This window comes from Spea bombifrons, chromosome 3, assembly GCF_027358695.1.
Source record: "Spea bombifrons isolate aSpeBom1 chromosome 3, aSpeBom1.2.pri, whole genome shotgun sequence".
NCBI lineage: Eukaryota > Metazoa > Chordata > Amphibia > Anura > Pelobatidae > Spea > Spea bombifrons.
This window is the reverse complement of record NC_071089.1, coordinates 70,590,380-70,662,468: the sequence shown is the minus strand read 5'-3', so window position 1 is coordinate 70,662,468 and position 72,089 is coordinate 70,590,380. Positions and strand designations below refer to the sequence as shown.

The window sequence follows — 72,089 nt, the reverse complement described above, 5'->3', positions numbered from 1 at the left end:
CATATATAGTGATATGAGTGATGCTGCAACACCGTCAATGTTAGGGTCAGTATATAGTAAACATGAATATAGCTTTGATGAAGTCAAATTGCAGAACTGGAGTATACTAGGGGTCCCACTGTTTTCTGACAAAGCTGAACTGATGGCACTGCTTGACATCTTCCGATTGTGAAGTAGTCATGATGTGTCTTAAACTGTTGCAGGTTTTCCTTGGCCGGCCACTGTGTCTAGCTGTCTACAGTCCTCAGCATTATCTGTTTTAGCAGGAGGTGGACAATATGGGCAAGTTCTCTGATCTCCCCTGGTCAGCCTGATGAGCTTTAAAATCATTGGAGGTCTGTGTGTTTGTAGCATCTCCAGTACAACTTCCACATTGGTTAAGGATGGTTGCCACACCTCCAGCCTCACCCACTATCATCTCTGACCCCACCCAATCTGGACACCTGAAATGTTGGGGGGAATATGCTTATATAATTAACTTATATATTAAACATAAATGAGCACAACAGTTGTATAACTATGCCCTGTGATTAAATTAGACATTCTAACATAAAAACAGAACTTGAGTCATTTAAAGAAACTCTACCAAATCAAATACTGGCTCAGAGTCATGGAGGTTATGCTCAAACAGATGTGCCCCTGCCGCTGCAAGAAGGGCAGGACGTACGGGTACATCCATAGGGGATTCTTGGGATGCGTTTTTTGGACATACCGGTACGTCCATAGGGGACTGAAGGGGTTAAAGGGTATGTGCTGTATAGCGCAGTCAACCCAAACCTTTCCCCGAACATTTTTTTTTAATTATAACATTTTGCTTCATCTGTATATTTTGCCAGGAACAAATCGTTGTCATTTTATACAAAGGTGAGCACTGACAAGTTGTTGCCATAAAACTAAAGCTCCTGTGTTGTTTTTATGTGATTAAACCTCCAGGTGAAAGCATAAAATGACAGACCTGCTATGGTTTATTTGCTTAGCAAACTACAGAGTGCAATCCACATACTGTTTAAGTGGAACAGCACTTTTAACACCGGTCCATGTACTCGGTCACTTAAATGCAGATGGAGGCAATGAAAAATACAGCACATATATATATATATATATATATATATATATATATATATATATATATATAATACCTCACACATATACTAACTGTAAGCTGCACTCACTGTTTAATATCACTATATTTATAGGAGGAGCAGTAATACCACAGCCTTCCTAAACAGAGGATTTATAGTCTCTCACTAATACCTTGAACATTGAGTGTAAATGTTTTTCAATTAAAATTTTTTATGCTTTATTAAATTTCTTCACAAATGATGTGAATGGACTATTAAATGTACGAGTAGGCCTTTTGTGTTTATACAAAAGAAATGACACCAAAAATTAAGCAAACTGCTTAACCAGAAATGTTTCTAAAGTTTATTTTATATGACTCTGCAATGTACTTATGACTCAAAAGACAATGAGGATAAACTTACAATTTATATATCAAAACATGTATGAAAAATGTATGTATCAAAAACATTTTTGTAAAAATGAATTACACATTTTTTTGTACAAAGTTGTAGGTAACTAGACTATGGTTTCCTGCTTCTCCGGATCCATAAGATGTTGCTGATCTCCAGGATGCATGAAACTCCTTTAGCAAGTTTGAAAGGAATCAACATTCATTGTGTCTTTCAACATTATTCACACAGACCTAGTACAAACAAACAGCGGCAACGTGCTATTTGTTCAAAGGCTTTTAGCTAATGCTAACATCTGAGACTTATCGGGAATTTTAAGAGTACTTAAACCACTTTATAGTCTTTGTCTATTTACATAATTTCAAAACATTGATAACTGCCCCCAGCAAGCCAAGACCCACGCCACATCACAAAATATCACTTTTTCTTCTAGTCTAATTAAATAAAAAAAATCATATATATACATCTTCTCTTGTCTTGAGCAGATCTTGCATAGAAAGTGTTTCACCTGTGAACTGTCTGGCACCTTGTTATGTATTGGTAGATTAAGGGGAAAACTTGAAGAACAAACGCAGCACCTGCAATTTAATATGTTTGTTTTGTTCAGCAAAAACAAATTATACCATATTAGCCCGAATATAGGCCGTACTCTTTTCCCCCACTTTAGGTATTTAAAGTAGGGGTGCAGCCTATATTCGGGGTATAGTGCAAGGATGCGCAGTTCATGTCGCCCGGGAAATGAAGTTCCGGGTGCCAGGCGGGTGTTTTTTATTCTTTTTAGTCAGCCCTGCTGCGGGTAAGCAGCAGGGTAAGGATCCAGATGACCCTCAGTGCTGCAGGGGACCTGGATCCTCCTCTCCAGCAGCCATGGACGTCTGCACGATGCGCTTAGACAACCTCCGCTGTCGGCACTTCTGCCTGAGCTTCTATGGTGGAGTCACCCGCGTGACATAGAAGCCCTGGCGGAAGTGTCAGCAGCGGAGGTTGTCTGCGTGCATCGCACAGACGTCCACTGGCCGGTCCCGCTAGACACCAGTGAGTCTGGGGGTGCATTGGTAAGTCGAAAGAGGGGGAGTGGCACTTCTAGGAAGCAGAGTGGCATATCAGAGGGGGCAGAGTGGCACTTCTAGAGGGCATAAAGCATATCTGGGGGGCAGGTGGGCAAGCAGCAGAAAACGAGTGGAACATTAAAAAGCATTAACAGGTAGTAGATGCTGCCCACTTTCTTAAAATGTGTGACTGAGCCAAGGGCTCACCTGTCCATGTTGACAGTTAGATAAAGAAGAAGTAGTGGAACATGTTATACCTCTCATCTTTCAAAAGAAAAGTAAACCAGAGAAGGAAAAAAGAAAACCCTAAATATCTTTTCCCCATGACATAAACTGAATGCAAATAATCTCTGTATTTGTCATAAGATTAGGCGTTATTACTAGAGACGTTGACACGCCTTTAGGATTGATACCATAAAGTAAGTCAAAGGAAAATTGAAGGTTTAAAACTAATTGTAGATTATAATCTATGGTATTTACTTTTGTCAAGCACTTTCCCTGGAAGGTGTATCGCTATGTAGAGGATTGCTTGGCTATACCAATGCTTTCTTAATGGTGCTGTTCAACTTTTATTTTTTCTGAACATTTTATCATGTACTACTGTTGTATAAATGTTTAATATGCATACTCATGGTTAATGCAGTATTTACGTTACCTGATGCTGCAGATGCCTGGTGATATGATGTACACCATATGGAGCAGCACCTTTATAGCAGGAAAAGGGAGAAGCTGAGATGGAGGTAGATATATATATGTGTTGGTTCACAAAGTATGTGGAATTTCAGAGGTAGACGTGATTCAGAGAGCTGGGGGGGGCACCTGCTGCTGACACCAGATTATCCCCATATATATATATATATATATTATATTGTATAATTGAATGTTCAATTAAATAAATGTTTTTTTTTTCTGTTGCAATCTAACTCCTCAATTATATATATATATTTTTGTATATAAGTCCAACAATTTGCGCTTTATATACAAATATTGGCATGTATATTTAAATGCCCATGGGGTGCCTAGTTTAAAAAAATGTATGATTTGATGGGGTAAATCGAATTGATTGGCTTCAAAAATAGGACATGGGCACATACTGACCAGATGTTCAAATGCCAAAAAATGGTGGCCTTTTACCTCCCAAATAACCCAACAAACCCATGCATGGGGGGTATCGCTGTACTCATATGTTGTGTTATACTATTAAAAAATACTATTGCAAACTGTAACAAAGGCTGGTGATAAAATGTGCCAATAGAAAAAGTTAAAATATCAGCATTTGAAATTCCCAAGGGTGTATATTTTTCAAAAATATTTGATTTGATGGGGTAAATTGAATTGGCTGGGTTTAAATATCCCAAATAGGATACGTGGGCTGAATTTTTAACATGTCAAAATTCCAATTTGAAAAATGCACACCTCCCAAATGTGGCCTTTTAGTCCCCAAACAACCCAACAACACTGTTCTCAGGAGATGGATACATATTGGGGTGTTGTGTGACAGTGACATATACCAGGAGCAGTACATTCACACCTGAAACAAAAATTACTACCATAAATTATATTCATATTAGTGAATAGACTTTTCTGTTTAAAGCAGTGCTCAAAGGGGCATAGCTGGGAACATCCGGCATGTTCCATTTCATGTATAACCAATACATCAGTGAAGATTTCAGAAGCCTTCATTAGGTAGGCACATTTTTTTATACTAGCTGTTGTTTACAATGCTGAAGGCAACTCATACTTTGATTACTCATATAATGTTAATGGTTGTCAGGTAACCATTGAGACATGACGATCATTATTATTGTTGATGCTGTCACTGTGGATACATTATCTTGCTGTAACATTAAAATGCCTTACTGACATTTTCATTGCGCTTGCTTACGTATAAGCACAAAGCATAAGACAATAAAGCACACATGACAATCAAATTTTTATATTTCCTAGGACGGTGTCCTTTGTAAAACTGTTAAATGCTTAATGGTTCAGCTGGGGACACAGTCTATACGGATACTTGTTCAATGTAAACAGAACACCCAAAGTATAGAAAAATCTGACCTTAACAATAATATACAATAGCAAGATGTTTTATCATGTGTATAGGGTATTTCAGAGGGGTAATAGAGTTAGTAGATTGTTACAGAAAAATTTATTTTAAAGGGATAGTACAAAGCAATGTTTGTTTCATTGCCCGTCCTTCAATAGAACAAGTGGTTTTTCACTTACAAACATTGCTCACTTACTCTTACCATCCTCCTGATAGGGAACATCTAGTGGGTCTGCTGTGGATGTATATTGACAGGGATATGCTCGCAATGTTTTCTCCCATAGTAGCAAGGTTCAGGATTGAACATCGCCAGTAACTGTTTGTGCCAGTACCACTCTAGCCAGCTAAACAGGCAAATGACCCAGTACAAGAGGCTGAGCCAAGCAACTAAATGTACACATGTAAATGAATTCCATTGAAACCACTTCTACTAACTCAAATTATAGATACAGTCCTCAGATGGTAAGTTCATTAATGATAATACCTATCTATGCATAATACCAAACATCAGTTGTTGTAAAGGACACCACCACCGGACTCTGCAGCAATGGAAATGTATTCTCTGAAGTGATGCATCACCATACCTGGTCCAGATTTGACCAGGAGAACTCTGGGTAAAGCACCGGTTCTCCGGTTCTCCAGGTCAACACCTGAATCTTCCGGGTTGCGGGAGCGGGGTCTTGAAATGCCCCACTGCCTGCCCATTTCCCCTTTAAATGAGGGCGTTTCCCGCTATGTCAGCGGGAATGCTCCAGGTAGCAGGAGCTCAGAAGTTCCCAGGTATGTGCGTCACGCTTCACTATTTGGAAGTCTGAAGGAATAACCTGGGTTTGGCAGGCATCAGGAGAATTCTGCCTACTGGAATGAAAAGTACCTAGTGTAAAGTTTGGTGCTGGAGGGATATTGAATATTGGAAAGTAAAAATAATAACTACATTTTTAAAAAGGTTTCCAGCTGTTCAACAGTTACATCACATAAGCTGGCTGGCACACAGTAAATTCCGATTCCTGTTGCCAAGCAGGGGGTCAGACATTATGCCACAGCCAGCACCTCACCACCATCTGGCTGGTCAGCACCAATAAGAAATAATAAAAATAAAAAAGAACCTTAAACACATACATTTTATAAATACATAAATCCTTTTTTTTTTTTTTTTTTTTTACATATAAGTGGGTGGAATACCTTTTGTGGCCTACAGCCCGCATTGCACTCAGCCAGGCTGACGATGGTGATGGAAGTTTTGGTCCACAAAAGCGGGTTCACTACAAGAGAAAAACGCTAGCACCCTTGTGAAAATATGTCTGAACTATGTTTCTTTACTACTTTATGACATTTAACTGTTTATTTTCTGAAACAAGGGGGGTCATGAATGAACAAATATATTGTAAAAACACAAAAAAGCTGTAGGTTTTTGAGTAATACCCTCAATAAAAAGGGGTTAATCTATTCAACGTCACCATGTTATAAAATTCTTCCAGATATCTGGGACTTTATCATTTTTTTAAACAAACTCATCTGTTTCTATTTCAGAACCTTCTTCTTTTATCTTTGCGTGTGATTCTTTTATAAATTGCCTTTAAAAATATTAAAGCCCTTTGCTACAAAATGGATTTCTTACCAGTCATATCCTTTCACAGAATAAACCTGGATGTAAAAAGGAAATCAGGAAAACTGTTGCCCAGATTTTTTTATTGACCGTAGAGAGTTAAAATCAGCTTGACAACGTGTCCGTCATTACCATTTGTTGTGTTCATCACCCTCCCTGTGCTCTCCAGAGGTGGACTGAACTGTCCTCTGCCAGAGGAACAGGTCTGATTTGGGGAAATCACTGATCTCTTTCTAATCTGTCTAAAATGAAGGCAGAGGGAGATCTGTTCCTACAAACCTCTTTTTCAGTGCTCCCTCGATATGTGCTATTGATGCTAAGCTTTAAAATATAATGTCTCATCGCAGTGCTCAGCGCTGAAGCCACATATGCTGCAAGGAAATACTGACTAGGTCTGTAGGAGCAGACTTGTGTTCCTACCAAAGGACCACCAGGGATTAAACCAAATGTTGGGGAGAAAAAAGAGAGGGGAATAAGGAAAACCATAAGGAAGAGAGAAAAAAAGGAAGATAGAGAAAGTGGAGAGAGTGTGTATGTGTGTGTGTGCATGTGTGTTTAAAGTGAATTTATGAAGAAACATGTTAGGGCAAATGTGTCTGTAAGGCCAAGTATATGCTAGGATGTGGGGGGGGGTTATAAATATAAATGTATGTGTGTGTATCTTGAAAGTCTACCCAGTATTACGTCTGTTTTGGTCCTTTGTAAACTGAATAGTTTGTTTGATCTTCTTTTACTATACATTCAATCTATAGCACGAATCATTACAGTGATAATGTTACATCATATCATGTGTGCAGTTTATCATGTAAGAAGTTAGTTAACACAATGTATCTGCTTGTCACTGCAGTCAGACAGGCATGTACCAACAATGGGTTACATGAGTAGTTGCTTATACATCTAAGCTTGTGATGGCATCCAAACTCTGTCAAGTCTGACGAGTTGAGATAAGCCTTAACTGGACTGACCACTCTACTTCTTAGTGAATTAGTACAAATTTCTCCTAAAACTACATTGATGTAAAACAAACAAAACAAATAATAAACAAATAATATGCTAAATGCTATTAAGGTGAGAGTTTCCTTTAAAGATCACTTTTTAAAGCATGGATACATGAGAAATTTGCAAATCACATATGTATAATAAAAGAAAGATAGAACTGTTCCAGAGGACAAGCGTTTTCCAGCTCATCTGGACTATATTTAGGCATGTAGAAAACCGCAACGCTAACCTATTGCAGAAATTCAAGTAATGCTTGGAATGGGTGGTACAGATGGAGGAAATAACATCTCCAATATTTTGAAAAACATATTTTTGGATTTCTTTCCCTAGAATTCTTTTTTTTTGGTTCTTTGAATTCCCGTTTGTATCGACTCTATTTATCTTCTTTTGAATTTAAATTGTCAGAGGGATTTTTTTTTATCAGTATTTCCAAAGCAGCTTGTCAACGTGAAGCATTATGTAACTTTTAGATATATCTTAAAGATGTCTTTATGCCTTTGTTCTAAGTAAGTAATAGTAGCATGGCAGGAAACACTTAGTATTTAAAATGATTATAAAAAATAAATAATGCTAAACTTGGCAGTTATTTGAAACTCCCAAATCTCTTTGCTATACTTAGAATACTAGCTCAAAATGGACTTTGCAATAATTCATGCGAAAAGAGAATATTACTGGTATTATTTTCATACAGAACACTATGTTTGGTTAGTTCTTATGTAGTATTGTTTAATTTTCATCTAAAGCCAACTTGGCTCCTCTTGCAAGATAAGCTCAACGTGGTCAATCATTTTTTAATGCATTGTGAAGTTGGTGAGATTTAGTGGGTTTTTTGACTGTTGAAAACTAACTTTGATATTAAGCACAGGTCTGGTTCCTTAAGTAGTAACCATTGTTTTATCATTGTACTAATACAATCTACAAACCAGAAAAAAGTGCACCTAAGCCATGACACTGACATATAGTGACATCACCGAAAGCTATGGCAATTTGCATGCATTTGCCCACTGTGCCAGATGGCCAGTCCATCATGGATATGAAATATATACCTAGCAAAGCTTTTTTTTAGTCCATCTCAAGAGTCAAACAATATGCAGCTGCATATAATTAAATAAATTATGTCTCGGCGGTAACTCATTTAACTTCCGCCCTGCGATTGGGAAGTTCCCCTAGTGTGGCTACCATCCATACTCTGAAAGCTGCAAATAAAAGTAAAATGTTATTTATTACGTTCTTACCATTTTAGGAATTAGATTGTATAGTACTAACAATTAAAAAAATATATATATTTATTTTTCTTAAAATGTCACTTGGATTTTTTTTAGACCTTTTTATGTTTTTTAGCAAATGTTCAGGTTTGTGCGCCACCTGCAAGGTGCATTTGAGAAAAATGCATCTATCTATCTATCTATCTATCTATCTATCTATCTATCTATCTATCTATATATATATATACACACACACACAACCACAATATATACAAATGTAGCACTATTCCCATAGAAAACTCTCATATCAAAACACATAGGAGAGGACATCACTGCAAGCGCCATAATTTTACACTCACGTGAACTGAGGGCAATATGGCAGCGCTTGTAGGGACGTCCTCTGTCCCAATTGGAAAATAAGGAGAGCCATATTGCCCTAAGATAAACTGAGGCCAATATGGCGGCGCTGCAGTGACGCCCTTTTCCCCGATTAGATGATCGGGGAGGAAGTCACCGCAGCACTGCCATTTCGACGGAAGTTGCTGGAATAAGGATTAAACCCAGAGGAATTAGAATTAAACCCAGAGATTCCAAATACCATAAAATGGCAACCTTTGGCCTTTTAGCTGCTACAAACATTTGTTCCATTTTCCATGTAGCCGTCATGTTTCTATTGTAAATAGCCAACTTAAATGTATTGATGTAATACATAATGCTATGTATATAAATCTCAGTGCTAAAAACATTAGGTTCAAAACAAAGCTTTATATGTACTATCGTGTCAAAATAACATTTTCTTGATGTAATGCAGGTGTTAGAAATGCGAATCCATAAAATAAGCAATTAGACTGACACGTTTAGGTAGAATCCTTTACTTTGTCTACATTAATTTGAAACACATTTTTGGTAAGATATTTTCAGTGTTCACTATGGATAAAGCGATTTGGAGAATGGCAGGAAAAATAATACATTACACAACGTGAGGGTACTTTTTCTCTGGCGGAAGACATAACTTTCATTGCAATCAAGTATAATTATGTAAATAATTCAGCGGCTCTCTAATTTTGTGGGTTATGATTTCCAGATGTAAAAGCCGTCCTAGATGCTTTTTTTCATAATATAAAGCAAACACACATGCAGACTTAAAATGTTTAAAAACATTATATTTTATATTAAAAAATTAGAATGCAATTTCTATAGTTATTGTTCCTGCTGTGTTTCTCATCAAAATAGCATCAGGTAAATTAACCAGACCATAACATTTTTGTACATTATAGAACTTATTATATTAGAACCAAATCTCATTTTAGTGGCCAACAAGCCCTCTTCTGGAATAGTTTTTCATTCCAACCCATTATTTGTATTATATGCTTGGCAGAATCGTTTGGCTGGATTTAACCCCTTAACGACAATCCCCGTACATGTACGGGGTTGCCGTGCAACGGGTTAACGACAATGCCCGTACATGTACGGGCTGCCGTTAAATAGCTGCATTGCCGCGATCGCGGCGTTTTCGCCGCGATCGGCGGCTTTGCAGCATCCACGGAAGCCTCACAAGTGAGGCTGACCGTGGATCCGGGGAGGGCAGCCCTCGGCAGCCCTCCCCGGAAGAAAAATGGCCGCCGCCGCACCGATCATCAAAGATCGCGGCGGCGCCCGGCTAAAACTGCTTAGGAAGCGATCGGAATCACTTCCTAAGCATAAACTGTGTTGCTGACATGCCTCAGTATCGAGGCATGTAGCAACACTACCCCCGACCCCCGATCGCCTTGTGATTGCTCCGAGGAGCAACCACAAGTGCCATCCTGTGAATGACGTTGCCGTCATTCACAGGATGGCATTAACGATAGATCTTAGTTCACAGAGGGTCTATCCAGACCCTCTTGAGAACTCTCGAGCTCCTCCTGCAGGTTGAATGCAGGTACTGCATCCAACCATGCAAGGTCAATGGAGCCCAGCTCACTATTGAGAGTGATTAGTAATAAAAAAAAAAAAAAAAAAAAAAAAAAATTGGTCAAAAATGTTTAAAAAAAAATTAAAAAAAATATGGTAACATGTAAAAATCCCCACTGTCACCAAAAAAAAAAAAAAAAGTTTTTAATAAGCAAGTCCTAAAATTCTTTATCTTTACAAAAATTCCAGCATGGAAAGAGTTAAAATATTGGCATTACAAATGCCCATAGGGTGTCTAGTATTAAAAAATATATGAGTTGATGGGGTAAATTGAATTGGCCGGGTTCAAAGATGTCCCAAATATGGGACATGGGGCAGATGTCTAAATGGCAAAAAATACCCACCTCACAAAGGCGGCATTTTACTTCCCAAATAACCCTACAAACCCATGCATGTGGGGTATCACTGCGCTCAGGAGATGGTACTGAACACATATTGGGGTGTTGTTTGACACGGACATACACCAGGAGCGATAGATTTATACCTGAAGTCCAACACGTGTGAAAAAAATACAAAAAAAAATTACTACCATAAAGTTTCACTAAGGGTGGTGGTAAAATTAGTGCATGCAAAGGGTTAAAATACCAGCATTTCAGATGCCTTGGGGTGTCTAGTTTTTAAAAATATATGACTTGATGGGGTAAATTGCATTATCCGGCTTCAAAGATACCCGAAATGGCACATGGGGGGAAGAATTACCAGATTTGGAAAAAATGGTTTTGAAATGGCAAAACGCTACCTGTACTTATTGCCCCATAACGTGCAGAAAAAAGCAAAAAAACATAAAAACATTGGGTATTTCTAAACTCAGGACAAATAGTAGAATCTATTTAGCAGGTTTTTTCATTCGTTTTTGCAGATAAGTAAAAGTTTTCTGTTTAAAAAGTGAGAAAAAGTAATTTTTTAACAAAAAATCCCCATATTTTATCATTTTTTTTATACTAAATTAGATGATATGATAAAATGAATGGTATCTAAAGAAAGCCCTGTTTGTCCTGGAAAAAACAATATATAATATGTGTGGGAGCACGAAATGAGAGAGAAGAAAATCACAGCTAAACAGTAACACTGAAAAACGTTAAAAGAGCCATTGTCCCACAATATACTACGAGTAAAAACCCCTATTGTCCTTAAGGGGTTAATGCTGCAAATAAACATATCACAAGGAATTGGTGTCATACATGTTCCCAGCTAAATTCGATAAAATGTATTCTTTTTCAAGCCTGTGCTGAAGAGCTCATTGACTTTCAATGTGGAACTGTCATAGGATGCCTCCTTTGCCAAGCGTCAGTTCATTATATCTCTGCCCTGCTGGATCTGCCCCGTCCACTGTAAGTGCCATTCTTATGAATGTCCACTTAGCGCAAGTCTTGTGCCTCGGTAGCCATGGAAACCCACAAATGGGTTTCCATGGCTGAGCAGCTGCACAAAAGCTGAAGACCACTAAGCACAATACTAAGTGTTAGTTTAAGGCCCAGGTTAAGGAGCTTTGGGCCCTAAAGCATTTATACATGAAGGATCTCTTTTCTGGATTAACTGACTTTCGCAAGCTCTTTTTTCTCTGCTTTCTCCATCTTGCAGTCTTTTTTCTCTTGTGTTCCTCCCTCTTTGGCAATTTACATTGCCCCATCTCTTTTTTTTCACTTCAATTCTAACTTTACACACTGGTATACCTGGGAACTCTGTGAGTTTAGACAGGAGACTTCTGGAGAAGCCAGGTCTCAGGGTCACAACCAGAAAACTCCTGGTCGCGGCCCATTTACCAGTTAAACAACTATGTGTCCCTCGATGTCCCCTGTGATGTCTGCGAGTAGCTGGAGCCATAAAGTTCCCAGGTTTGCCTACCGGAATACATAGTGTCTACTACAAAGTTTGGTGGAGGAGGGATAATTTAGTTCCGGTGAAGGGTAATGTTAATGCTACAGCATACAAAGACATTTTAGGCAACTCTTTAGGTGAGAACTTTTCCTGTCCAAGCATGACTGTGACCATGTGTACAAAGCAAGGTCCAAAAAGATGTGGTTTGATGTAGACTGTACAAAGCCCTACATTTAACCCGACTGAGATGAAATCCAACATCAGCGCCTCACCTCAAAAATGTTCTTTTGGCTAAATGGGCACAAATTCCCAAAGACACATTCCAATATTTAGTGGAGGGCCTTCAGGAGAGAGGAGACTATTTTAGATTCAAAGAGGGGGAACTCAATATTAATGCCGAAGGTTTTGGAATGGGATGCTCAACAAGCTCATGTAGATGTGATGGTCAGGTGTCCACATACCTTTGGTCATATTTATATACAAACACATTTATAAACACATAGCCTATATACAATACGAGGCAATTGATTACACAAGATGTGGAGAAAATGCCAATTTTTTTAAGAGTTCCTATCACTTCTAAACAGAAAACTAATTAAATAAAAGGCTACATTAGTATGTGAGAAAACTTTGATGTAGACATGTGGACGAATGTTATAAAGTCTGTTGTATAGCATTCACATATGTGCTCCACTTGCAAGTGAAAGTGGACTTGCACTGTTTTAAGTTGCATACACGCAAAACTGTCATAAATTAGTAGGTCTTATACACATGCACATTTTTGGCTATGACATTTGCATGCTGGAATTTGCACATACGTGGAAAACAGTTGCCTTTCCACAGATGTCTTGGCTGGTTGAAAAAAGTGATTTCTGCCATACCACTGCCCTAAATCGTGCAATTATTTAACATTTTACAATTTACCACCAAGGGTATCAACAGCGTGGCCTATTCCCTGTACAAATCATGACACACTTTACCTTTATTGTCCTAATATTGCTTCTGTAAGTGTTAAAAACTTGACTTGAAATACCACATTCAAAATCAGACATTGTAACAGAAATCTGTAATATATCATACTACATTTTAATAATAAAATAAATATATGTATTGTAAGTGGTGGACGTGGTTTTTAACTAATGTCCAGGAAAGTTTCTAATGAAACTATTATTGTTCTGTAGAACACTGTTCAAATTGGTAAAATAGAAACAATAAAAACAATAAATACTAATAAATCCTCGTTAACCCATTGTTTAATAACCAAAATGCACCCCTTTGGCACTCGAAGGTTAAATAGATTGTTGTCACCATAACATCCATCAAGGGCTAAGCTCATGCTTTCTGTAGGTAGAGTGACTCATTATTTTGTTGAGGTTTTCTGCTTCACAGCCCTGCAAACCTGGGAACGAGATCACAGATTAAAAGATACAGATTGTATTACCATCATTGCTTACTTCACTGGGATTTCTAACAACTTTCTTTTTTAATAAAATAATAGGATATTAGAGCTTCTTAAAAGTAGATCCCAATTAAGCACTCTCAGAAACTTAAGTATAGGTAAATCGATTCATTTATAAAATACCAGAATTCATCAAGGAACAGCATCTGAGTGAATTACCACAAGAATAAATATTAATTCCATATACATGATTATACATATTATATATATATATATATATATATATATATATACACACACACACACACACACAACCAATTCAATAAATATATAAATATTTTAAATAAATATACAAATGTAGCACTATTCCCATAGAAAACTCTCATATCGAAATTCATAGGAGAGGACATCTCTGCAAGCGCCATAATTTCACACTCACGTGAACTGAGGGCAATATGGCAGCACTTGTAGGGACGATATGGAGAGGGCGTCACCAAAAGCCATAAGGTAAACTGAGGCCGATATGGCGGCGCTGCAGTGACGCCCTTTTCCCCGATTAAATGATCGGGGAGGAAGTCACCGCAGCACTGCCATTTTGACGGAAGTTGCTGGGTTTTGTCTGCGGAGATGCGGACGGAGAAAGATTAAGGATTCAAGATAAAAGAGAGAAGGGAGAAAAAGAAGATGCAGAAGCGCAGGAATTCGCCGGAGAAGGTAGGGGAACATTTAGAGAGTGTGAGAAGGAGAATAAACGAGAATGAGTGTGTGAGTGAATGTGGGCACTGGGCAACAAATGTAATTTGCAAATTAAAAATGCTCCCAAATTGTCAGCCAAACCAAATGGGCAGGGAACAAAAATCGTTAATACAAAACATTTTTGGCCTGTTTGCACATGTCTAATGCACATACATTGTCTGCAATAGAAGCTGCTCTAAATTGTAATATAATCCTTGCTTGTCTGTAGAGGTAAATTAATGTGTTTGAAGATACCAGTGTTGGTGCGACCCTGGCAGTCTGGACCTGCACGCAAGTAAGAGCAACTAACACCAGGTCTGTCAATTTCCTGCAGGAGGACCACGCTTGCACCACTCAGTAAGAACAACGAGAAGGAAAGAAAACCTACGGAATCCTGACGTGTCAATCCAATACTTGTAAGTGTTTAATTATATCAACATAAAGCAAAACACACCACGGCAGTACAAAAGCCGTAAATTAATGCACAGCTTTCCTTGCTGGTACTAAAATGGTTAATTGTGAATTAGCTAATTAATTATGCTCCCCCGAGATTTGTACTTTTATTAAATAAAATAAAGTCTTATTTAATGTAAGGAAGATTTACGTTACTGGGGTGGTGGTTGATATGTGAAACAGCCCCCCAGCAGAAGAAGTAAGGGCCAAAGAACCCCAGAGATTTGTACTTTTATTTAAGATTTACTTTACTGAGAGGGTGGTTGATATGTGGAACAGCGTTCTAGCAGATGAAGCTTGAGGTCCACAGAACCCCTACATTTGTATTTTTATTGTATGTAATAATGTCTTACTTAATGTAAGGAATATTTACTTTACTGAGGGGTGGTGGATATGTGGAACGGCCTCCCAGCAGAAGTTTGAGGTCCACAGAACCCCTGGGATTTGTACATTTTGTAATGTAATACAGTCTTACTTAAAGTAAGGAAAATTTACTTCACTTAGGGGGTGGTGGATATGTGTTGAGGGTCATTAGGATGTTTTTTTTTTGCCAATCTGAGACGTGTCTTTGAGTTCTTTTTGGTCAGCAGTGTTTTTGCACAGTCTCTTATTGTGGAATCATAAACACCGATCTTAACCAAGACAAGTGAGTCCTGCAGTTCTTTTCATGTTAGTCTGGGCTCCTTTGTGATCTCCTGAATGAGTCATCGATACGCTCTTGTAGGAATTTTGGTAGACGGCCACTCCTGGGAAGGTTCACCACTCTTCCAAGTTTTCTCTGTAGATAATCGCTCTCACTGTGGTTCACTGGAGTCCCAGAGCCTTGGAAATGGCTTTGTAACCCTTTCCAGACTGATAGATATCAACAACTTTGTTTATCATCTGAATTTATTTAGATGGCAGAATCTTGAGCTGCTTTTTGACACCCTTTAGCCTACTTAGCCTGTCTATTTAATAAAATAGACAGGTTCTATTTGACTAATATTTAGATGTTAATTTTGGATAATTGGTTAATTTAGTAACTAAGGGGAGAATTACTTTTTCACACAGGGCCAGGTAGAGTTAGATAGTTTTTTTTTCTTTCATACATAAAATCATCATTTAAAAACTGCATTTTGTGTTTACTTATGTTGTTTCTGTCTAATGTTAAAATTAATTTGATGATCTGAAACACTTGTGTGACAAATATGAAAAAAATAGAAGAAACTGGAAGGGGTAAATCATTTTTCACAGCACTTACAATTTGCTTTTGGTGTGTGGCTGGTATCCAAGTGAGTTGGTATTTATAACTGCTGGATAATAATTCTGGGCATGAGAGTTGATGTGGCAGCTGTATTACTGGCGGCTAGCTAGCTGGTTGAACCTACATTACACCTAAAAAAAATATAATTATCATTTGTTTTCTCTATACATCAGTAGTAGACTTTTGGTAAATTCGGAAATTCGTACGAACCCCCACAAACGAGGCAAACCCCCCCCCCGAATCGGATGAAAGCAAAGCGAAGTGCTCTGAATTTTCCACAGTCCACATTCACTCTTTCACGCATTCTCACTCTCATGAAGAGAGGGAATGAGAATGTGAGAGAGTGCGTGAAAGTGTGAGAGTGAATGTGAAGCTTTTAGAAGTCCTGCCTTAAGAGCAAATTTAACTAGAAAATGCAGTAGACAACATAGGAATATACTTGTCATTTTCGCTATTATGGTATGTTGTTGCAAGAAATACATTTTTAATATGGAGGTCATATGGGTACATGTCAATTGGATTGTAAGGGTGAATAATAGTTCACATGGGACCAGTAATTCCCATTTTTTTTAGAAAGTGAATGCATAGTGTTGTGTCCTTTTTTATGGTATGGTACATGTGTCCACATTTAATGGACTAAATTGATACTGGTATACTGTGCTTTTGCATCTGCACAAGTGCGAGGTGTTTCTTTAAGCTTTCTATGGTGCATTGAATATATTTAGATAAACCGTGAAGTTTCAAGAAGTGTTTTATGGTCTAAAATGTTTTATTGTAGATTTTTTACTGGTTGTTTCCTAGAATGTACAATTGCTGTTTGAGGATTAGTCACAGAGTTGAACTGAAAACAATGCATTATTGACCACTGTTAACACCAATTAAGCCTAAGTCATTGAAGATCTTCTTTGGCTGATCTTCTTTGGGACTTACACAGCAATATACACCAATAAATAGTATTAAAAGGGAAAAAAAAGCCAGGTTTACCGGAAAAGAGTATTTTATTGCAAACCCACTGTAAAGCTGGTTGTTGAAAACCTGCAGAACTGCTTTATATTTTGAATTTTCAAGAAATGGAATTGTCTGTATATTTTGCTAGCATTGGAATCAGGCATGAAGGTTCAGGTGGGATACAATAATTATGGGTTTTGGCAAAGTTCTGTTCTTAAGTGTTTGGTGTCTTCTCTTATCATCCGCTTCTCCGTGGACATGGCCTCCTCATAAACGTATGCAAAATGGTGGGGCTTCCAAGCACACCCTATCCTCTGACTGGAGAAACAGGAAGAGGCTGTGTGCGGAAGCCCCGCCATTTTGTGGAAGTACACCAGGAAGCCAGAATAATGAACGCATACTCACTGAGAAAGAAAAGCGTTTCTGCACCTTTCTTCCTCACCTAATCTATCTGCATTATTTTGCCCTCTCTGTGGGATTTTGCAAAAAAGTTAAAGCCACAGAGACAGGGACAGAGAAGGTAGGGGCACATTCAGAGAAAGCGTGAGGGAGTGAGTGTGAAAGAGCGTGAATGAGAGTGTGAGAGAGTTTGAGTGACATGATTGTCCAAAGAGGCAAGAAAACATTTAGAAGTCCTGCCGTAAGAGTCCTTCCGACCAAAGAGGAAAAAACTTTTAGAAGTTCTGCCGTAAGAGTCCTTCCGACCTAAGAGGCAAAAAAAACATTTAGAAGCCCTGCCGTAAGAGTCCTTCCGACCAAAGAGGCAAAAAAACATTTAGAAGTCCTGCCGTAAGAGCAAATTAAACTAGAAAACACAGCAGACAGCATAGGAATGTACAAACACATTATAAACCCATCCTCATGATATGTACATGACGACTGAACATATATGTATACATATAGTTAACGCAGCTAAGTGATGGTGACACCACCCTCCCTCTATGGCAAGAGGATGTCAAGAAAGGAGAGAGGAGGGTATATATATTTTAGAGAAGAGGAGGCTATGCAGATAAGGGGTGTTTTTTGGGTTGATTGTTATGGAGGGAGATGAAGTATTTAGAGATAGCTATACACATAATAAATCAAGTTAGCAAAAATGTCCTATTTTGTACAAAATAGTGATAACCAAGGACACGTTCTCAGTAAAACCCTATACCCTAGTTTTTTATGGTTCCTATGTCCAGGGCTGTCTGAAAAATTTATTTATTTTTAACACTGATTTGATGCAATTGAACGTATCTTCTTCTGACACTATTAAAAATAACTAATTTACAGTAATTTTAGTGGGTGTATATCTAACAGTAATGAATAAACAGATACAGTGGGTGTTTATAAAATGAAAATAATGATATTCAGTAGCAAGAAAATTCACATCTACTTAGGCATGTTGTCTTATATTAGAAATGAATATGTAATGGAAAAATAAATCTAATGCCAAAGTATATAGATGCCATACATCAGACACAGCTGCTAAGATGTATCTTTATAGTATATGGATAACCACAGTTTTATGTTATTCTAAACCTGTACGAGGAACTAGAATTTACTGCAGTCCCCTGCAATCTGTCTCACCTCAGTGGAATCCTTCTGAGAAGGAAATTCTATACTGCATTCAATTATAGTCAGGACTGTAAAACAATATTGTTTAAGCTGTTGACACAAGGATCTGATGAGAGTAAACATAAGAAAGGGCAGGGAAATGACAATGACTAGGCGTACGAAAATGATACAGCAGGAACCTCTAATGAAGGGAACAGGAGGCAAGCTGCAATTATCTGGTTAGAGCTTGCCTGCCATAGAGCTGACAGCTATAAATAGATAGGAAGCGTCCGTCCAGATCAATTTCTTTTGCTCAGACTTTAGTAGTTGGATTTTTTCTTACATTTCTGTGATTCAGACCAAAAGGACCTCATGACTGGAAATGTCATATATACTGTGACTCAGATGTATCCGCCTGACTGGAACGAGCAAATACTGTGTAAAAATAAACCTAGCCAAATATCATTTTATGGCAACTAATCAAAAATATTTGGAAGACAGTGAGATCAAGGAAGCAGTAGGAGCTACAGTCTATTATATTAAACATATGTGTAGCTGTCCGTTTTCAGGGTAACAAAAGGAAATTAAATAGAGATCTTTGCATGCTAGGAGCCGGTTTGAACCTAACTGTTGTTAGACCAGTTTGACAGCATGCATAAACAGTTGTCTAATCCCTGGTTATATGCTGGTTTCAGATATTGTAAAATGATACACACATTTGTTTAAAATATCTTTACTTTTATTTGTTTAGGGGGGAGCTATAACTATCGTCCTCAACCAGGACCATTGTGCTATTACCCACAAAAATGGGTAACCCAGAGGGGAAAAATGGGTTTTGAGGAAATCTACATGTACTGTATGTACAACTACTTATTTGATAACCCACTAGTTAGGTCTGAAGTGGCAGAATGAAAGACTTCATCCGGGTGAGTGTAACTAGTTAGATTTCCTGTAACATACACTGCTCAAAATAATAAAGGTAACACTTAAACAACACAATGTAACTCGAAGTCAATCACACTTCTGTGAAATCACGCTGTCTACTCAGGAAGCAACACTGATGGACAATCAATTTCACATGCTGTTGTGCAAATGGAACAGACAACAGGTGGAAATTATAGGCAATTAGCAAGACACCCCCAATAAAGGAGTGGTTCTGCAGGTGGTGACCACAGACCACTTCTCAGCTCCTATGCTTCCTGGCTGATGTTTTGGTCACTTTTGAATGCTGGCGGTGCTTTCACTCTAGTGGTAGCATGAGACGGAGTCTACAACCCACACAAGTGGCTCAGGTAGTGCAGCTCATCCAGGATGGCACATCAATGCGAGCTGTGGCAAGAAGGTTTGCTGTGTCTGTCAGCGTAGTGTCCAGAGCATGGAGGCGCTACTAGGAGACAGGCCGGTACATCAGGAGACGTGGAGGAGGCCGTAGGAGGGCAACAACCCAGCAGCAGGACCGCTACCTCCGCCTTTGTGCAAGGAGGAGCAGGAGGAGCACTGCCAGAGCCCTGCAAAATGACCTCCAGCAGGCCACAAATGTGCATGTGTCCACTCAAACGGTCAGAAACAGACTCCATGAGGGTGGTATGAGGGCCCGATGTCCACAGGTGGGGGTTGTGCTTACAGTCCAACACCGTGCAGGACGTTTGGCATTTGCCAGAGAACACCAGGATTGGCATATTTGCCACTGGCGCCCTGTGTTCTTCACAGATGAAAGCAGGTTCACACTGAGCACGTGACAGACGTAACAGAGTCTGGAGACGCCGTGGAGAACGTTCTGCTGCCTGCAACATCCTCCAGCATGACCTTTTTGGCGGTGGGTCAGTAATGGTGTGGGGTGGCATTTCTTTGGGGGGCCGCACAGCCCTCCATGTGCTTGCCAGAGGTAGCCTGACTGCCATTAGGTACCGATATGAGATCCTCAGACCCCTTGTGAGACCATATGCTGGTGCGGTTGGCCCTGGGTTCCTCCTAATGCAAGACAATGCTAGACCTCATGTGGCTGGAGTGTGTCAGCAGTTCCTGCGAGAGGAAGGCATTGATGCTATGGACTGGCCCGCCCGTTCCCCAGACCTGAATCCGATTGAGCACATCTGGGACATCATGTTTCGCTCCATCCACCAAAAGCCACGTTGCACCACAGACTGTCCAGGGGTTGGCGGATGCTTTAGTCCAGGTCTGGGAGGACATCCCTCAGGAGACCATCCGCAACCTCATCAGGAGCATGCCCAGGCGTTGTAGGGAGGTCATACGGACACGTGGAGGCCACACACACACTACTGAGCCTCATTCTGACTTGTTTTAAGGACATTACATCAAAGTTGGATCAGCCTGTAGTGTGGTTTTCCATTTTGATTTTGAGTGTGACTCCATATAAAGACCTCCATGGGTTGATAAATTTAATTTCCGTTGAGGATTTTTGTGTGATTTTGTTGTCAGCACATTCAACTATGTAAAGACGCAAGTATGTCATATGATTACTTCATTCATTCAGATCTAGGATGTGTAATCTTAGTGTTTTCTTTATTATTTTGAGCAGTGCATTTAATGTAACCCAACTGCTGTCATTATCACCTCACCTGGAGGTTCCACCTAGATACAAGAGAGATCCTTTGGTCTCTGCAACGACTCCAAGGGGATTTCTAATAGCATTGTTTGGCTCTTTAGTAAAGAAAAGAAAAGTGAAAATATAACATAAAAATAATGTTTTATTACATTAAAAATCAGAAGGTAAAAAAATGTAAATTACTTACTCAAGCTTGTTGGAGTGTATTCCAACAGATGTAAAAAATATAATATCTGTGCATGTGGGGTATTACTGTTTCCGGGCAATGTTGCTGAATATACACTATCTGACCAAAAGTATGTGGACACCCCTTCTAATTATAGAGTTTAGGTGTTTCAGTCACAGCGATTGCTAACAGGTGTATACATTATACAATGCCAGGATGCAAGGAGAACACTGCACACCAGAATGCAGAGTGACCAGTGGTGGGATTCAGCCGGTTCTTGCCAATTTCCGTGAACCGTTTCTTTACAAATGTAAAGTTTGCCGAACCGTTTCTTAATTACCATATTATAGGCCGCACATCCCCCCCCCCCCCCACACACTTACACTTTAAGTCTTTATAGTATCGCCTTTGGGAAATAGCTTAGGTTGCCTGCTTTTTATGCGGGCCAGTTTTGGACGGCGTAAGCACTAATCAGCCTAGAGTCTCCATATAACAAAGTACCGCTTACATTACTTTGTACATGCTAATATTTGCATGTAAGTGCATAAAAAGATATGACAAGACAAGTAAGTACATGTATGTTGAGTGTGTTATTCACCATTTGCTTTAGATGTGTATAATTTATAATGGCTAAAACTGTGAAAACTGAGTTCCTGTCAACTTTTTAGATTCACATATGAATCATTTTAAAAATAAAGCCTTATTTGTCCTTAAAAAAACAACATATAATATAGGTGAGAATACATAGTGAAAATCCTTAAAATACTTTTGTCATCACATGTAAAAAAAAAAAAAAAAAATGTTCTTAAGAGATTAATTGCCAAATTCCATTTAGTATCGTTGATATCCATTTATATCAAAAGACATTTAAATACCAGACTTGATTATTTCATTCAGTGAATTAAAGTGATACTTTATAAATTGTGAATGATATCTGCTAATTTAACCTGATATATTGAATTAAGTAAACAACTAATTTGGTTCCCTAGTATTCAAATCTATATTGAATAATGTTGTTAGTTGACCCTGTCAGATCTTATTTCACTTAGCTGTCATGTTAACTTTAGTGCTCGTCTCTAGTTTACACAGTAAGATTTAGCATACAGTCTTATGGGGCTGACATTTCAATGTAATAATAACATTTGTTTTCTTTATGTAAGTTTTAATTAATTCCCACTTATATACTTTAATGGAAAAAGGCACTTCATATCATTTTAATTTGCAGTGTCCCTTCCTGAACCCAGCAACAAGGGGAGATCAACTGTGACAGAATACTCCCACGGCCTGGGCACAAAGGAGCTCATGAAGGTGCATTGACCCAGCATTTATGGGATCCAGGCTACCAGGAGCCTACCACCATGTGAATAATGTGCAGCATGTATTGAATAAAGACACAAACTTAGATTGCTTCTCTGACCCCTAAAAATATGGACATGACTGTTCTTTAACCAACATATTTTTTTCTTACCATACGAGCTGCCTTGTCTAAATATTCCATAAAATGGCCATGACTGAAAAGCAGTCCATGGGAGTCATACTTACTCTTGAAAGGGCTCATACCCATACATATTTAGTTTAATCAAACTTCCTTCCCAAAGATGAAAAGGTTTAAGTTGTGAACATAATAATAATAATGTTCTATGTATACTGTGAGACTTCTCTATTGCCTTCTAATTTGCTATCCCTGGACCTCTCCCTATATTTTGTATAATGGTAGCATTACAGACACATATAGGTTAAGGCTCTTTCCTAACTTCCTTGTTTATAGAATTAGTCACTGCTCCAATTATCCTCTTCACTGGGTTATTAAGGGGTTGTCTGTTTTGATTTTATCTTTCTTCCTTGTGAGAAATTTAACACGGCTCACAGCTTATCCGGTACTGAACTCAGGCTCTTATGTAAACTCCTACTGTTTAGAAGCATACATTTTTTTTGTTACCCTGTAAAGTTAGCAGGAAGCTCACCTTTAAACTGCATGCCATAAAGAAAATAAAGACATTATTTCATCCCTAATGTGACTGAAGCTTTCCATCTTGATGGTGCTGGATCCAGCCACTTCTCTAACCACACTCCACTTTGGGTAACTGAAATCTTTGGGGTATGAATCAAGCTAAGAGAAGTAGTGTCACGTTCTACCCAGGCTGCGGAGCAGCATATCTATCTTGCTTCAGTTTTTCTGTTTCGCTTTAATCCATTCCTGGATTTCCGTATGCTCAGTTCTGATCTTTCATTCCTGGCTTCTAGTTCTGCTCTTTGCTTCAGCTCTGTTTCCCTTATAAGTTGTGCCCCACCTATGTGTTCTGTTTGTCTCAGTCTGCAGTCTTCAGTCTAAGGTATGTCTCAGTGCTATGTGTTTGGATTTCATGTTTGGTTTGTTTCGTACCTTTGTCAGCAGGGATTAGCGTTAGGACCCACCGTCATTGGAGTACTTTGGCGTAGTGGTGGGCTAAGCATACTATGGCCATAAGATGTGATGGAATCTCCAATAGTTATCAAGTAGTCCTAGGCTAGTTTCTGTATTTATGTGCGTTAGCCTTTCTTGCATCCCCGGCAGCGGGGTGTTCCTTGCCTTGTTCCCTGTTCTTTGTTGTGCCCTGTATATGTCTTGTCTGGTTCTGTTTCTTGCTTGGTCTCTCTGTTCCTTGCTATGTCCCCCTTGTGCTCCCTGTCCCTTGCTTGTTATGTTTCTGCTATATCCTTTGCTTGGCTTCCATACTCCCAGCCTGCAGCATCCTGCACGTGATTCTAGTGATATGTTTCATGCCTGCTCCAGGGTGCCTGCACTTTGTTTCCTTATGGATTACATCTGCTGCTATGTCAGGGCGCTGGTATGTGGCTGCACAACCCTAGGTGCTCATCCCCTGGGTGAGTGTGGTCGCCCTGCAACCAGGCCCTGTCCAACTCCGCTGCTGCATCGTAACTCCTGCACACAATCTTTGGGCGCGCTGGGTCCTTTCGGTTATCCGTATGGACCCGGTTTCGTGACAAGTAGCCCCTGGTCACTTCTAGGGCCGACCTCCCTAATCCACCTAAACTCTTAAGGAACTGGTTAGAGAGATCAGCAATCTTCTGTGGAGCCATCTCAATTATACTCACTGTCAGACTTCCATAGTATTTGTTGCCATTATTTTTTTTGCCACATTACCTACACAACGGGACATGACATCATATCCCAGGGTTCAACATGAAGAAGACTGGATGGTCCCTGTAGCATTGTAGGTATGGATAGTGGCTAGGGGCATTCCACCAGATGAGGCCTAGGTCAGCGACCCCCATAAATACATCAACAGAAATAGTATTTCACACAAATTAGAATGATGAATTGCGTTAAATTCATTTTATGAAAACTAGCTACACCACAATTTTAGAATGTAATAAGACACAATCTAATGTTGCTGGGTAGCAAAGATTATTAGTTAACATGCTCAATCATAACTTCTAAGACTAGGGAAAGTACACCATGTACTGAAAAAAAACCTGTTCGGGACATTGAGGTGACACTGAAAAATGTGTTCCTAGAGCAGAATAACAACATAAACCTCTTTACAATGTGTGTGCTTTCCATTGTGGTTTCATGTTGGTTTCTAACTATCATGTTTAGTAGACTTTCCATTTCTGTGAGCATAGTATATCCAGATATACCCACATGAACTGAAATAGCCTCCTATTAATAATAAATCAGCCAGAGAATACAAAGGACAAAAGTAACGTAAGTATGAAAACGGTAGAGACTTTCTCCAAGGGTCATACATTACGATTATGCATTGGTATTTATAAAAGAGGCATTGTGTTTGCTAAAGGTAGGGTGTATTATTTTGTTTTCTTTTAAATCCCAGGCTTCACTTTAGCCTGAACATAAAACAAATGAACACCTTCTAGAATGAGAAATGTATCTTATTTCGGACAGGGCCGGCCTTAGGGGTGTGCGACCTGTGCCACCGCACAGGGCGCCATGGTAGCAGGGCGCCCCTTACTCTCCGTGACTCCGTCGCGGTGCCGGCATCTCATGTTGAGCGCCAGACTATTCCGGCACTCAACATGAAATGCAGGCACCGCGGCAGAGCGAGAAGACGGATGCATCCCCCTCTCACCGCAGGACTCCGGCAACAAGGTAAGTGTGTGGGGGGGTGTAGTTTGAAGGGGCAGAGGGGGGAGGTGTAGTTTGAAGGGGCAGAGGGGGGAGGTGTAGTTTGAAGGGGCGGGGGGTGTAGTTTGAAGGGGCAGAGGGGGTGTGTAGTTTGAAGGGACAGAGAGGGGGGGTAGTTTGAAGGGGCAGAGGGGAGGGGTAGTTTGAAGGGGCAGAGAGGGGGGGTAGTGAGGGGAGGCGCTAGAGGAGTAGACAAAGCCTAAGGCCGGCTCTGATTGCGGACTACTTCCCAATCTGACTTTGATTTGTGAATATAACAAAATACATGAAATCGCTTATACAAGTATTGTTGCATTTGTTTGTTTTTAACATACATTCCTCCAAAAAAATCAGAAAATATTGAATGGCTCTCTTTCAGACATAGATTGTTTCCAGTAATGTGATAAACACATTTTTTTTTTTTAACAAATATTCAAAATGATTCATTCTGGCAAAGTAATAAACACACCGATATGGAGACACAGATGGTGGCCGAGCAAAAATATTGCAGTTAGCATATTGGGGAAATAAATTAGGATATATGCAACTCACTTGGAATTATTTAAATGTATCAGTGCCATGTCCAACCTCTTCCAACCACAATGTCTCATTGTCATATTGTCTTTGTTTATTTTTGGATTCAAATATTATGAATATTTCTGTGAGCTATTATGGCTGTTTTGATGACCACATAATCACTAGATTGCCTTACGTATATCCCATTTTACAAGGAGTGAGATCACACTATGGAATTACAATAACCCCTAGATTTCCCAGTTTCACTTTACTGAAAACTGCCACTGTCACTATTTTAGCTATTCTAACATTTAAGGGATACTCCAATCATCATATGTGCTTTAAAGCATAAAGTAGATGCATGGCCCTTTTATTTTTTCCCCCCTTATCTCTCTCCTCGGCTATTTGCAGCGCCGGACATGTGTTTAGCATGTGATTTACTTACCTCCAGTCAGACCCAACGCAGGCAAATACGCGGAAAGGCCTCACATTGGTTTCAATGCAAGTGCTTCATCAGACCGTAGAGGAGGAGGGCAGTGCCAAACAATCAGTGGGAAGGATAAATCCATTAATAGATGTCAAGGATTCAGAGCTTGAAGACATTGTGATAAGGATAAACATAATACAAAGTAAACTTAACCGGTAAAGAAATGGTATTTTATAGCCATTGAATAGCTTGTGATTGAGCCAAGATAGCCAAAATAATTTTCTTATGAAAGAAGCCAATAAACCCCCTCAATATTCTTTGTACTGTAAATGTGATGACACGCATTGATTGATATCATCTTGATATTTTTTTTAAATATTTTTTGTTTAATTAGTTATTTTTTCTTCCTGGCTTTTTCAGAAATATATTTCCTTATGGGTATGTGATTTCCTTGTGTATGCCTTTTTATGTTGACCACTTATGCTTTCTTCTATAACATTTGTTCTATAGTTTGGAGTCCTGATTATACACAACATCAATACTGACCATAAGTACTAAGAAACCAAATCAAAAATAGCTGTGGGAAACCAGCAACGTTAAGCCTATGGTGAAGCTAAACATATCTCAATGCATGTTACTTAAATGATGGTTATTGTGGCTTCCAAAAGGTTATTTTGTTTTAGGTTGAAATGCAGGGTATCAGAAAACTCTGTCATTTTCCTTGGTATGGTTTGAGTTCTACGCAAAATACTGAAGTCACTTGAATTTCAATTGCTTGCCTTCTAGTAAACGGCAAGCACAAACAGCCAGTGACCTTGATAAACTGTCAGGCGGCAGCTGCTAGGTCAATAACTAAGCAAAAAAAACATTTTCAGAAACATTGCTTGCCTTTCACTGGCACAAGCTCAATAAAACAGTTTTTGGCTCAGGTCCCTAATAAAATGGCTACCATTTAAGATATTTTAATAATCCTTTGATTATTATAAGAGAAGATATCTCCAAACAAGCACCTGATCTCATCCTCGTGATTGCCAATTTTATTTGTAACATGTTCTACAAGTTGTGCTAATTTTTTGTTTTCTTGTGTATGTCTTGGGAGCAAGATTAGCTACTCCTACCTTTACACGTGGAACAACAACAAAAATCAGATGTAGAAATTCCTCAAATCCTCTTGGTGTAATAACAAAGAATCAAAAGAACAGAGGCAAATGAACAATATATTTTAACAAGATAGGGTAAGCAAAATTGCTGAGAAATATGAAAGGAAACAAAGCACCGTTGGGCAGTTCAGTCTCTACAGTATTGCGGAAGTGTGTTTAGTAGACACTAAACATGCTTTAAAATAATTTGGGCATAAAGGAGATTATTTACCAACGGTAATCTAGCAGTCATGAATATTTTGAAAAATCCAGCAATTGATGGAGTTTCTAGAGACTTTCAGATGTTTCTAAACCATGAAATATGCCTGCATCTGCCCAATGTGTTAAATATTTCTTCCTTGTCAATAACAGGAACAGGACAAAAACGGAGGTAGTACAATTTGCTGATCAACAGGAAATTTTGACTCGAGAACAAATTGAGTTAATGTTAAATATTTGTGGGTAACATGAGAATCGGTTAGTCCTGCTTCAGACAAGGTCCCCTTGCAATACATAATATAGCAACAAGGGAAACTGTGTTTAAGATGTGATAATGGAGGGCAGATTTCCTCAGATGCTTATGGGTCATTTGAACCAAAATTAATACAGGCATCATCCAGGCTTCAGCCAGAATAAAGCATCAATTCTAGGGGTTGTCAACGGAAGTTGCTTGAACGTTTATACAAGCCTTCCTAATGGCTGAATACCCTACTGACAACATGTTTTATGTTTTTTGTTTTTTTTTTACTAATAAACCATTCAACTTCTATATGTTTAATTTCAGGTGGCAAGTGCTATAGCTTTGATTAGACCATTAACAGTACTTTGACCGGTCAAAGACCAGTGATCGTATTTTTTTTTTGGGAAGCTTCTTTAATTAAGAGTGTATAGGACTGAAACCTTGTTGGTCAATCTGTAGCAATGATATTAATAACGAGCACTCTGTGTCTTGTATTCATTATACTACTACAGCAGAAGAATGGCAGTAAAATGAGAGGTTGGGTTGAAAACCCAATCCAAGCTGCAAAAGTTAGAAAAGGCCAGAAAATGTCACTAAACATAACCTATTTATAAGGAAGATGGGGTTGCTATGGTTAATGGAGGACCCTCCACATACCTTCCCATATGTATATGTTTATTTTTTATTATATAAGTTAAACTATAGTGGAAAAACAGCATATCCTATCAAGGTCTTTTTCAGAAAGAGACATGTAGCTCTTCTAAAAAAAATATCTAACATCTCTGGAAAGTTTGCTTGCCCTGGCTGTAACCATTTTAACACTACCTAGCAAAATGCATTGCTTTGTACATGATAATTGAAGGTTGCTTTTTTTTAACAAATTAATTCTAAAGATTTGGAGCATGACACAGCTTACAAAGCAGATAGTTATCATAATAAATCTTTCTCAAAAGCTAGAAACCATGATGTTACCTGTCCATATCCTAGAGCATCTCCAGCCTTACTAAACCCATACTCCTTATGTACAGGTATTTAATCAATGTAGCCCTAATTCATAAACAGCTCTGAGTACAATTTAGTAAAAATGCCTGCCGTTAAAACTCTGATACATATTTTAATATTAATCATAATGTATTTTCAGTTTCTAATACTATTATCAAATGTACAGTGAAAACAGAAGCATTGATCAGATAAGTTCCTTACCAAAAACTGTCACTTTTAACGGTTTAGATATGGAAATAGATTAAATGATAAAGGTAATGCAGTTATTACAAGGGTTTCAACTACTGAAAGAAGAGCTTTAAACTTATTTTTTAATAAATAATTGTTAAAGGTGTTGTTCCATCTGCCAAATTTAAGTATGGTGACTGAACGCGGCATGCGAAAGACCATTCCACGTACTGTTAAATACCAAAAAATCCAGTAGGTAAAATGTTGCCTTATTCCTAATTTCTGCTGGGAACACTTTGTAATATAAAAGCAGGTACTTTTGCTAAAACACCTTTCTAAAAAATTCCGTAATACTAATCTACACTGCAATTGACATGTGTAATTATAAAAATAATAAATGTGTCAGATTTTTTTTTCTGTAATCCAGTGAGGTAATTCCACAATTTGGTGTTAGGTTTCAGGAAAGCGCCTTCACCAAGACAGCAACATTCCTTGTGAAGGCCATTGGACTAGCATGCTGTCCTGCGTATGTTTTCAGTAAGTGCTCTCATTAGATGTCAAAGCATAAACAGTGGTAAAAAGTTCAGCAAGCAGACCCTTCTGTAACAATGTGATAGAAGAAATTACCTTTTATGTACTTTTGATCTGTTTTAATCCTTTGCAATGTGTCATGCAATTGTAAAAAAGACAGTTTTAACCCCTTTGTGACAGTGGCTGGTTTTAATAATATTTCAGCCATGCCCGTGTTTAGCTGTAATTTTCTTCTTTCTCATTTAGTGTATTCACACAAGTTATATATTGTTCTTTTCAAGAAGGGCTTTCTTTAGATACCATTACTTTGATCAAATCATCTAAATTACCTTATAAAATCTATAAAATATGGTGTTTTTCTTACTTTTATGTAAAAATATTTTACTCATCTACAAAAGCTAATGAAAACATGTGCTAAATAGATTCTACTATTTGTCCTGAGTTTAGAAATAGCCAATGTTTTATTTATTATTTTTTTTTTTTGCAATTTCTAGGGCAATAAGTACAAGTATAATATATAAATGTGGTCATTCTGTCACCATGTGCTATGTTTGGGACCTTTGAAGCCAGTCAGTTCAATTTATCCTCATCAAACCATACATTAAAAAAAATAAAATAAAAACTAGACACCCCAGGGTATTTCAAATGCTAGTATTTTCATTATTTCCATGTATTAATTCTACTACCAGCCTTCATCAAACTTTGTGGTAGTATTTGTTTTGCCGCCCCCCCCCATTGTACATTTGGTATAAATTTACAGCTCCTGGTATATGTTACTGCCAAACAACACCCCAACCTGCATTCATCAACATCTCAACATCTCAGCTGAATACAGTTAGCAGGGTTGGTAGCCCTGTACTCTACACATAGGAGAGTCCATGAGAATAATATAGCTTTATTCCCAATAGGTTAATTCTGGCTTATCTATATAACTATTATTCCTTTTAGTGATGTTTTTTTTAGTGTAGCAGTAGCCATTGCTATAGACGTGAGCATACAGAGTTCTATTGACTTTGTGATGTAACTATTCGAAACTGTCCACAGGACAGTGAACTGTCTCAGTCTTACAGGACATTTCATTACGCTAGTTTTGTTGGTGAACGTGGAGATTTTAAGGATCTCTAACTAATGGATAACCTTTTAAAATTGCTCTGTACAACAAACATTGGCCCTGATGGAGACCATCTTAAACGTTTTAAACCTTTCACAGCGCTCGTAGAAGGTGGTGGTGCATTCAAACAACCAGGCACAGAAGCCACTAGATTTATTATTGCCGCCAGAAGGTCCAAGATGCTCAGAGACTGTGACAGGGCATTCGTCAGACCAGGCATTGAAGCCGCTACATTTATAATTGCTGCAAAACAATCAAAACAACTTGGAGCTCTTCGCCTAAAGGACACTAAACCTGGCTTGAAGGCAACTATATTCAAAGAAGTTCCAAGGAAACACCGCAGCGTTGTCGAACCAGTTGTACATGGTGCTTTCGAGAGGAAGCGTGACATGGAAGAACAAGACAACTCAAAGAAACCTTTTTAAGGTACATGGAGGAAGCTTCCTCAGAACATCCACCCTGATATGACTCTTACAGGGTTTATATTATTTTTTGGCTTGCATGTAGCTTAGTTTTATAGAATAAAGCTTTAAAAAAAAATTACTCACATTGTCTGTCATATTAAAATTAGTTGGTTGGAATATTTAAAATTGGGAAGGGGCAAATATTTATTCACAGCACTCTACGTAAAACATATACATAGTAGCGAGTCACTTGCTAGCTGACATGCTTATAAGGTGAGTAATGAACTCAGATAAAAAAAAAATCTTACAATTCTCTAAACTCCATTTAAACAAATACTCCGTTTGAACTTCAGTAAGTTGTCTTGACGACATCTACATGCCTAAATGCATTGAGTTCCGGTCATGTGATTGGCTAATAAGCTATTTGTGCTAACAAGCAATTTAACAGGTATACCTAATAAAGTGGCCAGTGAGTGTATGTATACTGGAAGGTGAATTCATGATTTTTTTTAATAATCTACATACCTTTACATGCGCATGCATTCTAAGTAGCGATCCTACATGTTATAGGAGTGGAGCATGTACTTGTACATAGCATCATGTGGTCAGAGGATTAGAGGTTTTCTGCTCCTGCAAAGAAACTACACTTGATCTAAGCCAAAAAGCTGACAAGATGCCACTCCCACTAAGCTGCCGTCAAGGTTGGCTCTCTGGCCAGCTCGTCATATAGGAGCTGACGTCATCTGGTGCAGACTTTACTACAGCCATGTCTCAGATACTCATAATTACCTGAGGAACCTAAGTAGCTGTAGCTATGCCCCCTTTGGCTCTTTCTTATCTCGTCTTTGGAATCTATTATTTGTGACTCAACACCAGCGTCCTACACCCTGCTCCTGACCAACCATGGATGAATCCACATTACATTGCCTGAGATCTTATCCTAAATGGCAGTAGACAAAGGAAAGATACACAGAGCTGCTACTTCTCATTCAGTCACTATTCTGATATTCCTAACACTGACTGAATGTATGGATTGACCATGACACATAATTACCGTGAAGTACAGTTGATAAACTTGAATCAATAACGCCTACACCCACACGGAATATTCCAAGATTCCCACAAGACGGCCACAAATCATAAATAATAATAAAGAAGCTAGTAAAGTTTTACTTTTTGAAGACAAAATTAGATGAACATAACAGTGAATTTATTTGGGAGCTAGAGACTTAGAAATGCAATCTCTTTTGCTTGAACATTAATAGGTATTCAATGTATATGCTAGATTATTTTTTATTTTTTTTTTACAAAGGCTCAAGAATGTGTAAAAAACTAGTCACTGAACAATCGTGAGCATAATACAAGCAACCAAAAAAGTTTGTGCTAGACTTCAAATGGATCATTTCACACCTCTGCCTCTATCAAACCCATACCCCGAAGAATTCATTACATTTTCTCTCCATTGCCCATGGATCGCAGCTCACTACCAAACATTATAAATTGCTTAGAACCTTGTGGCTCATCTGTCAAATTGAACAGCAGTTTAAAATGTTATGTGGCATCAAGATATTGATATTGATAGTACTGGTGTTTTAATTCAGGGTTTCAAGAATACGCCATATAGAGGCAATTAATTAAACATGGACAAGAACAATGTAATGTAGGGAAGCTTTACACCACTGAGAGGGTGGTAGATAAGTAATGCAGCAAGGGACTTTAAACATGTATGGGCATATGGTGATCTGGAAATTATAACAAGAAATGATTAACGTTTGAGTTTTTACAGAGGGAAAAATGGGCAGGCTAAATGAGCTGTATGGTTCTTATCTAGTCACAAATTCATGTTTTTTATGTTTCGAAGTTACTACTACAAGAATGTAATATAAGCAATGCACCCACGTCTTCCTGTAAGCCTGAAACATCTTACAGTATTGTGGATCTCTGAACTCTTGTACAAATACTTATTCCTATAGCCACTTTGCAAAGGTACTTGATTCTTACATACATACAGACAGGCGTTACTGCAAATAACTAGGTATTACCATGTCATACTCATTATCTCTCTGAACTATAAATTGCAAATGAGAGGCTCTAAAAGTCTTGCTTCACTTGGTGATTTAGGAGACACCATTCAAACCATGTAAATGACTGCTTGGTTTTCTTGACGTGACATTTTTACCATAGCAAATTATAGCTTTTTCTTATTCTGCCTGTATTTAGTTAGGTGAAAGTAGTTTAGAAATCTAGAAAGAAAATTTTACAGTTAAATCACAAGAATGTTATAGACATCCCCTTACTCTTTGCAAATTTTACCTTTAATGCAGAGTACTCCAAACTATACATCTTATTACTGGACTCTAAAAGCCCAGTGAACGTTAGGCCTATTCATGAACACATACTCCACACACACACAAAAAAAAAAACTTTGAAGGATGTGCTTCTGCTTCCATCCCACCAGGGAACATCTCCACCTGGAATCCTTTCTAACTCCCAGGACAGGAGCTCACCCAGGTCCATGGTTCTAGGAATTCCATGCTAACAGTGACGCAGGTGTATTTCGTTGTGCTCTTGTACGTAGTTTCTCTTCAGACTAATTAATGGCGGGATTTATACACGAGATTATGTGCCTCTACATATAAGACATCGCTGTAGAAGACTCATGAGATGGCATTGAATGCCTTGTGCTTGGGTACCAAAGGAATATCAATAGGTTTAAATACACAAGAAAATGAGTGAAGCTTTGTTTGAGAATATTTACAAGGCATGCTAATGTGATTGGTATATGTCCTGATTGCAGAGCTTGGTCAAACATCAGCATTACAGGCTCAAATCCCGGCAGGGTCAACTCAGCCATTTATCCTTCAGAGGTCGATAAAGGATTACAATTGGTTGGGTAATAACATCTATAACTCACCAGCGGATTCGGTTCATTCCAAGAGCATGTATACAAAAAACAAAAACTGTCTGCGCTTCTTACCCTAATAAAGTTGGCAACAAATATATAAACATAATATAAATGAGAGGTTTTGGTTATATGAATTGGCCAAAGCATAATTAAGCTCACCTGCCACGTCAAGGCACCCTCTCAATAGGGTGAGAACCCACTCTCACCTCCTACATAGTGGACAAGATTCCAAGAGCATGCACTGAGAAAGTACTTTGAGCCCCACTATGAGAAAGGCGCTATATATAAATTCTAGTTGTCGTACCAAAGTTAACATGTAACGGAAATTCAACTTTTACATCAAGAGCAAAATCTCCTTGCCGCTAAAACAAAAGGTCACTTCTCCCTGCTTATACTCATGGCATCTGTGACATGTCTTTTTCTGGTTCAAATCATACCTCTGTGAATGTACCTTTAGTGTCTCATACTCTGGAACTTGTCACTTTCTCCTACTGGTAACTGTTGGCGTTCATCAGGGCTCCGTTCTGGGTCCTTCTAATCTTATCCATCTACACCTCCCCCTTCCTTTGGACAACTAACTTCTTCCTTTGGATTCCAGTACCCCCTATGCATTGACGACACCCTACATTTCCTCTCATGACTTTTAGCCATCTCTTCTAACAAATCTCACCAACTGTCTTTCAGGAATGGCATAGCAAATGGCTTCCCATTAACTGAAGCTCAACATCTCCAAGACTGAGCTTCTGGTTATTCTGCCATGCCTTCTGTTGAGTGGCGCAGAGGGTTAGGAGTGCATTAAATACAATGGGCTATTTACGTTGTTAAAAACATATTTTGTGTATTTATTAGGAACTTGTGATTGCTATTGTTTTCCATTAGACGGAGAATTTAGTAAGGTGTTTTAGTTAGAGATTCCCTTAGACACCCGTCTACAAACATTTTCTTGGACAATATGATCAGTTTTTACGGGCAGTTCGTTATATTACCTTTGGTCTCATGTAAAGTTTAGAAGACACAAAAAAGTTATCAGTACAAACTTGTTTTTTCTTCTACACCTTACATGAGACCAAAGGTAATATAACAAACTGCTCACTAATCCAGACATAGGACTTCACATTGCAGGTGTTTTTGGTTTTATGCCCCTGGGGCAAGTTTTTAAAGGGGAACTATCGGACCAGCCATAAACCCAATTAAATCCAGCACAGAATACTACCTATTGCTTTTATTTAAAAAAAAATGTCTTGTTATTCAGCTTTTTAAATGTATAGGTTCTCGAAATGCATTAAATCGTTTATCACTTTCACTAGATATCCCTTTGCCCATCTATGCAACGAATATATATATAGATTTTTGTATAAAATGCACTTGAAACAATAATACAACAGTCTAACATGATTAACTCACACTTTTATTTGCAAATATTTCTTTGCATTTCAGAATATGCTTCAAAAACTGTCCAATTATATAATTACTTAGCTGACAAGGATGCAGACCTTACCCAATCAACATAAAAATAGAAGATGGAAAAAAAAACAAAAAAAACACACAAATCAATTAATCCAATGCATCATCCATTCATTGCATGGACAACTGAGATAGAAAAGACTTGTGCTCAAAGGGAAATTAAGCCATTTCCTATTACCACCTTTATAGTCTAGCAGACTACAGATGTAAGCTTGCGAATAACCATGCATTTATCTTATTAAGATAGCATTACTCGCAAACTGACATTTAATATCTGCAATCTTTTAGTTCACAGCTTGACAGCTGTTTGTTGCAATGGCAAAGTATCTCCTGCTGGCTAGCAACACTATGCATCACAGGGACCACTGAAAAAGTTCAATGCTAATTCCTGCTTATTTCGAGGGCATTATTCCCATTTAAGTAATTTGGACTATGATCTGTTTTTAATGTGACTATGATTTGAAAAACAAAACAACTTACTTCAGAAGAAAATACCTTTTACAAAAAAAAAAAAAAACCCAAAAAGATTCCCATGAAGACCATGAGTTCCAATCAGTGTTTGTTCCACATTGGTGTTGCAATAGGACCTTGAGCTGCTCTCTCAACAGTTATATACTCATCAGGATTGCCCAATGCTTGATAAAATATTAACAAATCTTGAATGGCTCTTTCTTCAATCTAGGGAGACAAATATATAAAGATTACATCATGATTAATTTAAAAAGTAAACCCTTACATAAAAGAATGGCGGACAATTTATTCACAATTCATATTACAGCTTGCATCTGCTGTTCAAAGTGTGAATCTTGCCTGGCAACCGCTTCCAGAACTTGAGACTGAGGAGAACACCGCATTTTTCTCATGAATAAATCATCTTTATGTTTCCAATTACTTTCATTTTTTATAATTAGGTATTTTATATTCACAGGAATGTGGCATATTAACAAGTGCTCTGAAAAATATCCCTCGTCTTCTAATCAGACCTCAAATAGATGTCTAATTACAAAACAAAGATCCAGATCCCCCGCAGCGCTGCAGGGGACTGGGATCCTCCTCTCCGGCAGCCTGCTGCACGTCCTCTGGGGGCTTCTATGACAGAAAGCCGGCATCACATAACCTTCCGGTGCTCCACCACAGACGCTCCAGCAGAAGTGCCGGCAGCAGCGGAGGTTGTCTGTGCCCATCCCGCAGTACTCTGTATTTCATTTATTAAGTAATGTTAAAGTACTCTGTATTTAATTCTTAAAAAAACTCACCTGACAAAAATTGTCAGAATCCCAGATTTCTTGCCACTGATTGGCTGCTTAAGCCGTCAACCAGTCCCATTACAGTACTTCCAATAAAATTGTATTGAGTATAGCTGTCACTGATTGGTGATTAACTAACATGGTACTCTAAAATGCATTACTCTAGAGTAGGGTTGTCAAGGACATTAAACCATGCCTTTAACCCAATGTTGCATTTTAGCTCCGGCTCTGACTGGAGGCGAGTTCATCAAGTGCAGGGGGAGGCATTCGCGCAAATGCATCTGCTGCAGGGAATTTAGCTTGTGGGTGGGGAAAAGGGCAAATGCCGAATCCCCACATATTTTCAAAATGGACCATGAACCTATCATATGCATAAAAGTGCCTAAGATAGCTGTAGTGTTCCCTAAGGAACAAGGCGTAAATAGGGTGAAACTAGTATCATCGCAAGGATGTTGCGGATAATATTTTGTTTGTGTTTTCCACATGCAGGCTAATTCATCCTTTAAAAGTGTTATTATAATTACACCAAATAATCTGTTATTCTGTCTGATGTGTTTTTGTATATTGTGATGCACCGAAAAGTTGTTCTGTTTAAACAGTACTCTAATTACAGATATGGTGACCCAATCTATCTCTGTCCAAGCCAAGAAGCCATATGTGTAAAATATCTGCGGCCTATGGACACTCAAGTAAAGCTGTTGCGATCATATCTACCTGGATCAATGCCAGAGGCTTCTCCCTGCTTCTGATCAGAGCAGCCTCTTGCTTTTTTGTTTCTTCTACAATTGTCGTAAACGTCACTGGAGCCGCGGATGCAGTGTTTTTACTGAATGTTGAAAGCCAAGGGCTGCAATACAGTAAAAACATGATTTCATTTTCATTTTATCCTCACTAATATGGTTTTTGTATCTGTACATTTCCACATGATCCACTTTAAATAAAAGTTGAGGCCTGTGGACGCTGGCAAATGTTATAGTCGGGGAACACTGTGATCGCTTGAAAGCAAACAGACTCCGTCTAAATTTAGAACCTGAGCCTGGCTGAAAATACTTGTGAAAGCAGAAACTTGCCCTGGTATAACTACTGATGGATAATTAATATCGGGGCTTTCATTTGTCCAACACTTGCCAGTTTCCATGGGTGTTCTCATAAGTACTGCTGTAGGAATTTTAGCAACATCTCATAAAAATGCATTACTTGGAGCCGTCATGTTGCAGTGCTTCACTTCTCGATTTAGCTTCATGAGTCAAAGTTCCAGCAGGTTTTCTGTGAGGAAACAAAATAATGATAAATGAAAAGAGAAGTGGTTCTGTAGAAGAAATGACCTCTGATGTAGAAATGTTATCATGGAACAATGCAATTTCATTTAGAGTTTGATAAAAAGCCACAGCCAACAGAAAGACTGCACATGTAAACAAGATAATGAAGTGACATTTTACAATATAAGCTTAATGCTTGTATTTGTTTTTACAGCTCAAGTCCGAGGGCTGAATCACATATGCATTTAAAATAAATTCCAAGCTTTTCACAAAGTATATGTTAAATGACTAATGGCTGCTGGCAAATGCCCTACTGGAAAAAGAAAATAAAAAATCCTCTGAATGCAAAAAAAGGGCTCCATTAAGCAAAAGGAGGTGAGTGATCCAATATTAAATCACTTACTAATGGTTAGACACACCTAATGCCAACTAACCCCCATCCTACTGCAATTTTATTGTTAAGTAAACTTGATCCAATCAATCAACAATGGTACATTGCACTAAAATAGGCGAGATAGTGTGCCAGTGATTACATTCACATTCATCTGTGAACTTTGTAAGTTCCATCCACAAAATAAAAAAGGTATAAACCTCAGCTAACGACTACATACAAAATAGCCAACTCACACAACCCATAATAGCAGCACAACACCTGTCTACTAATGTAGTGCAACATTTACAAGTCTTTGGCTTATGTCTACAGACCAACAGGGGGAAAACAAATACATTCTTCTAGTCCAAGCAGTGACTGAAATGACAAATGATATTTTGAATACTATTCCTGAACACCCTTCTTTCACTTTAGTTCACTCTAGTGAGTAACCCATTTCTGTTCAATAAATAGATTACATAGCTATGTGTTTAAATGTATTTGATTTAAGATTAGGTTAGTTTTACGGGGTCAGCTGAAACTACTGTAAACTCCCAGGTTATTGAATGTGCCATCTTCGTCATCAGTAGTGAGATCACCTGCACTAGATCCCAATAAGCATCTTGTGCTAACCTCGTATATACTAAAAATAGATGATTCCCGATTCTCTTTCAGAACTAAACGGTATGTGAAGCCTGTACTCAAAACAACCTAATTTAGTTGCTTTTTTTTTTTTTTTTTTCAAATTCCCCCCTCCCAGTTTGAACTGAAAATTGTACTTTATACTCAAGACAAATGCCAGGTATTTACATTATAACCTTGTGTATTTTTTTTATACCTAAGCATGTTATACTCAAACACTTATTTTATTTTTACAAGATTACTGAAAATGGAGAACATTTTTATTTTACCAAGTAATCAAGCCAAATGTATTCGTCATATATAAGAACAACATAACTACACTTCCATGCGGCTGGTATAAATAAACAAAAAAAACATTGATTATAAAATCTCACCTTTAGGGTTCACAAATTAATTGGAAAGATGAAGTATACTAAATATATAAAATATACTCCAAAACGTAGACATTTATTTTCTTTCCAATACATGTATTTCTAAATGTTCTCGTGTATCAAAAAATTCCTAAATACTAGTAAATGATTTCATGCAGAGTTACCTTCCAAATGTCTGCGGGTCAAGTTCCTCGATTTGTGTGTTCTTTTTCCCATGAGTGCTCAGCGGATGAAATGAGATGACAGAATTTTGCTCTTCCTGTAAGAGGTCACGGAAACACTTCTGATCCCCTGATGATAAAGAAGCGGCCCTATTAAAGAAATGAAACAAATAATATTCACTGAGTTACCGTGATGAACTGTGATTATGGTAGCTATATAGAGCTAGTGATTTTGTAGCATCGCCACCCAGAATGACTTATTAGTAAGTCCTTAGAACAAATAGCGTCTAACCTGGGTGCACTGTTACAGCAATGCGCCCGTTTTAGAATTTGCAGAATCACTAAGGACGGAAACATTTAACACAAATCACCAGTTTATAGCTGAAACTTTTGAACAATCATTGACGGTAAATAAAATCGGGCTACAAAGTATAACAATACAAATATGTTCTTAGGGACGGCCTTACTAAGTAAATAAAGCAACTTTTCTCAGTTTCCAAAATACATAATTTACAGTTCATAACACAGCAAGTGACAATTTTACGTGCTTCATTTTATTAATGATTGGTGGTGTATTTATGGTTGGACACACAAACTGTTGCGAAGAATTGGTTTATTCATTAAAAATGAAAGCTTTAAGAAGAGCCAACCATCATGAGGGTAGCTTGCTATAAGAGTTAGGTTGTCCCTGCATCATGGATAATTCCCGTATTTGCTCGATTTTAAGACAACCCCCCAAATCTGAATATTAATTTAGGAAAAAAAAGAAAAAGCCTGAATATAAGACGACCCTATAGGAAAGACATTTTACTAGTAAATATTAATTCATGTAAACCATTTTTTCATATTAAATAAAAGCTATGATTGAGAAAATTTTTTGATTTTATTTCCTTTTATTTGCCAACCTGCCCCCCAGTTATGCACATCTACCCCCAGAAATGCCTTATACCCCTTATATACCACTGTCCCATGATATGCCTTTTAACCCTCTATATGCCACTCTGCCTCCAGAAACGCCTTATACCCTTCTATATGCCACTGTGCTCCATGATATGCCTTTTAACCCCCTATATGCCACTCTGCCCCATGATATGCCTTATAGGCATATAGGGGGTTAAAAGGCATATCATGGGGCAGAGTGGCATATAGGGGGTTAAAAGGCATTTCTTGAGGCATATATACATATATGATTGCTAACAGCAATCACACTCCTATCATGCCCTGACAGCCAGTACATGCTGGAACCTGGGCATGATAGGAGTGTGATTACAGCCTCCCTATGCCATGCTACCACACACATACTCATTCACAAACATTTAAATACTCATTCATTCCCTCAAGCACGCATGGAAGATTAGAAGATGACCTTGATTTTAAGACGAGGGGTATTTTTCAGAGCATTTGCATTTATAATCGAGCAAATACAGTATATCAAGGAGATCATGTATGCGTCAACCCAAATACTGAACTATACATATTATGTAGGGTCAGCTCAGCCTTCCTTTGAACGTACTTATTTGACCCTTTATAGTGTGTACTGTCAGCGAGTTGAAACTGCTAATGTCCTGTAATGAGAACACCCATTTTAGTGAATAAGCAGTACCAATTCAATGCCTTTCATCCTAATTTTCCAGGCAGATCATGCTCCACTCCTATTGCAGCTGTATTAAAAGCTAGGCAGTAGCCTCCCGCTTTTATTGAAGGTGGAACTTTAATAAATATAACTTGTTACTATGGTAACATCTATGAAAGGACCACTTCCAATATAACCCCATGGTCTCTTTACAAATTGTACGACTATAAAATATTTTGAAATGGGCAGCAATAATGGCTCATTTGCAGATCCTAGTACTTTACCTTCTGAAGAATACTTTAGTAATATTTAGAGGAGAGGAAACACATTCAGATTACCGAAGATTTTTTATTGTGTGGAAAAGTCATTTTAGGTGAATTGCAACCGGTTTTAGTTTCATAGAAGGAAAGAAAAACAGGTTTTCTTCAGGAATGGGAAGTCTGAGGTAGTCTGCGTCCAAAACAGTTCCCACCCTTCTGGCACAAGACAATGCCAGTAACGCTGCCGCATTTCCATAGCAAGAATCTCATTTCAATGGATTTCACGAGTTGTGCGGCTTTCAAAGTTATGAATGGAAAGCAAGGCTCATTGCCAAAACGATTCATTGATTGCTAATGAACAGCCCTCAAACACGCTGATTCAACATAAAATGGACCCTATACACTTTGTTATATATACCCCTGTTAACCAGTGACAGCAATGCGAAAATGCCATCTAAAATCAAACTGAACAGTTGTTTTTACACAAAAGTGCGTTTTCTTGCATTTTACAAGCTGTGCTTCACACTCTATATTTAGTAATTGAAGTCTGCACAGGGCCAAGATTTTATCCAAAACAGGTGCACATTTTCTCAGGCACTGTGACTTTGCCAAGTACTCGAAGTCTTCTGCAGAAGGAAGGTTTGCGAACCTCAGAATCATTCTTTGTCTGCACTGAACCCAAACAAATATAAGATAACAGATATAACTGCAAATGGATCAATATTTCACAATTAAAAAATATGTTCTGTACACGTTTTAGAACTCAGAAAAATATCTTGAAGATTAAACAGGTACGACAGTCATCACATTCTATGGCTTGGTTAAATTACCATGTTTTTGGGGTGCTTTTTGCATTGGCGGATGAGGGAGCTGCCGTTTTAGTTGGCGTGTTCTCACTACTGGTGCTTGAGTCCTTGGAAGACATTGCCATCATTTTCCTCTGCTTCTGGGAAAGTTTTGCCCCTTGTACGCCGGCTTTGGACCCTCTGCGGAAAAACAAAGGAAGTCTGTAAGGAAAATGTCCGTTAATACCCACTTACAAACTGATAAAGGTATTTAAAAGATACCGCACTGATATTTGCCGTCAACAATCTTTTGAAGACCATCCAAGAGATCCACTGATCTAAAAGATACATGCCAACAAGCACACAAGCCACTGTGGCAGCAAAACACAGTCTTTACTTTCTTCCCACTTTAACTATAAAACTAAAATAGTCAACTTAATAAGTGTGAACTTATTAAAAACAAAGTATACATGAGCATATCAACAAACTTATCGTAATATTATGAAACGTTCTGAAAGTTTATTTTCTCTAAGAGAGAACTTTCGTGTCTTTTTAAAGCAACCCCTCATTGCCTTTCAGGGACTGATTTATCACACACGCATTTATGGATAGGGCAATGTTACGATATAAATTAAATAGCTGGGTTGAAACAATACTTGGCGGCAGCTAGTTTTTAAAGACAAAAGATATATCGGCCTTTAGGTCACTTTTTATTACTGATCAACTTACCCAGTCGTCAGCTTTGGTGTAGCTCCACACTTTTGCATGTTTTCTTCAATTTCCATTATTTTTCTGAGGTCCACAGCTGGTGGACTAGGTGGGCTAAAAATAGCAAAGAATTTAACCGAAATTGTTGGTTAAATTGTTGGGTATAAGAAGCGCACTATGCTAAATTTACTTAATTTGTCTATAGTTCTGGTTGAGACAACTAGAGGGAGGGTGCAGCTGGTGTGGAGAGAGGCGCAGTGCACACAAGTTTTTTTCCCAAAAATAACAACCTGTGTAAAACAGCACAACCAGTATGTGTCTAAACAATATTAGTATGTGGCTTGCATTGCTCATATATTTTATATATATATATATATATATATATATATATATATATATATATATATATATATATATATATATATATATAAAATATTATAACTGTGTTTTGAATTGCTAAAAACAATTAAGGGTACCTGAAGGCCACTGAAACCCAATTTGGAGAGCTGGCAGACGAGACCCTCGTAGTTGGAATAGCTTCTGGAGTAGAAGCTTTGTTTTTTGGCATCTTTATGCTTGTAGGGCTACTTTCTACAGGTGAGGGGGCGCTGGTACTCACAGTGAAAAATTTACTTTTTGCCTATTATAGAAGGGAAAAAAAGCAATTTTTAAATCAATCCAGTTTGAAGTTCGAAGTACAACCACATGATAAAAGATCAACAATGTATTTAATGTTAATTGATTAAACTGCTATATGCGTATGACAAGTGTCTATTGTGCGTGTGACAAACAAACCCAAGACAAATGAATAAGGAGAGAAGCACGACACCCGCAGGAAGTTAAAGGATAGCGTAGCAAGCCTCCGTCAATAAGTGCATGCTGGCCTATGCTGCGCTAAGAAGACAGAAAGGGGACAACAGCTTCATCAGTTTATACAAAAATACCGAAAAGATGCCTCAAAAGTACAGAATCTGCCATTATCAAAATGAATACTTATATTCATATTATATTATGGTGATTTCCAACTAGAATTATACATGGATATTTTCTGCACATTTAAAGTGTGACTATCACCATACAGATGGGCAGAATGTCACTTTGAGCTACCGTGCTAGCAAAAGCTTAAGTGGACGTTTTAATTTAATTTTAATTCTGCTTCTTGCTGTTATCGGTATGCCTGTACAGTAAGCACACACAATGTCTGCCACGTGGACTGTTACCTCCACAATGTGAGTTCACACAAAAAATACTGTAAGCACATTCACACACAAGCTTCCTGGCAGCAAACCCTGCACTCCACAGCCTCAGAGTTCAGGTCGTCATGTATATATCTTTTTATTTTGCTAGCATGCGGTACATATTAAGTACCAAAACGATCTGCATATTGGTACGCAGTAGACTGTCACCAACATGTTAGCGGATGGCAGGTTAACATTAAGCAACTTTTCCACAGACACCAATATAAAAGCGGTCTTGTTACAGTGGTAACTAACCTCATTTTTATCAGGAGTGAAGACTACAGAGAGGTCCGGTGACTGCAAATCTCTAGGGCTACTTGCTCCAGCAAAACTCCCTTCAGAATCAGACGTCAACAACTCTTGAAGGGACTCTACAGAATTGGCCCTTTCAGACTTCAAAAGACCTGAGTAATAACAATGATGCAACAAAGTTATAATTAAACAGTACTTGGCAGAGGACAAACATATTATATTGAATTCAACTCTTAAAATTCTATTAAAAAGATAATTTATAGCTGTTGGATACTATAGCGACATGTTAAGGTGAGCATTTTTTTTTCTTACACAGGCATATTTTACATGTTTTAATTCCCAATTATATGTTGTCGTTGCTGCTATATAAAAGTATACTATTTGATGAGATTTAGTGCTCCTAGTAAATATTTCTACTAACACATAATGAGCTGGATGGGGCCTCATGCCAACATTTTAGCAGTTATCAACAAATACACCTGACTGAGTGGAAGGCTCATTACTACTTGTCCTGCAAACCCACAGAAGAAAGGAAGAAAAAAGTATTTAAAAAGAAATTTTTCTGCTCACAGAAATAGAAGACATTAGTGATTACTCCTGACAAGGTAAGAAAAAAAAAGAAAAAAAAGGCTCACAGTGACCTGTTGAAGGTGGGCTCTGAATAATGTCAGAAAGGTTATAACCCCCAGAGCTGTCTGAACGTTTTCTTGGCTTTTTTTTCGCTTTTGCTTTAGCTTTCTTGAACACTGATTCCCTGCAAAGACAGACGCTTATTGGGTTATTCATACATACAGTACAAATAGGATGTAATAACATCCATTTTCAAATGGTATTGATAAACATGGCTAAAGTTATTTTTATTTTACCCGACATAGGATATATACCTCTCAATTAAATCTGTCCATTACAGACAAAAACAATGACCCCTCACCATGCCTCCTCTCTCTATTTAAGGATGCCAAAACAGGTCCGCACTATCAAAGTTACTGCATTATTCCTGTTAGGGGGGAACTTTTGGACATATTTTTTCCCAGAAGGGGGAATACATTTCTTTATCATTACAAAAGCAGAAGAACCTCTAGATCAACACCTTCTAACATTTAGATGTACACTAATGAACTCAAAATAATTCTGTTTATTCTTCAACAGTATATATATATATATATATATATATATATATATACTATTAAAATGCATGTTTGTAATTGTACATGTAATCAATACCACATGCTGTGACTATTACTTCCATACCAGTTTCTTGCACAGCCACCTGTATTTTACACATATGGTCAGCTGGATAGCAACTGAATTAAAATCAATGTCCCAGTCTACTGGCTTAACATAAATCCAACTGTGATGAACACAGTCCTGAAACACAGCTCAGACCTTTTGAGACCATAGGGAAAGGTTAACCCTGACAAAGCAATCAAATGACCCCATAAGAACACAAATTTCCAGCAGGGTTGAAAGTGGTCCCATATAACAAGATCACTTTCCAAATCCTTAAATTATATTGCTATGGTGCATATCGATTCAAATAAGCGTTATGTGTCTATGAGTAGGAGCTGTAATGTTACGTTTTTGTTCTTACAATGTACATGATTATCCTCTCTTTACTGATTTGCTTTGGTGGAAAGTCATTGTTGAATTTAATTAAGTGTGATATGTGATTTTCATCTCTTGCACAGTTACTACACAAGTCGGCACTATTACCAAATGTTGCTTCAAGACGGTTAGAAAATGTCTTTTTCTTCTGACAGTGATTAGCTGTATACTTCTAAACTTGCTCACATTATGAGTTACCCAGCAAGACGTTATAGAAAAGTTATATTTTTGGGGGGGAGGGGGAGGTTAGTTATATCGGACACACAACCTGTGTTAGAATTTTAGAGATTGAACAGCGTTCATTGTTTTACATCCCTGTGGATGTCAGAGGATGGATTCAGTGGAAAGTCAAATTGACAACTAAGGTAAGGATACATTACAGAAAGAATAGAGAGCCAAGCCAACAGGGTAAATAAAGGCCACAGTTCATCTAGCGTGAATGGAATGCAGACAACAAAAAAAAAACCCTATGGTGCTTGGAGGTATTTATATATTATAAATATACCACACACACACATACATACATAACACACACACAGTTGTGCTCAAAAGTTTGCATACCCTTGGAGAATTGGTAATATACATACCATTATTAAAGAAAACATGAGTGAGCAGGCAAAACAAATTCTTGCAGGTCATATAGCTGCCCATTCGTCATGGCAAAATGCCTCTCGGTCTTGCAAACTCTTTGGTCTTCTTGCATGAACCACACGTTTGAGATCTCCCTAGAGTGGCTTGATGATATTAGGGTCATGAGACTGTGATGGCCATTCCAGAACCTTCACGGTAACCACTGGAGGGTCAACTTGGCCTTGTGCTTAGGGTCATCGTCGTGCTGGAAAGTCCAAGAGCATCCCATGCGCAGCTTTTGTGCAGAAGAATGCAGATTGTCTGCCAGTATTTTCTGATAACATACTGCATTCATCTTGCCATCAATTTTCACAAAATTCCCTGTGCCTTTAGATCTCATATTCTCAGTGAGCCACCACAATGCTTCACAGTGGGGGTGGTATTGTTTTCGCTATAGGCCAATAGTGTGCCTGAAGCTGCGATGAGGTTCAAGGTGCTCTCAGGCATATTGTAACTGGGCTTTTTTGTGGCATTGGCGGAGCAAAGGCTCATTTTTGTTCCAAGTTTTGTCGTATTGTGCTCCTTAAAACAGCCACATCATCTTTTTCTAGAGCAGCCAGTATTTCTCCTGGGGTTACCTGTAGCATTTTTCTTTGCATCACGAACAAATCTTCTGGCAGTCATGGCTGAAATCTTTTTTTGGTCTACCTAACCTTGGGTTGATAACAAGAGATCCCCGAATTTTCCACTTCTTAATAGGTGACTGAATAGTACGACTGGCTTTTTGGATTTTCTTATAGCCTTGTAAAGTTCCATCATGTTGTTACACAGGTCTTTTGACACTTCTTTTCTGCTCCGCATGTTCTGTGCATCCACATGAGAGCTAACAGATTCATTGACTATTTATACACAGATACTAATGGAAATTTTAAAAGGTGCAGGAAATGAACTTGTAATTGCCGTTTTAACCTGTATGTGTCACCTTGTGTGTCTGTAACAAGGCCAAACATTCAGGCCATTGGGGTGATATCGGTTATCATTATGATTTAAAAAGAAGCCAAGCAACTACGTGATAATAAATTCATATGATCTCTAGCCTTAAATAAAAGACTGTTTTTTGCATGATCAGTCATATTTTCGAAACCAATGGCAACATTTCACAATTTATGCCAGGGAATGCAAACTTTTGAGCACAACTGTGTATATATACGCATATCAAAAAGAACCTATTTGAAAAAGAAACTGATGCAGAATGTTTTTGGAAAACTGGACAGTTATTTTTACTTTTAACAGAAATGACCAACAACTGATATGCAAAACATAATACTTACTGAGTAGCTTGGTCAGCAAACACATCATCTTTAACTGATATAAAGCTTTCACCATCTTCTGATTCTAAAGTGCTGATGTCTGGCCCATCCAGGTATGGGGTGATCATTCTCCTATCCATTGCTGGAATCTGTATTTTAATCGATAAAAGCCTTCAAAACTCTCCAATTGAAGAGCGCTTTAGGAAACAATTGTACCCAGTTTGGGCACATACAAATGTAAACCCCTTGCACACGTAGAGTACATTTTTAAATGTTTAATCCAACTTTTACAAATAAAGAGCTGATAGGACAGTTGTAGTTTCAACTCCTTCACTTTATTATACATTATAAAGATCAATTCCCAGTGAGCTTTTGTTGCAGCAAGAGCACAGTTGGCCCTCTATGACATATAGTTCAATTGGTGCAAAACGTCTCCCCAACCACTGAATTATGCATCATACAGAGCCAGCACAGCCATTTACACTGGAGAAATGTGCAAGTGTTGACCCTTCATAATGAATAGTGAAGCGAAAGTGTTAAAGCCACAACTCTCCTGCCAACTCACCCTTTAGTGAATAGATCCCCTTGTGCTTAGGACCAAATAAAGGGGGGGGTAGCCAAAAGCAGCAAAGCATTGCAAGAAAGTGTTCTGTAAAGATTTACCATTTTTCTATAAGCATCTGCCAGGTCCTTCAGAACATCATCACTCAGCACATCCAAAGACCTATTTTAAAAAAAAAATTAAAAAAATGGTGGGACTGTTCCAGCCGAATGACCATTACATTGTAGTTTTGATCTTCGATCTAATCATAAATGCAATTCTCCTGCCGATCACTAAAGGGAACTGGGAGGTTTTTCAAATGAGATGGGGTCTGTATGAGTTCCAAGGCAAAGTGCAACAGTTTAATTTACCCAGATCCAACATAGATGACATATGGCTCTTTTGCTTAATAAACTCAAAATGCAAGTGAAAGTCCTTTTTTTGTCCAATATTGCAAACTTGAAGAGGTTGGTAAAATGTATGCTTAAAAATGATGGAGATCGATGAGCCTAATGAAAGTATTTAATAAAACTGATCGCTGCACCCATTAAAACACTGCTCATACCTTGCTTCTAGTAAAGCTGCCATGTTGAGTCCGATGTATTGGAAGCATGAAAGCTTCAGCTGTTCGGCATTGTACAAAGAGGCAAATTCCAAGAGCTCAGCCGCATTCTTTAGAGTAACTATAAGTAAACAAAAGCATAGATAAACAGGGTAAGCAGAGAACAGTGCCATAAACAGCACTGTCAATTTTAACGTTTGGGAGCAGCACTGCTAAACGGTGGTTAGAAAGAATTTATGTCACCATCAGAACCGGCAAAGAACTGTACGGTGACTTGTAAATCGCAGGAGCTTGAAAATGTATATTTTAAATGTACAGCAGAAAATCTGTGGGCTAGAACATATTTTGTGTCCATTCGTTAGAACCAAAGACCGTATTGGCTCGAATATAGGCCGTATTGGCTCGAATATAGGCCGTATTGGCTCGAATATAGGCCGCACCGGATTACAGGCCACACCCTTATGCCAATATATATATATATATATATATATATATATATATATATATATATATATATATATATATATATATATATATATATATTTTTTTTTTTATTAATTTTCTTTACATTTAATGTATGGTAGGAGGCTCCCACCCTCCTTAACTAAACTTTAGTTTTGCAGCGTTGATGTAGATGCGGCAGACGTGACCTCCACTTCTTGCATCAGTCTGCCTCATCTACATCAAGGTTGAGAATCAGGGCGGAACTAAAGTTTTTGCCAGGGGACTGCATTTTCGCCGGACCACACTACAGAAAATGCTCTGCAGTCTTCTGATCCGGTCTTCCAGACATCCTGGAGAAGGTAAAAATGCTAAACTCAGATTATAGGCTGCACTCCCACTTTAAAGATTTAAATTATGGGAAAAAATGCGGCCTATAATCGGGCCAATACGGTACTTTAAATAATGAAGATTTAGGTGAGAAACTATTGGTCAGTGTGAGCCGAGTCTGCCTTTTTTAATGCAATCCTAGGAAATGTAGTGGTCTATATAGAATTAAAATAATGAGCAAACATTAAAAAAAAAAAAAAAAAAAAAAAAAAGGCATTAAACTGACTATAAATCCAAGTTAAAATGATAAACCATTAATTTTTTTGAGAAATATCGTAAATAATAAGATACAAAGTAAAGAATACCTCAGCAATTCGAACAAATAAATTAGTTGTATACCAAGACAAACTCTTGAGGATTATACTGACCTCTATTTCATCTTTAGTTCTCGATAAACTATCTACACAATAATCTGGGGTAATTCCATCATCGTTTGTGAATGTCACCTATGTGAAGCCCACTTTATTTTTCCTATTGCTATAATTTTTTTTTTTTTTTAGACTTTGCACAATGGTAACATTGATCTTTGAACTGCATATATATTAATTTGCTTTGTCCAAACATGGTCCCTTTTTTGGGGGTGTTTTACCTCATGGCTGCTAGAATGTGTAAAATAACAAGGACCTTAGGAGTCGCTAAAACCCCAGGGGCTCCGTCTGCCTCTGTAAATGCCTGGGCTAAAAACTATAAAGCGTGGAGAAAGGTTGTCTAATGAAGTCCTGCAACTTTATCTCGTCGCTGTAATTTGCCAAAAAAGAAACGAACGCTGGGTTGTACAAAACATTCTATTACTCCTTAAAAGCAGTCCACGACAGGGAACAAGGATTTCCTATTAGCTTACCGTTTAATAAGTACAATGCTGGAAAATATCCAGCCACAGGCCCTGCAAGTACCATCATATATGTACTGTACATATCATTTGACATTTAAGGCTACAAATATTTTCCTAAATGGTAAAAACCACAGACTTTACAAACAGAATTAAGTTTACACAAGCATTATTTCATTGTGGCTCGTGAAGCATTGAAGTAATATTTGCAGAGCAAACAAATCTCCTTGGAAAAGCTAATATTAATGACGTCCGGCCCCAGGAGGGCATTGCTTTGTTCTGTGCGAACGAGGCAAGGCACACTTTACTGATGGGTCCTCCCTCTACCTACAAACTGCGTAATTATTGTGACTAATGGAAGTATTGAAATGCAAACAGCTGGCACAAAATCCTTTTCGGGTTATCCAAAATGATAAAACAGAAGTACTTACTTCTTTCGGTCAGTATGACTTCACACATTTCCTTCAGTCGAACAACCAGGAGCTGATCAGCCATCGCAAGGACGTTACAAATAAACTCAACATTTGCCGATTCTGAAATGAAATGGGGGAATATATTCTCAAATCTCAGCGTATGCCGTTAACTCAAGTATTGCCAACAATTGCAATTCTCTTCATAACATTCAGTCACCAATACCAAAGGGCCCCCAGGTACACACACATTGCTAGCCCCCGTCTACATCAATCACCAATTGTTAAAGGGACACGCCAGTGATCATATGCACTTTAATTACATGACAGCTATGTGATCCTTTTACATTTTCATAGTGTCTCCCTTGCAAATGCATGGGGGAATTTCCCCATGTGCATTTGTCCCTTTGCCTGCTCCCTAGCTGTTTTCTACATAGGAGGTATGTTTAGCCCCCCACATGTGAAAAGCGCTCCAACCGAAAGGGCTGTTGTACCACTGACTGGCGGCTTCAAGAATTGTGAGACCACAGAGACAGAGGGCAGCTGCAGCATCGGCCCTGGGTAAGTGCTTCATTGTTTTCTCATTTTGAAGAATGCATATTAAAATATCCAGAATCCCTTAATATGCAGTCAAACTGCCCCTTTAACAAGCACTGAGTTGCAGAATATAAGGACAGGGTTAATAAAATGAGAAACTGTGGTATACCCTGAATTTCTGTTTAAACATGCATAAGCAATTTCCACTCGCACCGATCTTGCACCCATTTGCTGTAGCCGGCAGATATTTAAATTTAAATCATATTTATCATATTACAGTAATCATATGCACCTTAGTACATGTGTGTTTGCAGTGTTCACCACGCAAATGCATGGTGTACTTCAAAGAATCCCCCCATATTCATTTGCCCCTTAACTGTCCTCCAGAGCCCCAGCACTGACTCAGGAAACACCGCAGGTGGGCTCTCTTCAGACTCTGGGCACATGTGCGGAAATGGAAGCAGCCCAATCTTCACATCAGAAGGGCTGGATTAACGGAGGGGCACACAGAGCAATAGTTCAAGGGACTGAGAGTGTCATAACGCCCATCTGTCCCATGAAGTGGTGATCTGATCGGGTCCTGCAATGTGATCTTGGTTGTCTCTCCAGGAATTATTCTCCATCACTGGAGATGTGCATCGAGAAGTGATGTCATTTCTGGGCGCACAGCACAGTGAGGGAGACACAGGACGGAAGAAGCGGTAAGTAGTGTGTGTATGTATATGTACATAAATATATGGGTGAGTGTGTGGGGAGTAGAATAGAAGATGAAAAAGGCTGGCAAACAAGATAAAAAAATGGAAAGATGGAAAAAAAGCGTTGATACTGCCAAAGGAAGGAGAAAAAGAATAGAACAGAAGGGAAAAAAGACCACAACAAGCATAAGGCAGTAAAACCAGAGAAGCAGAAAAGCAAAGGAAGTTTTAGATTGTATTTTATCAATGGTAGAATGCATGATTTGCAACAAACAAAATACATTATCCCTAAAGCTACAAAAGGTATCCTTTTTTTATTGCAGTAAACTGCTCCACAGTCCAAGGCGTAATTTTTCATTTCACATTTCCAGGTACCTTAACATTTCCAGAAATTCACTTCTTTCTACTTTCATGCTCAAAAATGCAAAAAAAGACTTAATTTCACATTAACAAGTATTATTTAATACCTTTAACTGCAACGGCTTCATCTGTATAGATATAGTCGATGATAACTTGCAGGACATCTGTGCGAACAGGCATTTCCAGAGCTGAACAAGAAGTTGCCTAGTAAAAAGAATAACTGTTTTAATAAGAGCCCTTTGATATTTAACAAATATACAGTGCTGCGTAATATAAATATAATATTAAATCAACTGTATGTTTGGAAGTTTTGGCATTATTGCCGTGGGATTTTTGAACATGTCATAATATCCAAGGCCGTAAATCAAGAGCATCGGCAAAAGGCAATGTACTTGTTCTACAGCTAGACTTACATCTATAATCATACGTTCCGCTTACCTCAATCCAAGAGCTGCTAAGCATACTGTGGAAATAGTCTGCAAAGATCAAAAGAGTCTGTTTAGGTTAAAGTTAGAAAAAAACAAAAACGTTGTAGACTTGGCAAGGCATGAAAGACATACCTAATCTTGCACAGAGCACACATTTATGGCAGTTGAATTCTTTTCCGTCTTCTGACCTCATAGTGACATCACACAGAGAGGAGCTGTAAAAATCAGAGATTCTTTAGCAGCACCCTTAATTAAAGTGAATAAAATACCGTGGCAGTTATAACATGTTGCACAATGACTTCAAACACACATCTGGATAATAAAAGCCTCTAATTTTAATGCACACACAAAACAGGGTTTGCAACCAATTTAAGTAACGCATTTGTCGTATCCATAAAGTCTGCACTTTAATGCATTTGACCGCTGAGCGCTCCCTATAAAATGTTCATAGCGCCCCCCTTGCAAATGTAGAATTCCCCCATAAGCATGTCTCATATGGGTTAATAATCACAGAGATTTGTATCATCAACCTGTACTTCATTGGTTGATGGCAGACGAGCCCCCTGCTGGCGACCAATAGTCGCTCGTACAGACTTTTAAAATCCTGGTGCAGCAACTTGGCCAGCAGAGACCACTGGTTACCCTGCTCCAACAGTTAAAGGTCTGTACATTGACTTTATTGGTCATTCGTACAGACTTAACTGTTGGAGCAGGGAGACCAGTGGTCTCTGCTGGCCAAGTTGCACCGTCAGGAGTTAAAGGGCCGTGCGAGTGAGCCTATTGGTCGCCAATAGAGTAATTCGTACTTCCCTTTAACCCCCGACTGCGAACCTACAGATTTCTGCTTCCCTTAACCCCTCCGATGCTGCGTAGATAAGGTAGGCTAGATGGGGAAGGGACCAGGGAGATTAGTAGACGAAGATTCTTCGTATTGTGCATCTTCGTCTATGTTTTGCCGCCGCCATTTTCGTTTGTTCGCCCGAATACGAATGCACAAGTCTACTAATCACCCATATCACATCTGGTTCTCAGCTGATCTGCCTACCAGTCATGCCACCACCATTTGTATCCTCCAATTCCATCTAGCTACAGCACCAGTATTGATATACCTTTCCCATCAGACATACAGGAACATAAAACATCTGCTGCACAAAGCACATTCACTGCAAGTAGTTACAGGCACAGAAGACAGCAGGAATGATGCTAATTTCTTAGTAGAAGTATATTGCTTAACTAAAGATCCTGCAAACTAAAAGCCAGAAGATACTGCGGATGCTAAACAAGCAATACAGATAAAGAGGCGGCACAATCACATAAGAACAAAATACCATTTCTTTTGGTTAAATCTTGGTCTGTTTCCACTTTTCCTATGAACAACGTGAATTGTTCCATGTTCATATTTTACTCCATCCAACCTGCAAGACAAAAGAAGATTTTACATTGATTAAAACCACCTGGTTTATGTGCTTAGCTTCTCAAATCAATATAACTGTTTTGCATTTGGTATGAAAGAGAGACTTCCAAGAAGCTGAGATTCTGGTAAATGGTGACAAAAGTAGAACAATGCCTTAGCCTGATGTTATATCTCATCTGCTTACCCACCCATACAAATGCTGCCAAAGTCAAATCAACAACAGCAAGCAATATTTGCAGGTCCTTACCCATTTCTTAGAAGCATGAGAATTTCAAAACTGCACCTTACCCCTATCCAAGTCAATTTTCCCATAATCCCTTTGTGCGTTGTTTGACCTTCTCCCTACCTAATCTATCATATTTTATTCATTGCCAATCTCCATCAGTCTCACGATCTGACTTTCTTCTCACTTCTTCCGCTCACACTCCCAGCTTTACTGAAATCTCCACTTCAGAGGCTAGAACTACAGTGTATTACCGATCTACAACTACAGTGCCACACTTTCATGTTGAACACAATTTATTACAATTAAGATAATTTTTGCATTGTTCTACTGCACTCAGATAATAGCAATGAAGACAACATTTCGTTTTTTCTTTACACACCTTGAGCTCAGACTGTTGAGTCCAAACTTCTTGGCAACATTCTGCAGCATTTTTACAGGGCTAGAACTGGTTTCTTCACCGTATTTGCCTTTCTTGGAGGGCTTTGCCTTGCCTTTCTGTTTTTCACTCTGGTTGTTTTTGTAAACCTCATATGCAGACTTTCCTCTTACTTCCTCGTTAAAGCTCATCTTCTGTAACTCGGAGATTATCGAGTCTTTGTGTTCTGTCTTCTCCTTGTAACATAACCTCGGTTTATGGCCTTGCACCAGCATATCACATTTGTCTGTATAGATGAACTGCATAATATAGGCAAACAGCTCAGGATGCATTTTATCAATTACATACAGATCGCACCCTGCTGCATCTTCACCTTTCTGGTAAACATCAGGAAAGTCAAGCGGGTTGTCTTTGCCAGAAAAGAAGAGGTTTCTGAAGAAGTCAGATCTCATGGAAAGTATGTATTTGTGAGCCGGGAAAATCTGTGAATCCAACTGGAAGGACACATCGTGGATGTTGTCCGTTTCATCCACCTCACTGAGCAGCTTCTCAAAATCTTCAGCAAAGACTGAGGCAGAGACAACAGGGACTTCGAAAAGGCTAAGCACAAACAAGTAAATCGTGTTAATAACTCTGCAAACAAACATATTGGCAGTATATTCTGTTGGGTAAAAATACTTCTAAATGAAATACATTTATTATAACATATTGGAATGTACGATCTACAATGCTGTGTAGTATGCGACACTAAGTACATAGCAACTAAAATATTTGACAAATATGATCAGTAAGAAAACAACAAAACATGAATATATAAATACCTGGATTTCGGATCAGATTGCAACACAGCAAAATTACATCCATTGGGATCTGTAGTTACACTAACAGCCCTGTGGACAAAGGAAAGCTTCTGAAGGCAAATTCTTTCATACACACTGCGCGCATCACAGAGAAAGGATGAATCGGACATAGAACTCGCTATGAGAAAAAAAGGGGGTGTTATTGATCAGTGCCATGAAACCGAACATAAAAGTTTACAGTGGAAGGGCACACTGCTTAAACATAAGATAGCATTCTTCATTACACTGTACAAGGTACACGCATGTAGAACTACATATACATAACGATGGTATAACACAATGTTGGTCCATTTAATATGATCTAGTTTAACCACTTTATTTCCTGCTACTGATACTTCTTGCTCAGACATCCTACTGGCTTTTTCCACTTCACAACACTATCTGGAAAAACTTTAAACATTACAGCTGAAACAAAGTAGTTTTGGGGATATATTACTTTCTTTTTGAGCACCACAAACGCTCGCACAAGAGTAATTCATTCAACCAACTATCTGCTCTTATAATAACAAAAAAATCTCTTACATTTCTTCGTTATTCTATTCACTGACACTAGTTAGCACGATTCACGATTTTGTGAATTTGTGTAGGGAGAACATCCTATTATGGCTATTATAGACAATTAAAACCATCTCATTACAAATGGATGCTGCATATGGACAGTCAACAGTTTACCATTAGCCCTATGACTAACAGGCACTTCACAAAGTAATCTGGATCAGTTTAATCATAATGGGCAACTGAACAGAAACATTTTAAAAGTTAGTATATTTTAGAAATATGAACTTATTAAAAAAATCTGTTTACAGGCAAGATCTGAAAGGTTCACCAGGATTTCAAAACAAATAAGAGTAACACAATGGACATTTTAAAATGTACCTTTTCTCTCAATATTTTTCTTCTTTTCAGGCATCCACTTTCCAACAAATCCTTCACCTTCCTGCGTGACAAACATCATTTCGTTCTTATTAAGGGCAATGTCAGACATAAAGACTTGCCTGCCATATACCCATCTGCACTGCTTAATGGAGCTATTTGGCGACTTCCAGCAAAAGACCTGAAACCATAATTAGGACACATTAAAAGCATTTAGAGAACATAACAAAACTGGCTATTTTCCCAACATTCACAAGAATGTAGACATGCTTGACAGCCCCACTAGAGTTTATTTTACATGACATTGTCATGTAAAAGGTATATATATATATATATATATATATATATATATATATATATATATATATATATATATATATATATATATATATATTGTTCTTTACAGGAAGTCTGCATCATAAGCCATAGTTATCAAGGCAACTGAAGGGGGTTGTAAGGAATACATTTTGTAAAAGTACTGCATTGGAACAAAACAATGTTTCTATCCAGATGATATACAATACAATATCTCTTAATAGTATTTTGAGCCTCTTTATGGATTATATCAATAGCACAATAGAATAAATTCTGTACTGTCGAAATGGAATACTTACTCTGCCAGCCTGATCCAGCGCAAGGATACAAACAGGCTGACCGCCATTTTCTTTCAGATACTGAGTATCGGCCTTGTACTCCAGAAACCCACCAGATACAAGGACCTTCTTTAAGTTGAGTTGCCTGCACAAGAAATAGAAACATATAGACACCTCTATACATCCTATATTTTCTGTAAAAAAATAAATAAATAAATCCGAGAATGAAACCTTACTTTGATGCTAGTTTCTTGCATTGATACTCGGATAAAAGATAAATATCTCCTCTTTCACTGACACAGACTGTAGCCCCATCGCTCGAAGATACAAGTGATATACTGATGTCTTTGTGATGCAAGGCTGACACCTGGCGAGGGGTGCTTACATACTTCTCTCCATTAGGATCCAGCAGATATCCTGAGGAAAAGAAAAAAAAATCATACATGTACGAGTTTCTTTTAGGTTTGCTTTAGAAAATTAAAAACATTACATAAAGTGGGTACCTAGTTGCCCTCCGTTCAGTCCCATTGTATACACAGCATCTTTGGTCCACAGCACAGTGTGAAACCTTCCAGCAGCCACCCCTATAACAGTTTTTCCTTTCAATGTTTTCACTTGAATCTGCAAAGACCAATTAGATCCATTAATCTCACTGAAGAATTCAAGCTCCCTCAAGTTATTTTTTTAAGAGTTTTTTTCAAGAGTTCATAACAGAAGAGAAATCAGAAGGAGCTAATATGGAAAAGTAGGTCAGAGAAAATGTCTACGTTTTACCCCTGTAAAAGCAGGTTTAACAACGTCCTGGCAAGTGCATAGATCAAATATATTTTGTATTATGGTATTTTAGATCCCTAGGTCATTGACAATTTAATGTGCATTTGCAAAGAGTGCTTAGTATGTAATTGGGGCAGTGGACAACATATTGATAAAAAGCTCTAATTTTAGTACTTGATACTAAGGAATGGAATGTACTATGTATGCACCAACGTTGGTATCAATATTTCCCCTTAAAGCAAAAAAATGTTTACATCGTATTAATTAGCTTTAAATCAAACAATTTAATAAAATGTATGAATCAAAACATACCTACCTGTCTAGGAACACTGCAGTTGGAAGGAGGAGGCAGGATACCTAACTGATGAAAAGAATTTAAGCCAAAGGTGTAAACAAGTCCATCTTCCGTCAATATGACTGTATGATCTTTGGCGGCAGCAACTTGAGCACATGGGTGACTGCTTAGACCTTCTACCAATCTCGGAACCTAAAGCCAGTAGAGGAAACATTCTACGTCAACTATACTTTGTAACTTCACATAGTATAAATGCTTCCCCTTCATTCGTACCATAAAACTGCAAATATGTAATTTGGTTAGACTGACCGGATCAAGCACAATACAGTAAGGTATTTAATAACCAGCTACCCTTCCTTTCGTTTATTCGCACTTTAAACCCAAAAGTGTATTCTTTAAGAGATCATGATTTCCCGTTTTCAAAATACATCTGTTTTGGTGTGATTCGATTTGTCTTTGCAGGCATTATTGGGAAGATAAGACCCAATTCTTTTTTGCAAACGCGCAAAACGTTGACATGCAAAAAGAGTTGAAATAATCCGGTATTTACTTCTCGGGTTGAGAAGACAGAATAACATAATGCCCATATAGTTGCACAACCAACAACATTTTGTGTCAGAGTGCAAAAGGGAAAAGTAACCAACCCAAATATAGCGCATACAACGCTTTCTACATACCAGGTAGGTGAGTTCATCTCCATGACCAAGACGTCCCCCTTGGCCATGACCGCAAGTATAAACCTGACCCTTCTGTGACAGGAACACAGAGTGGAATTTACAAAGTACCATCTAAAGAGAAAAGAACGACTTTTATTGAAAACGACTACATCTTAAAAATATCATGCAAAGATAAATATCACAAAAAATTAATTAAACAATGAAACTGGGTTCCACGCTTATGTATAAACTTTATTTCACGTAAGGTTGTCTAAAATGAAGTTTTGCAAGAAGTATCTGGCTATATTCACAGGTCTGCCATATTAGACTAGGCAACTTGTAGACATGTATTGTTTTCAATGGGTTTAGGAACCGCCCATTGTCCTTAAGGGGTTAATAATGTAAACTTAAGCCAGTAGATGAAACTGCAACTCTCCTGCAAACTGAATGCTACGGGCGTTTCTTCTAGCAGTTGTGTTGACCTCAATTGTTTATAAAATGAAAAAGGACAACAATAGCACTAAATTCAAATAAACATCATGCTGTAAATTTAACAAAAGCTATTTGCTGTACCTGTTTTATATAGATTCCAGAACGAGGAAACATGTCAACTAACTCAGGATGATGCTTGCTCTGTTGACTTCCATGTCCCAGGGTGAAATTAATATTATTCCCCCACGTGTAGAGCTCTGTAAGATCTTAAGGTAGAAAACACATATCAATAAAGAGTGTTTATAATGTAAAATACCAACACGGATTCGGTAATTCAAATATTTTACACAGAAACAATGACCGTCAAACCAATTTAACTTTACAGCATTTAATGTTTTACATGTGTCTTTTTCCCTTTATTTTTTCAGTTGCCTATGTTTATTTAGACATAGTAGACTTAGTAGACATTATTCACTAAGGTGGGAGGTGGTAGAAGAGTTTCATGCATCAGCAGAGTGGAAATGGAGGTGGAGTGTTGTGCTGCAGCTTCTCTCTAAGGTAAATAATTAATTTTTTTTGCAAGTTCAATGAAGTTTTAAGTACTTTATTATGCAATCATTGGTGTGGATGCACTGGGCACTTTAGTAATAATAATAATAATAAAATGTCCAATCTCTTACTGCTACTTGCTTTCTTTCATAGCACGAGTGCTGTCGGTGTCATTATGCACCACTGGATCCTAACTTCAGACAGCACGTTATATAGAGAGAAAGCAGACAGCAAGAAGTGAATGGCAGCATGGTAGGTAATACAGTTTTTACTATTGATATGAGAAAGGTTGTGTAAGGCTCTGGTCACTACCTTTGTAGCAGATAAGCCTATGTACCAAGGGGCATATCAGTGGCTCAGGTGGCAGCCAACAGAGTTTATTTCTTCACTTCAAGAAATTTAGCGAAGCGAACAGTGTACTTTACTAATGTCAGATAAAACAGCCATGATGGTATAATAGGCCAAGCGGTATTTGCGCAGGTACACGCTTAAAGATTATGCATTACTGAGCAGCGGAAACTGGCTTCATGAACAACTACTTTGTTTATGTTATCCAAGCAGAAGAAATACATGGGGTAAAAAACATTTTAAAGCCTTTGAAAAAAGAAAAAAAGGATAAAACGCAAATTTACCCTTATACTTAGTGACATAATGTTATGCTCCAGCATCAAATACATGCAGGCTATAGAACTGGAAACAAGTCTTACCACTGGTTTTGAAAACAACATGAGAAGGTCTGTCTTTCATTAACAAATCCAGTGCAGAGTATCCATCTTTGTCTTGAATGTGAAGATTACCACCATGCTGCAAAGAAAAATAAAATGGCTTTAAAAAAAAAAAAAAAAAAAAAAAAAGAGGTCTGCCAACGTGGCAAAACGTGTAACTTTTGGAAAGCAGTGGATGCAGATGCTGACAAGCACTAACACATGGATATTGAACTCTGGGTTACTTACTTTCATCAGGGACAGAGCACAATCAATATGCCCATAAAAGATGCTTCTGTGCAAAGCAGTCCATCCTGACTCTTTGTCTTTGACCGACAAATCAACTCCTTTGGCCAACGCCAGCCAATCCACTACTTCCCGTTTCCCGCAGGATGCTGCAACGTGTACAGCATTACGTCCAAACCCATCCTTCAGCGTAGCGCCATTGCAGCAGTACGAAGAGAGAAAGGCTTTTATCTGTTGCTCATTTGCTCTGGTTATAACAGAAATAATGTCCGATGCATGCTGGAGAGAGCGGCACCGCGCAGTGCACTCGGGAAACACGCACTCCATTCTTAATCGCTTTGTCTACATTAACAGAGCTCAGAAATGATAGCACATTAATGCCACAACTTCCTCGTGCGGTTTTTGTGCTATAAAATTGCTTTGGCACTAAACGCTCTAAATATTTATATAAATATATATATATATATATCAATTCATACGCTCATTTGAAGTCTTTAAAAAAATATTTTTTGCATTATGTTCATATGTATAAGTTCCTGGCACAAGCGGAGCACCAACAAAAGGAGGGATGAAGAGGGAGGGACACCCCTCCTCTCAGAAAACGCTTTCTCTTCAAATCTCCATAATTGTATCGTGTACCTGCAGAAAATAAAATATATATATATTAATATAACATACAGCATAAGCCATTCCATTTAAAGTCGCACAATGCAGTTTGTATCACAAGAGCAAAATTACACACATAAAAATCACGGCTGCCTATGACACAATAAAGACATCAGTAAAGTTTACTTTAATTTCATAAACAATTTTTATTTTAACATTAATAGGGAATCTGACTATTTCTATTTTTTCTTATTAGTATCGTCAGAAGGGTACCTAGCAACTTGCTTTAAGTTTTGTTACTTTGTTACTTGAAGCAGAAAAAAACCGTATACTGCATATACTATATGCTTAGGTTTATGCGATTAATAAATGCACATCGTCTACATCGTTTGAGCTTTTTGACCTCATTGACTTTTGTTTCTGTTAGTCCAAATTCTTGTGTTATACACTACTTATGTCCTGTTTTGAAATTGCACTGCAGAATACGATGCTGCTAAATAAATCTAATAACAATAATAATAAATAACGCACTCAGAAATTACATCATCAGCTACCAACTACCCGACAATCTGATTCCACGCTCAATATACAGCCATTTATTACAACACCATCCGCTCTGGCTGCCTTTGGAAATCCAATGTCATAATGGCGCTTCTCTATTGCCCCTTACAGAAATTCAATGCGGGCACCAGGAAACCAACTAAATAGAATGCTGTTCATTATTACACTGACACGTTTCAATTGCTCGCCCTACGTCTTTTCCCTATGTATTATAATAGCTGCTGGAAACGGATAACTGCTAATAATAATCTAACAGGAATATTCCCGCATGCGCACACTTCTATTTCAGGACTCTGCACAAGTCGGTGGCACCCAACCATTCCTATATAATTCCATGTGCAACTCTTTTTTTCGATGATGGTCCTTTACACGCTTACTAACATGTCAAGGAGCATATAGCCGTCATCAGCTGTCACATTATGGCATTATAAAGCCTTGGCAGTGTTCCACGGCTGTTATAGGATGGCATAAATCCACTCATTGGCAGATGGCATAATTCCATTTCCAAGCTTTAAAAAAATCTTCCTTTAGACCCCTTTCATAGGAAGTCTCCCACCCCGTTATCACCTCCCCAAATGTTTAAGCCCGCCCACTTTTAACTCTACAAATACCGGTATAAAACAAGCAACACAATAAATATTGCACCGAACTGTCACGGGGCTCTAACGTAGCATGAAATCACTTTTTAGGCGCGCCATATTTTTCACGACACCCCTTTTAAACCGGGTCACTGATTTTAAAAACGGGCAGCAGAAAACAAGGGCTGTTCTGGGTATACATGGCAGTAGGAGTGAATAATATTGCAGGGATAGCGGCTCTCACCAGTCGCTAATTGAAGACAGCACAGCTTGGAACCGAGAGGGAAACTACTGAAAAACTCATCTTCATGAATAAACGGTACCGACACATCATTGCACTGCCCACAAACTAATCACTGAATGTAATCGGAGTTCTAATTGGCCGAGTGTAAGCGCAACGTCTGAGTCCAATGGTGGAAGCCACAGTCAAGCTCCTATAACGTCAGTGAGAGGCGACACGTCACACCTGTTTCAATTGGTGGAAGGACGATAAGAACAACTTTATTGGTGGAAAAGGTAGCCAATAATGAATCCGTTCTTACACGCGAGTGCGGCCAATCAGAAAGTGCGGCAGTGAGCCTGTCGTTGGTGGACGCAATCCCGTGCGCTCTTGACGTAAGGCGCAGAGTTCGAAAGACAAAAGCTCGTCGCTGAGCAAAGGCATATTGTACAACATGACTCCTTTGGTACAGAACATTCTCTAGTATTTAGATCTCGACTATGTGTATAAATAGATCTCTCCTTATCTGGCTGTTTACATGTTTCTCGGTTGGGCTTTTCGACATTAAATGGAAAACGCGATAACAAAGATATAGTGATCCAATTATGACTGGATTAGGCAGAGTTATCACACATATATATATATCTAACTACAAAATTATATAATTTTATTAAAGTTAGGTTTTAGGCAAATTACATCTTCAAACACTTCTGCATAGAGGACATTTTTCAGAAGCCTATATGGGTTTTAAAAAATTCCCCCATTGGAACTATATTTTTACACTGCATATACCTCATACACAACCTCCTTTATAACATTTTACAACATGGAAAGATCGTACAGTGTAAAATTTAAGATATAGCCGTAAATATCAGCCCATTGGTTAGACAGTGGCATTTTTCAATATTCTATATGGGGTAAAAAAAAAAAAATCCCTCATCAGATCAATATATTTTTACACTTCATGTACCTCATTCACATCCATCTCTATGAGATTTTACAATATGGCATGATTCTGCTGTGAAAATATAAAAATATAGCGCCCAAATATCAGCCCGTTGGTTAGAAACGAAAATTTTCCAATATTCTATATGGCAGGGGCGTCCAAGTTTTTTCTGCAGTGGGCCACATCATCAGAATTGTATACGTGCGCGGGCCGCACTCATTTTTCACTGTGAGAAAATATGGCCTTTAATAAAATATGCAGATTAAAATAAATTAAATGACACAAAACCTTTACTTTTCCTCTCACTGATTTCTGGGCCTAGAAAGTAGTTTTGTGACTACAGGATTCTGTATAAGTAAAAATAAAATAGTTCTATTTATTTTAGCGATGCACCAAAATGAAAATTCTGGACCAAAACCGAAAATTCAGGGTTCACTTAGCCAAAACTGAAAATGACCCCCCACACACTTTTAATAAAAGTAAGTTACACACCAAAATTATACAAAAAATTATATATTATGAGTGTTAACAGCAATCTCAGGCATACCCAGATTCCAGCATGTACTGGTTGGCTGGGCATTGTACCGGTATTTTTTGTCCAATTTTAGTGTGTAACCATGCTTTTATTAAAAGTAACACACCACAATTGGACAAAAAAAATCAACAATATGACTTGGCATGATAGGAGTGTGATTGCTAACAGCAAACACACTCTTTTTATACCCAGGCAACCAGTAAATGCTGGAACCTAGGCATGATGGGACTGTGATTGCTGTAAGCAGATTGCTGTTAGCTGTTAGCAATCACACTCCTATCATCCCAAGTCAGCCAGTACATGTTGGTACAGGGTGGCTGTAAGTGCAAACCCCATACTGCTGGCAGCACCAATACACAAGGGGGCAGCTAGCCAGGTTTCAGCATGTACTGGCTGACTTGGCATGATAGGAGTGTGATTGCTAACAGAAAACACACTCTTTTTATACCCAGCCAACCAGTAAATGCTGGAACCTAGGCATGATGGGACTGTGATTGCTGTTAGCAGATTGCTGTTAGCTGTTAGCAACCACACTCCTATCATCCCAAGTCAGCCAGTACATGCTGGTACAGTGTGGCTGTAAGTGCATGGCAGCATCAATACACAAGGGGGCAGCTAGCCAGGTTTCAGCATGTACTGGCTGACTTGGCATGATAGGAGTGGGATTGTTAACAGCAATCACAGTCCCATAATGCCAAGGTTCCAGCACTTACACATCCATGCTATCACACACACAAATCCATTCATTCACAGATTCATTCCCTCAATCAGGCACACTCATTCAAACACACTCCCCCACCCCCTTACCTGCACTACAGCTCTCTCAATGCCGATCACTGACTTCAGCAGGGGGCGCGGCCTCCCTCGTTCTCCCCACAGAGGAGGCAGGACTGAAGCAGAGAATAGACCCTCCCACAAGTAAGTAGCAGGGCTCTTGCGATATTGGCTGCTGATCTCACGCGGGCCGCACCTCGAGGTCCCGCGGGCCGCATTTGGCCCGCGGGCCGCATGTTGGACGCCCCTGCTATATGGGGTAAAAAAAATCCCCTTGGACCAAGATATTTATACTTCATATACCTCACACACATCCACCTCTATAATATCTTACAATATGGAAATGTTTCACCATGCAAATTTAAAGATATAGAACCCCAAATACCAGCCCATTGGTTAGTCCCAGGGCACACCTTGAGTATTTGGCACCCGGGACGGATCCTGTATCTGGCGCCAACCCCCCCCCCCCACACACACACACACACAAAAAAGAATGTTGGCCAAATATTTATTTCACAAATTTGTAAACTATGTCAACTGGAAAAAATAAAATTATTAACTTATTTTTTTAAACTTATTTAATTTATTTATAACATTTACAGAACAGATATGGTACAGCCACCTCTTCTCCTTTAGCAGCCTGCCTGTGCCACCTCTGCTTCTGAAACAGCCTGCTATTATGGATTTTACTTTAAAGATTTAAAGATATACAGCCCCAAAATACTAGAAAATTAATTACCGTATTTGCTCGATTATAAGACGAGCCCCCAAAATCTGAATATTAATTTAGGAAAAAAAGGAAAAACCTGAATATAAGATGACCCTATAGGAAATAAGGTTTTTTTTATAATAAATTGAGTTATGATTGAGAAAAATATTTTGTTTTTATTTCCTTTTATTTTCCAACCTGTCCCCCCAGTTATGCACATTTGCCCCAGAAATGCCTTATACCCCTATATGCCACTGTGCCCCATGATATGCCTTTAACCCTCTATATGCCACTGTGTCCCATGATATGCCTTTTGACCCCCTATGTGCCACTCTCCCTCCAGAAATGCCTTATACCAATATATGCCACTCTGGCATTTAGGGGGTTAAAAGGCATATTATGGGGCAGAGTGGCATATAGGGAGGTATAAGGCATTTCAGGAGGCAGAGTGGCAAATAGAGGGTTAAAAGGCATTTCTGGAGGCAGAGTGGCATTAAGGCGGTTAAAAGGCATTTCATAGAGCACTCTGTCTAGAAAAAAAGCTGACTCCCGTTGTTGTCCGGGCAATGTGTAGACGTCTATGCAAATCCCGTAGACAACTTCCGCTGCAGCCAGAAGGAGGTGCGGTTAGCAGCGGGGGTTGTCTGCGTCCATCGCGCAGACCTTCCCCGGCTGTCAGAGAGATTCTCTGATCTCTGACACCGGTGCGGGGAACTCTGATCTCTGACAGTCAGGGAAGGTCTGCGCGATGGACGCAGACAACCCCCGCTGCTAACCGCACCTCCTTCTGGCTGCGGCAGAAGTCGTCTACGCGAATTGCCTGCCCCGGCTTCATGACCGGGGAGTCTTCTGTTGAACCAATATATTAACAGTGCCACGTAGTGTCACATATACCCTCTTCTATAATATCTTACAATATGGTATGATTTCACCATGATCTATGATCACTTTCTTCACCCAAACAGTGTTGCTATAATGCCTCAATGTCGAGGCATTTAGCAACACCAAGATCAGCAGATGTCAACGTCTGCCATATATTGTATGGTGATGGAAGCCTGATTTAAAAGAGCTTAGGAGGCGATCAATGATCATTTCTAAGCTTAAACGATGCTGCTGTATTGCCTCGCTCTTCAAACCCTTTTGAGAGCTCTGGGTACTGCATTCAACCATGCAAGTCAATAGAGCCCAGCTTTCTAATCACAATGTGATTGGTAAAATAAATATATATATATATATATGTGTATATATATACTACAGTATATATAGATATAGACAGATATATACATATAAATATTTATAAAAGTTCATTTTTATAAGCAAGTCTTAAAATTAGTGTTGTATCTTCACAAAAATTCTGGTAAGAGTTAAAATACTGGCATGTTAAATCCCCATGGGGTGTCCAGTTTAAAAAAATTTATGATTTGATGGGGTAAATCGAATTGGCTGGGTTGAACAATGTCCCAAAAATAGGACATGGGCACAGACTGACCAGATGTCCAAAAAAATGAACACCTTGCAAAGGTGACCTTTTACCTCCCAAATAACCCGACAAACTCATGCATGAGAGGTATCACTGTACTCAGGAGATGTTGCTGAATACATATTGTGTATGTTTGGCTGTGGCATATACCAGGACCTGTAAATTCATACCTAATTTAGAATGTGTGTGGGGGAAAAAAAACAAAAAATACTACTGCAAACTTTGATAAAGATCAGTAGTAAAATATGTGCATGGAAAGGGTTAACATACCAGCATTTGAAAAACCCTGTGGTGTCTTCATTTTCAAAAATATATGACTTAATGGGGTAAATTGAACTGACTGACTTCAAAGTTATCCCAAATAGGATATGTGGGCAGACTTCAACACTTCCCAAATGTGGCCTTTTGTTCCTAAACAAATCGACAAACCCATGCATTGGCAATTTCACTGTATTCAGGAGATTTTCCTGAACACATATTGGGTTGTTGATTGACAGTGGTATATACCAGGAGTGGTTAATTTATACCAATGTGTGTGAAAAAAAATTACTACCACACATTTTGGCTGGTAGTAGAATAAGTGCCCGGAAAGGGTACCAGTATTTGAAATACCCTGGAGTGTCTAGTTCTCAAACATATTTGATTTGATGGGGTAAATTGACCAGCTTCAAAGATGTCCCAAATAGAACATGGGGCAGAATTTTCAACATATGAAAACTCCAAGTTGAAAAACTGAATTGTGCATGCCTCAAGTGTGGCTTATTACCATACCTGGGAACTTCTGGGCTCCGGCTACCTGCCGCTGCCATGTTCGCTTGTTCGGTATTCAGGCTGAACAATGAAAATGCACCCTTCGTGTTTGTTTTCATGTTCGCCAAATACGAATGCACAAGTCTAGTAAATTGATACCTGAAGTAAAATATGTGGGGGGGGGACACAAAAAATACTACTACAAACTTAGGAAAGGATTAAAATAACAGCATTTGAAATACCTTGGGGTGTCTAGTTTTCAAAAATATATGGTTTGATGGAAGTTTTTTTAATAGGAAAATTGATGGTACGATCAAAAATAGTATCTGATGAAAGCCCTTCTTGTTCTGAAAAAAACAAAATGTCAAATTTGTGTAGATTCACTAAATCAGAGAGAAGAAAATTACAGCTAAACACGGGCACTGCCTGGTCCTCAAGGGGTTAATGATTTACTAGATTTTTCATATATTTTGTATATCCTCTTCTCCTTTTTGGTTCCATTAAACTTGGGAACTTGCTCTATTACGTTTAGTTCTTAAGAATGCTCTAAGGTACTCATGATAATCGTGAGCCTTGATGTGATAGGCATGCACATAAAAAAAAAGTTTTTTTATGATTATATACTTATAAACCACTTTACACTTTTTTACTTGTTACTATGCAGTTTTGACTTCTTCTCAAACATATTATTTTAGTTTTGAGATCTATTAGACTTGTGCATTTGGATTCGTACGAATTGCAAATTTACAAAAATTTGTACGAAGCTCCAAAAATGAGGCCAGCCCGCACAAATCAAACAAAAACAAATCAAAAAAATTGTGGGGTCCACATAGACTCACACTCTCCCACTCATTCTCTCACATTCTCATTCACTCTCTCTCTCACGCGCTCTAAATGTTTCCCTACCTTCTCTGCCGACCACTTCCGCTACTCCCCTGATTGAAGGATTGGGGAGGACATTACTGTAGAGCCACCATTTTGGTGGAAGTTGCTGGGTTATGTCCATGGGGATGGGGACGAAGAAAAAAGATTAAACCAGGATTGAAGAGGGAAGAGAGAAAGTAGAAGATGAAGAAGATGCAGAAAAACATGCAAAAGATTGTGTGGAAGTGGTCAGCAGAAGCGGAAGTAGTTGGCAGAGAAGGTAGGGAAACATTTAGAATGCGTGAGAGAAAGTGTAAACAAGAATGAGAGTGTCAGAGAGTGAGTGACAGTGTGAGAGTAAATAAGAGTAAATGTGGGCAATGGGCAACACATTTTGTTCCTGAATTAAAATGCCCCTGAATTTTGGGCCGAACCAAATGGGCAGGGAACAAAAGTTGTTGCCTGAAAAAGAATAGGCCGCTGTGTGGCCGATTTGCACATGTCTAACAACTATATATATAAGTTTGCGCCAGGTTTGCACCCTCATGTACCAACCTCTACATTATATATTAGGTGGAAATCTTCACACCTAATCTGTCATATTTTGGATGCTATATTGATGATCTCATTTTTGTGTCACATTGATTTCTAGATTTGTTATTTATGCAAATACTAATGATTTAGATCTTAGGTTTACACGAGATAAATTCAGTGTCTGTTTCTTATTTAGATTTTACCCTGATTATTGGCGATGAAGAGACGTTTATCAGTACTTACATAGTTACATAGTACATAAGGTTGAAAAAAGACCTAAGTCCATCAAGTTCAACCCTTCTACCTAACCTTCTTACTTTTGGTCCAAAAGAAGGCAAAAACCCCTAATTAAGCTACTTCCAATTCTGCCAACAGGGGGAAAAATTCCTTCTTGACTCCAAAAGGCAATTGGATTTCTCCTTGGATCAAAAAGCTCTAAACTATTAATTCTATTTATTGACCTGTATGTCATGCCTTTCTAAAAAAAAAATATCCAGACCCCTTTTGAAGGCATCTAATGTATTTGATAACACCACCTCCCTTGGCAGTGAATTCCATACCTTTATTGTCCTCACTGTAAAGAATCCCTTCCTTTGTCGTCTATGAAATCTCCGCTCTTCCGGTCTCAGAGGGTGACATCTTGTTCTTTGTACATTTCTGTTAATGAACAGGTCACTGAAAAGCTCTTTATATTGGCCCTGCATATATTTATATAATGTTATCATGTCCCCTCTAAGACGCCATTTTTCCAGTGTAATTTTAACTTTCTTCATAACTAATATCTTCCAATCCCCTTATTAATTTCGTAGCCCTCCTTTGCACTTTTTCCAGTTTCATAATTAAAAAAAAACATACAAATTTACAATGACTAACACACAATGCAGGAATAAGACACGTAGAAATCCCTGTGAGACCCAAAAGTGAATTTGAACATACGATACTCATTGACTGTTCAGTATCACAGTACCCATGTCATGTCATATGATCTGCTCAATCACTTTGTTATTCAAGGTTCAAGCTTACAAAGGGTTTCTTCCATTGTGTGTTCTGAACTAAGTTATATGATATTTCCTCTGCGCTGTTGACCTAGCATTACAGAGACTGTTTGACCAGCAATGTGTACATGTACAAAAAGATGGCTGACAGGTGATTATTGTTTACAGTTGTAAATAGATGATCATTGGTATGAATACTATTCAAATATTATCGCACATATCACTTTATGTCTACTAATTGCTAGGATGTACGTTTCATGACAGCGTGCATTTCATAAAGACATCAGGTGCGGTTTTGGCAGGGGTAGAGTAAATAAATGAATAGGTGGTATTTAGAAATGTAATACAACAACCATTCTTATTAGCTTAATGTATATTGTTTTGAGTCTCTATGCTACAGTAATCTGTCTTCTGCCCTGGCTGGGATGATAGCCTGTAGTCGGAAAGCAAACTTTGGGGGAGTTATCAATAAATAGTGATTCTGTTGCAAAGCTTGAAAAGTGGTCTTGCCAACATAGCAGCCAAGTTTAGGTAAAATGGTCATGTCGATTCTGAAACAATGAAGATTAAATACCTTTCCTTGTCAACATAAAAGGTAGAGTTTTATTTCCAAAAAGGTCTTTTTTTATCTGTAAACACAGTTACATCTGTGAATTTAATGTACAGAACACAAACTTTTTCCAACCTCCTCCCCCTTGTTATTTAAACAAAAGCAGCTTTTTTTTATTTGTATAGGTGCTGTAATTTCCATATTTGACACTCTCCTAAATAAAACATTATTTTTAGAAAATGAATATATGTTAAATATGTATATTTAATTTATGTTTATGTTATGGCACATAGGTCATCCCAAGATATCATAAATGATACAGAACATACAAATACCAAAAGGCATGCTATTTTTCAATGGCACTGTGACTGTGCACAATACAAAGTCCCAGATTAAGTCTCCAAGAACCCCACTATGGCCAGAAGCCAGCTATGATTTGAAAGAATGGGAAAACAGAATCTATACCTGTGGTATCCTGGCCAGTACACTAAAGAGAACAATGCACCATAGCCCTAACTAAAATCTGTCTCACTAAGAATTACATCCCAAAAAACTACATGACTTTGACAACTGTTGTACAATGCACAAGAAAAGCAATAGGATAAATAACAAATATTTTTCTTCTATGTCTAACTATAGGTTATGTACAATCTTCAACCTGCTTTTCTGCTACGTTCATCTCTCCTGAATATCTGCTGCTGGTACCGACCCCTAGACTGTTATTTGATTATAGTTAAATATCTGCTTGTTCCTTCTATTTTACTGAAGACTTTTGACTCTAATGCTTTGCTCCTGCTTGAGGACCCTTATACCCCACAGTAACGTCATCATTGAGTTTTCAAAACGCAAAATCATAGACACAAATAATGAACAATAATATAATTTCTATTACATTCATAATAGAGCAGGGTAGTCATATAACGTAACCGAGGTCAGGATTCAGGAAAACAGGATAAACGTAAACGTAGCCGAGGTCAGGTATCAGGAAAACAAC

The 72,089-nt window shown here is 38.3% G+C and overlaps 1 protein-coding gene across 2 annotated transcripts; it reads right to left on the bottom strand.

Moving 5' to 3' along the window:
• Positions 1-35,735: 35,735 nt before the first annotated feature.
• IBTK (inhibitor of Bruton tyrosine kinase) lies at positions 35,736-63,129 on the bottom strand. 2 transcript variants are annotated; one of them, XM_053461226.1, is made up of 29 exons: positions 62,983-63,129; positions 60,997-61,632; positions 60,751-60,847; positions 59,636-59,760; positions 59,084-59,194; positions 58,428-58,598; positions 57,841-57,958; positions 57,574-57,754; positions 57,359-57,482; positions 56,748-56,925; positions 55,833-55,989; positions 55,015-55,611; positions 54,324-54,410; positions 53,128-53,210; positions 53,006-53,043; positions 52,675-52,771; positions 50,997-51,098; positions 48,909-49,026; positions 48,466-48,526; positions 47,824-47,951; positions 44,953-45,071; positions 44,321-44,469; positions 43,304-43,467; positions 42,849-42,941; positions 42,165-42,320; positions 39,505-39,651; positions 37,896-37,964; positions 37,413-37,545; positions 35,736-36,129 (listed from the first exon to the last, which is right to left on the bottom strand). In XM_053461226.1, exons 2-29 carry the CDS (start codon positions 61,318-61,320, stop codon positions 36,004-36,006), a joined length of 4,053 nt encoding a protein of 1,350 aa, XP_053317201.1. In that variant the 5' UTR covers positions 61,321-61,632; positions 62,983-63,129; the 3' UTR covers positions 35,736-36,003. The 2 variants fall into 2 exon arrangements, with proteins under 2 accessions (XP_053317201.1, XP_053317203.1); XM_053461228.1 differs by having other exon boundaries at positions 44,959-45,071.
• Positions 63,130-72,089: the final 8,960 nt, after the last annotated feature.

Coding starts and splice junctions, on each gene's coding strand:
- IBTK (XM_053461226.1), bottom strand. CDS start 61,320: ATGGAGTGCGTGTTTCCCGAGTGCACTGCGCGGTGCCGCTCTCTCCAG. Junction 57,959..58,427: donor ACTGCAGTGTTCCTAGACAG/GTAGGTATGTTT, acceptor TGGTCTTTGCAG/ATTCAAGTGAAAACATTGAA. Junction 57,755..57,840: donor ACTGAACGGAGGGCAACTAG/GTACCCACTTTA, acceptor TCTTTTCCTCAG/GATATCTGCTGGATCCTAAT.